Here is a 68,489-nt window from a genome sequence, read left to right as displayed (position 1 = left end):
ACTCACGCCCTCACGTTGTGTCCTGTTGATTTAAAGTTTTAAAAATATTTTACTAGGAGGTTAAGGCGTTCCAGTGAATAACTATTTCTAATTTTACAGCTTTATCAGTCTGGGTTTACCTATTGCTCATTGGTAAACGTATGTCTGGTGTATTTTTGCATTGTTTATCTGTATTTAAACGGATTTTATCTTGTTTCAAGGACGAGTAACATCATTGGAGAATTTTATATGTCAGCAGTTCAGCTCTTTGTGTTTCTTATTTTTATCAAGATCATATCACCATATACAAAGGTACGCTCTTCCGGGCGGATCACAGGCCCTATGGACCTGATAAAACATGTACTACGGTCCTCATTCGCAACTTATGGCCTTGGTAGCTTTGTTGGAACAATGCATCTTTAAAATATAATGAAACATTCAACTTAATACAACGATCTTAGCCTAGTATTTGTTTATTGCAATGTATGTATTATGATATTCGGGAATTTTTAAATGTAATTTTAAGAAAATGTCCCCGTGGTGTATTCCGACTGGATTTTTCTTAACTCTTTAGGTCTTTTTGTATCCATCTGATACCTTTATTGACATTTTGCTACTTAATTTGAATAATGTCGAAACCTCACTTTTGCATACACTTTGGTACTAGCTTCTTAAAGATTGATTTTGCAATAAAGCGTTTTCCAAAAGTGTTTTGAATAATGTGAAACTATATTTTTGCACGAAAGGTATAACAAAACGCATGTTTCGGGTCCCGATTTTTTTGCAATAAAATTGCATTTGATTATCGTTTACTGCAGGATAACTTTTTTAGCAAATGATATTTAAGAGTTTATAAACAAAGTAACTTTTTATGTAATATAACGATCAAATGTATGATGAAACTCGCATCTGAAGTGTTATGCACGTGTTTGTGTTCAAAGATTGAACTTAAAAGCATGAATAAATGGAAAACATTTTGATTAGTTGTTTGCTGTCAAATTGTTCGATTGGGGAATATAACACAATTTTTCAATTAAAAATCGTGTACGTGGATTTGGAAAACTGTATAAAAATTGTTTTCTTAAAGTATCAAATTAAGACTTTATTGTTTCCAATAATAGCGAAATTACACCGTTTCTTGTGCTTCAAAAACCCATAAAAACGTTAAAATAGCATTCTAAAAAAGGGGTTTCCTAACAAGGGAAACCCTTATAAAAAGAGTTGAAGCATCTTGTCAACATCTAATAAACACGTATATCTATCAAAAGGAAAGGGCCTAAAGAAATATTGTTTACGTTGTATATGTATACAAAACGTACGACTTGCTCCTTTTCATATACATTGTACAAATGTTCATTTACTCGTGCGGTTTGGGGTAAAGCTTGGAATTCGTGTAAGGCAGGATGTTGTTGCCTGATTGAAGAGTGCTCCAGCGGGACACTGGATGATGAACAAATCCGTACAGTCCGCACTAGAGGCACTAGGCGGCGAAGCTCGTTTGGCGCCCGGAGGTTCAGGCCTTGCAAAGCGTTGTTTACGTAAGGGTAAGTCGCTACCTGCCACTGACCTGTGAGAGTCACTCACATGGTAATTTTAAACATTGGTATTATAAGATTTCCCTGTTAACGTGTATGTATGATGCTTGCATGCACATGGTTTTAGCAGTAACGGGTTCAGCTGGAAAAAAGACTTCAGATACCGAATGAATCAACCAGAAATGCCTTATTCATAACATATAACATTGTAAACATATAATTGACTTTACATGTACGTAGAGATTGAGGATATTAATTATGTTTATAACCACTCAATGCTACAGAACTGGTGATACATGATGTACGGAAGAGAGTGGCCACAGGCATGTCGATATTTCACCTGGTGTCTTTATAACTATGAAAGAAATAGCTTGTTTCCATACCGCATTATATTATAATAGAATTGCTAGTAACCAAATGATATACTTCTGTTTACAAACAAAACAAAACAAACTCAAGCACCCGCTGTATTGCTACCGATAATATACAGTAGATCGTTATCTTTCTAGTTAATTAATAATACTTTTGCTGAACATGGAGTTTGGATGATAATTGCCCCAGTGGGAATACTAATTACCTGAGGGCTTTATCCTCAATAATACATATGTTATGTCATTTGTCAATGATAGTCAAATAATATCGTGCAACATTATTTGAAATAAAAACAGCAAACTTTTTCTCACGTGTTGTCGGAATAAGACGGCAATAGTTCCTATCTTCAATTATTTCTAGTTTTTATATCGTCTGATTTTGCCGTTCATTTCAGTATGTGAGCACAATGTTATTAAGTGTGTTCTCATCACGTCTGCTTCACACAACGGCTTATTTACATCTCTCCGCACACAGGCAAGTGACGTCAGCCCTTGATGCTCACACAGGTCAAATAATGCACTCGCACCCACCCCCTGTTTCTTCTGTTTGTCTGAATAATACATATGTGTCTATGAAAAAGTTGAAATACTCGATGAGTTCTTACTCAATTTTTCAATGACCACGCAAAGGTGAAAAGCCCAATACTACTTATGATTATATTTTGATGGTTGTTAAATAGTATAATGACTTAAAGTAGTATCTTCATGATTAAGTTTTTACTTCAGGTCATCTTACTGACCTAGATTACAACCTCATTGACACATTATCAACGCAAACTCTGACACACGAAATGTGTATCGTTAGAGTTGTATAAGGTGGACTTTTCTCAAAAAGCGACATTCTTAATAAAAGCCATTTCATTGGAGGAAATGTAGGTATCGTTCTAAGTAGTGTTCTTGTCCTGTAGCACTGAAGACAAATAGTAGCAGCATTCTATAAATTCAATGAGGGTATCTTTACGGTAAAATGTTTATATGAAAAAAAAAATGAATTTCTGAAGAGAAACAATATATGCAGTGAATCGGACGAACGGGATATTTATAAAGTGTGGCCATTTCTGTGTGTTTGTCTCTCGTTAATTGTGTGTTGAACCATGTGATGTAACACAAACTCACATTACGTTTTACGTTGTTGTGCTTACTAGTCTTCTTGCACCTGTTACAGATTGGCTTAAGTTGATAGTTGATGTGTTCAGCTATTTATTAGAATAATGAAGAACTTTAAGGATAACCAATCAATGTATTTAATAATAAGACTAAAGCTTTAAGCATGCATTTATTGTAACCAAATGTTGATGGTTCAAGAAAGTGTTCTTTGGTCATTGTTCGGTTTAGGGTCACAAATGTCGATGACTTCTCATCCATCCCGAAAAGTTTGTCTGTCCAGTGAGTGTGATTGAGGCGAGCTGGGAAGCGCACGTCTCCAAGTACTGGTTCCACACGAGACCAGAGGGGCACCTCTGGACGAAAGCGTTTCCTTGTAGGTCACACTGGATGAACTTGGTTGGATCGGGGTGGGAGAAAAACAGGGCCTGAGCGCTTATGGCTTGAGCGGTACACGGGTTAGCACCGTTCAAAAACCCTGCAAATACGCAGTCATTTTCGTTCTTTAATACAAATTGACATAATCTGATGATTTTTTTTTTTAATTTAACTGAAATGTATGTAAATAAAGTTGTTTTAAGTAAAATGATATTTCTATAAAAAAAGTTTGACGTCCGCACCGCTTATGCTACTTTATTTAGGAAAGCAAATCTGTTTTATCGGATTTAGACCTTTGAGAGTCCAGTTACTTATTTCCCTTTGTTCTTAAAACTTGCTTTTAGAAACTACCTGTGACTGCAGCCAAATAACCAGGGTTCGCCACACCGCCTTGTAGTGTGTACACACACGATTGCCTGTTCTGGTCCCAGATGAGCTGATCAGGGCAGGTGATCACGCGAGCATTTCCGGCAGCGTCGCACTGGATGAATTGTTTGTTGCTATTCGCAACAGAGAAGAATATCCGGCCTGCTTGGAGGCTCTGAGCTGTGCATGGACTCGGAATGCCGAGAGAGGCGATGTAGGTCGGCTGGGCTACAATTGCCTATAAAAGTAACGGAAGCTGTACGGAGTGTATGTTTTGGCCAGGTAAACTTTAATACATGTCTTGTAAGTAATTTTAGTATATGTTCTTCACATTGGAACAAGAACATAAATCTATCAAGCACAAAAGTCACACGAAATAAAAGAAGAAAGCAGGTTCATAATGAGCAAATTTAAGTACGTTGATTTTTTACAAACCGTATTACTTCGTTCCCGAAAATGAATAGCTATGATATATTGCATTGCACAAGTGTTCAAATTTTGTTGGCTTTTATTGTAGGAATGAGTTTAGCTTGCCTTTGGAGTAATGCATGAGGATGTTGCCTGGTCATAGAGCTCTCCATTGGGACACTGGACAACATACATTCGTTCGTACAGTCCGCATTGGAGAAACTTTGATGCGTCGCTCGGGTGGGGGAAATTCAGGGCCTGCAGAGCGTTGTTTACGCAAGGGTTGGTCTCCACCTGCCACTGGCCTATGAGGTTCATGAATGGTAATTGTATATATTTGTGACATTCTAAGATTTAAATTAAAACGTGTAAATACGCTGGTTCCACTCATAGAATATTAGCAGATAGGGGCTCATAAGATTGCAAATACCAAAATAATACTAGTATACCAGAAATGCATTATTCGTGAAATCTAACCATACTCATATGTTTCAAGTATGTAAAGAAAATTCAGCTTCCATTGTACACATATAATAAAACAATAAACATACATATTTATGGACGACATTGTTTAAGTGTATTACAATCCTATAATACAATACCGTATACTTACAAGATGTGCGGTAGTGGGTTGATCCAGGCAGGATGATGCTTCGGTCCGCGTGCTCTATTTCAAAGAAAAGGATTCAAATTAAACACTTGCATGTAATCATAAATAAGTCAGATAAACCCAACACGGCAGAGCATTTCATATTGGTACTGTTTTAATAAAAGATTGAATATTCCTTTTTGAACAAAATTAATTTAATTGAAGACTTCTGATTTTGTACAGTATGTTACTAAAGTAAATGATATAGTACAGTATTACTTTCACGTAAGGACTATTCATTCAGTCAAATGTTCTAAAGGCACACCAAAAAAACAAGCATCCACTAAGGGAGACACAGGACGCCACAAGATAACAGTGAAAGAAACAAATTAGCGTTATTCATCAAAATTAGGTTTACTTTGTAAATCTGTGTTATTTTTTTTCAAAATATCTCAATCTTTCACGTGTTACAACATTTATCCAGACCGCAAAATGGAATGTGTCAGCCTTATTAGAGCAAGCACAGCTTGAAAAAACGGAATCAAACCTAATAACCATGTTAAACTAAATTGAATGTATATGCAACGACCAAATACAGACAACACAAGGAAATAAATAAATGAAAACTGAACAACAGACGTATGATGTAAGATGCACCTATACACAGACATGTATCATACACAGCCGAAATACTAGCTATAATTATGTTTATATGTTTTATACTCTTACCCTGATCATTGTCCGGCACGGTGGCAGCCTGCACAAGACCACACAGGACTCCTACACACGTGAGAAACAAGACAGAATTCATTCTCGAAAGGAGGAAATCGAGCAAGATGTCCCGTGTAAAACGAGTGTAGCAGGCTTAACCATTTGCAGATCTTTTATACCTACCGTTAAGGAAGCGATGTTGATGAAGGTAAGGGTGGAATCACGATTATTGTGGAAACCTTTTAAAATGGCGCATTTGATCATAGACATTTCCGTATTTTCATTACCAGCCTTTTCTACCATGTCAAAATATGTCTGTCATTTCTCTGTTAGAAAACTACAAAAGGCTGTATCCTTTTTGTTGTTTGCAATACAACTAACCAAATCGTTTAATGGATGTCCGTTTTTATTTGATTGTTGAAACAAAAGTTTTTGCGTAGCAACAGGTTCAAAAGCAAAGAATTTGAAGGCGTTAGTGTTTTTTATCCTACTCGTGATATGTATACTAAATGACTCAAACATTAAAGGAACACCTAAGACATGTAATATTTGTTCAATGCAATTATATCACGAAAAGGCTATTCCTAAATCACTTAAACCAATTTCTTCAGGATTAAATAGTTTTATTAGGCATGTTTCAAGTAAATTCAGTGAACGATCAGGAGTAAAATTACAATGCTGACTTAATTTGTCAAAGCCTTCCAAAAATCCTGCCATGGATTCCATGCCTCTTTAAAGACTAATTAACGAACTCAATTCTATGTTTTCCTTTTAGTTAAGTATTTTAATTTTGCTTTATTCGGAAATAATAGTACCGCCAAAACCCTTCTATACGCTGGATTCGTTGTATAGTTTTCTTTCCTACAAAAGGGTTAGACATTATTTCATATACACAGCATCGCAGCTTGTTGTCAACAGTAATAAACCTTAACTTTTCGGAAAAAGGGCATTAAAACCAAACACATTACCGCTGAACATAACTTCCTACAAAACAACGGTATGTTTTAAGTCTTTGGCGTTTACACTGTGCAATTAAACGGCGTTTTTTAACTTTTGGCTACTGAGCTTGTTTCTGAAGCTTTTCATAGAAATATTTGTACTGAAATTATTTTGTTGCAAGTAGCAATATACCCGATGCTTACTAGTAACAAACGGACGTTTAACAGTTATTTAGACTCTATAAAAATCTTCATCTAATCATTTAGGACAAGTAAATATCTAAGTTGCTTCTCAAAAATATGTTCTTACACTCCATAAAGAGGTCATTTAAACAGAAAGGTAGTTCAATTATCAAACATATACTTGTCCATATTCTATTGGAATTATGTATACACAAAGCAAGCTCCTATGACCGTAGCTTACTGGTTGGCCTGTTTAACAAGTATAGTTGTATAAGGCATTAGCGCCAGTGTTAAGGACAAAAATGCTAATGTGCAAGTCCGCGGAGAAATGCCGGACAAAAAAGTATATTGAATAATCAAGCTCTATTATTTATTTCTAATAAGGCCTCGAGTACCACTGAAAAACAATCTTTCTTTTTTCTTACGCTGGATATAACAGTAAAATCGGCTTGGAGGTTCGGCTTATTGTAAGGATTCGATAAATTGCACTGTTACTCCATGTGCTTTCACTAACCGAGCAAGTAACCAGAATATTTATATCCTGATTTTGAAGTTTCAAAATAAAGTCTGTGTTTATCTATAGGTTCAATAAGAATTATATTTCCATTTCATCAATCTCGTCCCAGTCTGATGTATGTTTCTAGTGAAATTGCATTACGCCTCTGCACATTATGAACAACAACAGTATTGTTTTCGTTCGACATTCGTGTTGCATTTAATAAAGTTTTAAATGTTTAAACGTTTATTAAAGCTGCACTCTCACAGATTGAACGTTTTGACAACTTTTTTGTCTTCTAACGAGTCAATTTATGCAAAAAAATGCATATAAACCAGTCATATAAGACTGCTGACAAAAAATTAGATCGCAGATTTTTATATTAATTTCAGAAAAATGGTGTGTTATGCATAAAACCTTAATTCTCGAACGGAAATATGAAATCTGCGATATGATATTTTGTCAGCAGTCTTTTATCACTGGTTTGCAGGTATTTACGCAAAAATTTGCTCTTTCCAAGACAAAAAAGGTAAATCTGTGAGAGTGCAGCTTTAAGCTTGAAGATCGGTAGAAAAGTTTGCTTTATTTGAACGGTTTAATGAATTATTCCTTTTTCCTCTTATTCCTTTTATATCAAAAATCTTAGAAAAGCTTAATTCATTAAAAAAATGAAATAAAAGGCGCATGCAATCGCAATGAAATTGGAAAATGAAAAAGTTAACGAGATTTTAAAAAAAATATTAAAACATACAATTTGGTACAGAGTTTGTATGTGTCACGATGATATTCCTATCAAAATGAGTAAAATTTAGCTCTATTTCGAAAGTCATTCACAAAAAACACATGAACATTTAGTGCTTACTGTCAGTTTTACAAGACTGTTATGACTAAATGTAGGTTAAACAAATGCTGACATCATATGATATAGAGTGTTATGCTAATCCACTGTTTTCAATGCATAACAAAGGCCATGTTTATTGTATAAACTGATTTTGAGTAATCAGGACTTTGCTAAACTCTGAGTGGATTCAGGAAATGTCTAGACAAATATGACTTTCATATATGCACTGTAATCACATTGCTTTATGGGCCTGTTATGCGTCCTTGTTCTGTGCGGTGCTTTCAATGAAAAGGACATTCAGTTTGTTCGAGTACTTCCAGACTATTGGAGAACTATTTTAATTGTTAGAGTCTATCCGTCAGAGTCGTCGTGTAATATATAAACTCATGATTACATAACACATGCATGATTAAGTGAGATAAACTGGTAAATAGTCAGATACACATTACTATATAGGTGTAAATGTTCTCATAAGGTGGTCATTCTAGCAGATCGCCATATGGGACTCAGGTAAATGATCATTCAACGGTCCGAGTCGGACACATATGTCTATACAACAGGTTAAGTTTCCATATTTTTTTTGTATATGGTTTCCTCTTAAGTATTAATTTTGAATTTGTCAAGCAATTAAAAGAAACACAGCATTAAATATGCTCATTCGTATCGTGTAAATAAGTTATAAAGGCATACTAAAACTAAAAAGGATATTAATTAATATTGGCTTTATTTTAGTCCGAAAACTTACTCTACAACTACGGCAGAACTGTTTGTTGGTCAGGCAGTACAATTTGCGCTTTGCATCTTTTTACATGACTTCTAAATACCACATCTAAATTATTTCTTAAACGGCTGCTGAAATCATAGTGTGTAGACATACGATTGTATAGAACAGTTGTAACTATTTATCGAATAAAAAGGGGGTTCACTTCTGTGTTTCCTAACTTTACATTAGTGTTTTGCGAATACATGTACTTACTTTTCATTTAATCTCTGGAAAGAAAATTTATGTTTGGCGTCTTGTTATTAAATTATACAGACAGTGAACATAACTTTCATGTTTGTTGTTGAAAGGGTGTGCTATATTACAAAGAAATTGAAAATGATAATAATTGTATTTGCACACCATTATACATTCCTCACATCTGCATACACTCTAATGTTAGAAAAATAAACTTTTCGTCGAATTAGGTGATTTGGGTCTAGAGTAACAGAGGAAATAATTTGCAAGAAGACTGCCGTGTTCACCTATTCATATTGTTTATAAGCAGAAGCTATATAACAAGTCTTAGTATGAGAGTGCTCAAAAATGACTCCTTTTAAAACCATGTTGGTGAACTTTCAGGGAAGTTTTTAGAATATTTTACTAGGAGGTTAAGGCGTTTCAGTGAACGAGATGGTGGTTTAATTAAGTCCATCAATCATATACACTAATACACATTTAGTTTAAGAACTATTTATAACATCCACTTAATTGGTATAAGTCAAACTGTTTACAAAACCCTGTTATGATGCCCTGTCATTTAAGTGTTTATAAACACAATACTTTAAATGTAATATAACGATCAAATACATTATGAAACTCGCATATAATGAAGTGTTATGCATGTGTTTGTGTTCAAAGATTGAACTCAAAGGCATGAACAAATGGAAAACATTTTGATTAGTTGTATGCTGTCAAATTGTTCGATTGGAGAATACAACACAATTTATCAAATTAAAAATTGTATGTGTTGATTTTGAAAAAGTGTATAAAAATACACCGTTTCGTGGAGTTCAAAAATCAATAAAAACTTCAAAACAGATTCTAAAAAATAGGGATATCCTGACAGGGGAAACGCTTATAAAAAGACTTGAAGTCAATCGGACAGGGCCAAGAGAGATTGGCTGGATTGTAGGCTAGTTGGGCTATATTATAAACCAAAAAGGTAAAGGATGTTGTACGGGATGTATGTTCTAGACGTACGTGTTCATATATAGTCAATGATTTATGTTTGTAAGTAATTTCATGGCATCTTTTTAACATCTAATAAACAGGTATATCTTTTTAACACAAAAAGAAAGGGCCTAAGGAACATTGTTTATGTTGTATATGTACACAAAACGTATCACTTATTCTCTTTCATATGCTAATGTTCATTTTCTCACGCGGCTACGGATTGCTATAAGTAAAGCTAGCCATTGGTATAAGGCAGGATGTTGTTGCTGATTCAGAGTGCTCCAGCGGGACACTGGATAATGAACAAATCCGTACAGTCCGCACTGGAGGAACTAGGCGGCGAAGCTCGTTTGGCGCCCGGAAGTTCAGGCATTGCAAGGCGTTGTTCACGCAAGGGTAAGTCGCTACCTGTCACTGACCTGTGAGATTCACTCACATGGTAATTTTAAATATTGGGATTCTAAGATTTCCCTTTTTATGTGTATGTACGCTGCTTGCATGTACATGGTATTGGCAGTAACTGGTTCAGCTGGGAATAAGATTTTACATACCGAATGAATAAACCAGAAATGCCTTTTTCATAACTCATAACAATAGTCAACTCTTTGCATGGTATATTTAGCTACCATTGCACACAAATGATTGACTATTAATGTACATAGAGATTGAGGAAATCAAGTGTGTTTATTAAAATTCAAATGTACAGAACTGGGGTTACATGATGTACGGTCTAGAGTGGCTCCAGTCATGTTGATATTTCACCCAGTCTTTATAACTATGAAAGAAATAACTTGTTTCCATATCGCTTTCCATTTTAGGCCCAATACTACTAATGATGATATTTTGATGACTGTTAAATAGTATAATGACTTAAATTAATATCTTCATGATTAAGTTTTTACTTCAGGTCATCTTACTGACTAAAATTACAACCTCACTGACACATTATCAACGCAAACTCTGATACACGGAGTGTTTATCGAGTGAGTGGTATAAGGTGGACCTTTGTCAAAATGTGACATTCTTAATAAAAGCCATTTCATCTGAGGAAATGTAGGTATCGTTCTAAGTAATGATCTTGTCCTGTAGCACTGAAGACAAACAGTAGCGGCATTCTATAAATACAATGAGGGTATCTTTACGATAAAATGTTTATATGAAAGAAAAATGAATTTCTGAAGAAGAAACAATGTGTGCAGTGAATCGGACGAACGAGATATCTATAAGATATGGCCATTTCTACGTTTAAAGTTGTTATCCTTACTAGTCTTCTTGCACATGTTACAGATTGGCTCAAATTGATATTTGATGTGTTCAGCTATTTATTAGAATAAAGAAAAACTTTAAGGATAACCAATCAATTTATTTTATAATAAGACTAAAGGTTTAAGTATGCATTTATTGTAACCAAATGTTGATGGTACAAGAAAGTGTTTTTTGGTCGTTGTCCGGTTTAGGGCCACAAATGTCTATAACTTTTCAAGAACCACCTATCCCGATAAGTTTGTCTGTCCAGTTAGTGTGAATGAGGCCAGCTGGGAAGCGCACGTCTCCAAGTACTGGTTCCACACGAGACCAGACGGGCACCTCTGGACGAAAGCGTTCCCTTGCAGGTCACACTGGATGAACTTGGTTGGATCGGGGTGCGAGAAGAACAGGGCCTGAGCGCTGATGGCCTGGGCGGTACACGGATTAGCGCCGTTCAAAAAACCTGCAAAAACGCAGTCATTTTGTTCTTTAATACAAATTGACATAAACTGTTGATGTTTTGAATTTAACTGAAATGTATGTAAACGGGGCTATTAAAAGCCAAATGATATTTCTATAAAAGTTTGACGACCGCACCGCTTATGCTCCTTTATTTAGGATAACAAATCTGTCTTATCGGATAAAGACCTCTAAGAGTCCAATAACTTATTTCCATTTTTTCATAAAACTTGACTTCAGAAGCTACCTGTGACTGCAAGAAGATAACCAGGGTTCGCCACACCGCCTTGAAGTGTGTACACACACGATTGCCTGTTCTGGTCCCAGATGAGCTGGTCAGGGCAAGTGATCACGCGGGCAATACCGGCAGCGTCGCACTGGATGAATTTGTTGTTGCTATTCGCAACGGAGAAGAATATCCGGCCTGCTTGGAGGCTCTGAGCTGTGCATGGGCTCGGAATGCCGAGAGAGGCGATGTAGGTCGGCTGGGCTACAATCGCCTATAGAAGTAACGGAAACTGTAGCTGTTTTGGCCAGGTAATCTTTTATACATGTCTTGTAAGTAATTTTAGTATATGTTCTTCACATTGGAAGAAAAACATAAATCTATCAAGCACAAAAATCACACAATATAAAGGAAGCAAGCAGGTTCATAATGAGCAAATTTATATACGTTGTATTTGTACAAACCGTATGACTTCGTTCCCTAAAATGAATAACTATGATATAATGCATTGCACAAGTGTTCAAATTTTCTTGTGCTTGCTATTATTGTAGGAAGGAATTTAGCTTACCTTCGGAGAAATGCATGAGGATGTTGCCTGGTCGTAGAGCTCTCCAGTGGGACACTGGACAACGTACATTCGTTCGTACAGTCCGCATTGGAGAAACTTTGATGCGTCGCTCGGGTGGGGGAAATTCAGGGCCTGCAGAGCGTTGTTTACGCAAGGGTTGGTCGCCACCTGCCATTGGCCTGTGTGGTTCATAAATGGTAGTTGTATATATTAGTGATATTCTAAGATTTAAATTGAAACGTGTCAATAGGTTGGTTGCACTTTTATAATATAATATTAGCAGTAAGGGTAAATGATTGCAAATACCAAAATTATATAAGTATACCAGAAATGCATTATTCGTGAAATGTAACCATACTCATTTTTTCCGAGCATGTAAAGATAATTCAGCTCCCATCGTTCACATATAATAAAACAATGAACATACATAATTATGGACGACATCCCTTTGGTGTATTACAATCCTATAATATAGTAGTGTATACTTACAAGATGTGCGGGTGAGCGTTGATCCAGGCAGGACGATGCTTCGGTCCGCATGCTCTATTACAAGGAAAAGGATTCAAATTAAACACTTGCATGTATTCATAAATAAGTCAGATAAATCCAACACGGCAGGTCAATAAATTTTGGTACTGTTTTAATAAAAGATTGAATTTTAATTATTTTAAATGAACTTAATTTAAGACATCTGATTGTGTACAGTATGTTCTTACTGGATTAAATATTGTTATACAGTATGACTTCCACGTAAGTAAATCAGTCAAAAGTTCTAAAGGCACACTCGTGAAAACCAAGCATCCACTAAGCGAGACACAGGACGCCACAAGATAACAGTGAAAGAAACAAATTAGACTTATTCATCAAAATTAGGTTTACATTGTAAATGTTTGTTATTTGTTTTTCACAATATATCGATCTTACACGTTTTATAACAATTATCACAAAGCCCAATTTAAATATGTCAGCCTCATTGGAGCAAGCACAGCTTCAAATAAAACTAAATATCAAACCGAATAACGATGTTAACCTAAATTAACTGTACATGCAACAACCAGATACAGACAACACAATGAAATAAAAAAAAATAAAGCTGAACAACAGACATATATTGTAAGATACACTAATACCGAAATACTAGCTATAATTATGTTTATATGTTTTATACTCTTACCCTGATCAGTGTCCGGCACGGTGGCAGCCTGCACAAGACCACACAAGACTCCTACACACGTGAGAAACAAGACAGAATTCATTCTGGAGAGGAAGAATTGGATCAAGATGTCCTGTTTTAAAGTGTATCAGGCAGAACCGTACGCAGCTATTTTATACCTACCGTTAAGAAAGCAATGTTGATGAAGGTAAGGGTGGACTCACGATTGTTGTGGAAACCTTTTAAAATTGTGCATTTTGGTCATAGACATTTCCGTATTTCATTCTCAGCTTTATTTACCTTGTCAAAACAAATGTCTGTCATTTCTGTTGGAAACGCGTTGCTGAGTGAAAACCACAAAAGGTTGTATCCTTTTAGTTGTTTGAAATACAAATAACCAAATCGTTTAATGGAAGTCCGCTTTTTATTTGATTGTTGAAACAAAGGGTTTTGCGGTAGCAACAGGTTCAAAAACAAACAATACAAAGGCGTTAGTGGTTTTATCCTGATATTTAAAATGAATGACTCAAACATTAACGGAACACCTCAGACATGTAAATTCTGTACAATGCATTTATGTCACGAAAAGGCTATTCCCAAATCACTTGATAAACAATTTCTTTAGGGTTTAATAGTTTTATTAGGCATGTTTCAAGACAATTCAGTGAACGAAAAACATTTTTAAGGCGAAAACATTTTTAAGGCGATCAGGAGTAGACTTAGAATACTGACTTAATTTGTCAAACCTTCAACGAATCCTGCCATGGATTCCACGCCTCTTTTAAGACCAATTAAAAATCTTAACGAACTAAATACGAATGCTTTTAATTAAGTAATTTTGCTTTATTCGGAAATAATGATACAGCCACCAGCCTTCTATACGCTGGGTTCAATTTGTATATTTTTCTTTCCTATAGCAGGAGCTCAAAATGGATAATATGTCGTATACACAGAAACACAGCTTGTTATCAACAGTTATAAACTTTTCTATTTTGGAAAATGGGCATTATAACCAAACACCTAACCTCTGAAAATAACTTCCTACAAAACAACGGTATGTTTTATGTCTTTGGCGTTTACACTGTGCAATTAAACGAGGTTTATGTTTAAACTTTTGGCTACTAAGCTTGTTTCTGAAGATTTTCATATACATATTTGTACTGAAATCATTTGATGCCAGTAGCAATATACCTGATACTTACTAGTAACAAATCGGACGTTTGACAGTTAATTAAACGCTTCACCAAACCATTAACGAGAAGTAAACACCTTACTTGCTTCTTAAAAATATGTTTCACAATTCATAAAGAGGTCATTCAAACAGAAAGGTAGTTAAATTATCAATCATAAACTTGTCCATATTCTATTGAAATTATGTATACACAAAGCAATCACCCACAACTGAAGCTTACTTGTGGGCCATTTTAACAAGTATAGTTGTATAAGGCATTAGCGCCAGTGTTAAGTACAATAATGTTAATGTGCAAGTCCGCGGAGAAATTCCGGACAAAAAAGTCTATTGAATAATCAAGCACTATTATTTATTTCTAATAAGGCCTCGAGTACCACTGAAAATAAATCTTTCTTTTTTCTTTCGCTTGAAATAACAGTAAAATCGGCTTGGAGGTGCGGCTTATTGTAAGGATTCGATGAATTGCACTGTTACTCCATGCTCTTTCGCTAACCGAGCAAGTTACCAGATTGTTATATCCTGATTTTGAAGTTTCAAAAAAAAGTCTGTGTTTATACAGAGGTTCAATAACAATTATATTTCCATTTCGTCAATCTCGACCCTGTCTGATGTATGCTTCTAGTGAAATTGCATTACGCCTCTGCACATTATGAACAACAACAGTATTGTTTTTGTTCGACATTCGTGTTGCATTTAATAAAGTTATAAATGTTTAAACGTTTATTAAAGCTGCACTCTCACAGATTGAACGTTTTGAAATAAAATTGAACGGAAATATGAAATCTGCGATATTATCTTTTGTCAGCAGTCTTTTATCACTGGTTTGCAGGTATTTACGCGAAAATTTGCTCTTTCCAAGACAAAAAAGGTAAATCTGTGAGAGTGCAGCATTAAGCTTGAAGATCGAAAGAAAAGTTTGCTTTATTTGAACGGTTTAATGAGTTATTTCTTTTTTATCAAAAATCTTAATTCATTAAAAAAAAAAAATACAAGGCGCTTGCAATCGCAACGAAATTGGAAAATGAAAAAGTTAACGAGATTTTAAAAAATATTAAAACATACAATTTGGTACAGAGTTTGTATGTGTCACGATGATATTCCTATCAAAATGAGTTAAATTTAACTTTATTTCGAAAGTCATTCACAAAAAACACATGAACATTTAGTGCTTACTGTCAGTTTTACAAGACCTTTATGACTAAAAGTAGGTTAAACAAATGCTGACATCATATGATATAGAGTGTTATGCTAATCCACTGTTTTCAATGCATAACAAAGGCCATGTTTATTGTATAAACTGATTTTGAGTAATCAGGACTTTGCTAAACTCTGAGTGGATTCAGGAAATGTCTAGACAAATATGACTTTCATATATGCAGTGTAATCACATTGCTTTATGGGCCTGTTATGCGTCCTTGTTCTGTGCGTTGCTTTCAATGAAAAGGACATTCAGTTTGTTCGAGTACTTCCAGACTATTGGAGAACTATTTTAATTGTTAGAGTCTATCCGTCAGACAGAGTCGTCGTGTAATATATAAACTCATGATTACATTACACATGCATGATTACGTGAGATAAAGTGGTAAATATTCAAATACACATTACTATATAGGTGTTAATGTTCTTATAAGGTGGTCATTCTAGCAGATCGCCATATGGGACTCAGGTAAATGATCATTCAACGGTCCGAGTCGGACACTTATGTCCTTTCAATACAACAGGTTAAGTTTCTATATTTTTTTATTCCTTTAACGGCTGCTGAAATCATAGTGTGTAGATATATGATTTTATTGAACAATTGTTACTGTTTATCAAATAAAAAGGTGGTTCACTTCTGTGTTTTCCTTACTGCACATATTAGTGTTTTGCTAATACATGTACTTACTTTTCGTTTAATCTCTGGAAAGAAAATTTATGTTTGGCTTCTTGTTGTTAAATTATACAGAAAGTGTACATAAATTTATTGTTTATTGTTGAAAGTGTATATGGCAAAGAAATTGAAAATGATAATAATTGTATTTGCACACCATTGTGCATTCCTCACATCTGCATACACTCTAATGTTAGAAAATAAACTTTTGGTCGAATAAGGTGATTTGGGTCGAGAGTAACAGAGGAAATAATTTGCAAGAAGACTGCCGTGTTCACCTATTCATATTGTTTTTAAGCAGGAGCTATATAAGAGGTCTTAGTATGAGAGTGCATAAAAATGACTACTTTTAAATACATGTTGGTGAACTTTCAGGGAAGTTTTCAGAATATTTTACTAGGAGGTTAAGACGTTCCATTGAACGAGGTGGTGGTTATTAAGACCATCATTCATCTACACTAATACACATTTAGTTTAGGAACTATTTATAACATCTACTTAATTGGTATAAGTCAAACTGTTTACGAAACCCTGTCATGATGCCCTGTTAAGTGTTTATAAACACAATACTTTTATTGTAGTATGGAGGTATTATGCACGTGTTATTGTTCAAAGATTGAACTTAAAGGCATGAGTAAATGGAAAAGATTTTCATTAGTTGTATGCTGTCAAATATTTCGATTGGAGAATATAAAACAATTTATCAATTTAAATATCGTATACGTGGATTTAAAAAAGTGTATAAATCTTTCTTTTTTCTTAAAGTATCAAAGTAAGACTTTTTTGTTTCCAATAATAGCGAAAATACAACGTTTCGTGGGCTTCAAAAATCCATAAAAACGTTAAAACAGCATTCTAAAAAAGGGGGTATCTTGACAGGGGAAACGCTTATAAAAAGACTTGAAGTCAATCGGACAGGGCCAAGAGAGATTGGCTGGATTGTAGGCTAGTTGGGCTATATTATAAACCAAAAAGGTAAAGGATGTTGTACGGGATGTATGTTCTAGATGTACGTGTTCATATATAGTCAATGATTTATGTTTGTAAGTAATTTCATGGCATCTTTTCAACATCTAATAAACAGGTATATCTTTTAAACACAAAAAGAAAGGGCCTAAGGAACATTGTTTATGTTGTATATGTACACAAAACGTATCACTTATTCTCTTTCATATGCTAATGTTCATTTTCTCACGCGGCTTCGGATTGCTATAAGTAAAGCTAGTCATTGGTGTAAGGCAGGGTGTTGATGCCTGATTGCAGTGTGCTCCAGCGGAACACTGGATGATGAACAAATCTCTATAGTCCGCACTGGAGGAACTAGGCGGCGAAGCTCGTTTGGCGCCCGGACGTTCAGGCCTTGCTAAGCGTTGTTCAAAGAGATTGACGAAATTTATTTTGTATATTAAAATTCAATGGTACTGAACTGGTGTTACATGATGTATGAAAAAATAGCTTGTTTCCATATCGCTTTCCATTTTAAGGGAAGTTATTTGAATTGCTAAGTACCAAATTATATATTTCTGTTTACCAACAAAAAAAACCTCAAGCACACGCTGTATTGCTACCGATAATATACAGTAGATCGTTATCTTTCTAATTAATTAATGATACTTTTGCTGACCATGGAGTTTTGATATTAATTGCCCCAGTGGGAATACTAATTACCTGAGGGCTTGATCCTGAATAATACCTATGTTTTGTCATTTGTCAATGATGGAACATATTGAGCAACGTATAGGAAATCTGTAAGGTTATATAAGAGACATAACAAATCGGTTTCGAATTGCATTATTTGAAATAAAAACAGCAATCCTTTTCGCACGTGTTGTCGGAAGAAGACGGCAATAGTTTATATTGTCAAATATTTTTATTTTTTACATCGGCTAATTTTGCCGTTCATTTCAGTATGTGAGCACAATGTTATTTAGTGTGTTCTCATCACGTCTACTTCACACAACTGCTTATTTACATCTCTCCGCACACAGGCAAGTGACGTCAGCACTTGATGTTCACACGAGTCAAATAATGCACTCGCACTACAATCTCCCCTGTTTCTTCTATTGGTCCGGCAACGGTGGTTGATTGAAGACTAGTCAAGTTAGCATGAACTGGCAAAATCAATGCTTCATGACCGGTCCAACCTGGGAGTTAAACGAGCCAGCGACGACAACAAAAATATCTACACCCAGTAATATCTACATCCAGTAATATCTACATCCAGTAATATCTACATCCAACACTTCTGGTTTGGGCTGCTTGAAAGTAACTAACTGCATTTAGGTGTTATGGGCTAAACACTTCTGTCACCCCATCTTCTTCGCCTTTCCCTTCGCGCCTAGAAGGGGTGGGGGCGGTCGATATGTGACTTCAGTATACCACATACAGCCTCCGACCATTGGCGTTGGCTGACTTCATCACTTCTTGCAACGGTACCTTTCGGACATTGGATAGTGCGGCGGCGATGGTCCCGAGATGTCCAGGTGTGACATGCGTCGCCTTGATGTTACCGAATATGGGGAGTCGGTCTCCATAGGAAACGAGACTCTTTCATACTTTGCAGAGCTACAATGGTTTCTTCCATCTCCACAAAGCTCCACACCGTAATCTGGCATCTCGGCGCTCATGAGAAAATCTACCTTTGTAACAGAGCTAGGAGAGATGACAAGGCGCTTTGCGACTGTCACTCGAGCAACAATAGGTGTACAACCTATTTTACCAGAGTTTAAAGTGATCTTGCAGCCCTTTTTCATATTGAGGTAAACATTACCTTGCCTCCTGATGTGTACACCAAAGAACATTTCTTGCTCAATGGGGCGACATAGACTGGACCGACATGTCGATGGTTGCCTATTAACAGCTTCACATCATCAGAAATGAAGCCTTGCATGATCAGGTGACGTCCGGCAGTGTCGAGCCTCACATCATGATGTTTATTTGGGGGCTTTGAAGCCACGGAAAATTCCGGTTTGATTTATGTTTAAGTTACCTAAGCGGCGGAGCCGACTATGACGCCTACCCACACATACATACTCATACAGGTATTGATGATGTTGACATGGGTTCCTACGAAAAAAACATTAACTGGAGAGGCAGTCTCGTCGTCTATAACTGTACAGTCAGCAAACAAATTCTGCCAACAAAAGTTGAAAAATTTCAACAACACATATATACCTAAAGGCTTATTAAACATCGGTGCCACCAGTGAAGTATTCTCGATTATCAATCTGGACCGAATCCAGCTTCCCATTCAATGTCTGGATTAATTTGTGAGTGTCTTTATTAAATATTTACACCTCAACTTCCATTTCTTAAATGAACTGCCTTTCGGCAATTGCGTTTATCAATCGATGAACGCAACATCTTCGGACACGTTCGGATCGCAATTCATCGCATAACAATATATAAGTAGACTACTGGTCTTGTTATTGTTTGTATTGTTTCAGAAGGTCCCGTAAATTATAAATCAACACTTTAAAAGTGTTAATTGATTATATTTTAAATGTGTTGTCGCCATAAGTGTTTTAATTTTACGTTTAAAAGTGATTTCAAGTGGTTGATCTTTTCCCGCGTTATTCTGACGTCATTTGAAAAAATGTTTCCGGTTACAGTCGGGTCGTTCTATTCACAGAATGGGTAAGAAAATATTACTGAAAGATTTTCTTAAATGAAATGAAGTGGGGTTTTTAACAATTCTTCAATAAAATAATGATTTATTGGTGTAAATATAAGGAATGAATTGCGGGGTTGATGTCATTATTCTGGATATGAACGCAATTGGGCTGGTCAAAGTACGCGTAGTCCTTCGGACAATTCATTCCTTAAGTGTGTTCTCAGTACGTCTGTTCAAACAACATCTCCAACTCTCCAAGATCTGCACACAGACAAGTGACGTCAGCACTTGATGTGTACACAGGACAAACAGTGTACTCGCACAACTGAAACACGGAAGGTGTCTTTAACGGTAAAACTAATTTCACTTTCCTTACACCGATAAATCTGTTTAAATTCATTAAAAAGCTTTCATTGTGTTAATTTTTACCATATTCAGCCATATTTTGTCTTGAATTGACGTAAGGGATGCCTTTCTTTGTCGGGTAATTATGTCGTTATCGCCCTCACGTGCCGTGATAATTTCACGGGTGGAAAAGATAATCATAATCAGGAACGAATTTCTGAAGTAAAATGTAACTAGATATAGTGACATGTGTTTTATATCACAATAACCACTGCAAAGATAAAGCCAACAGATGAGATTGTTTAAGAAAGAGCGCATGGTTAAGCCCGACAGACATACATTGAGACAAACAATTAACGCACCAAGACAGCAGACACAGATTACATAATTAAATAAATGTCGTTATTCGTCAATATAAGGATTACCGCCAGTCCAACTGTCAGAGCAAACATGTTCACATTGGCCTTAAGCTAGTGTTTTCTAACTTTGTTTACTATGTCAAAATATGTCTGTCAATTCTCTTTTGGAAATCCTTCGCTTTTATGAAACTGCAAAACACTGTTTATTTTGTTTTGTTTGAATAACAATTAACGAAGTCGTTTAATGAAAGCACGTTTCTTATTTGATGTGTTTAAACAAAGGCTCTTGCGTAAGCAATGGATTCAAAAAGAAATATCTCGGGGCGATTAACGCTTTTTCTGAGAGTTTACATTTATACTTTGTGACTAAAACATAAATGAAACCCTTCAGACATGTAAGGTTCCTGTAATGCATTTTACGTCAGATAGCGCTATCTTAAAGAAACCTCTTCAAGTTTATACAAATACTATCAGGCATGTTTCAATTCACTTCCAAGCTATAAACGATGGAGAACATTTGCAAAATTGATCAAGCATATCCAATATCAATAATGCCTTAATTTGCCAAACCCTTCCGTGAATAACGCCACTGATTCTCGCCCCCAGAGACACTAATTCAACAGCATTAAACAACTAAATATTCTTTTCCCATTCAGTATTTATAGAATGCTTGATTCAGGATAAACTACCATCGCCACCACCACACTTGTGTACGCAGATGTTTACTTTATTGCCATTTACTATCAAATGCCCTTGGGAAAAATTGGTTAACATGGTTCGGAAAAACAAGTATGGGCTTAGATTGAAGAATCCTTTACGAGGAAAGGTCAGAAGATAACGTTTGAAGTGAACATAAACATCCTTCATTTTAATGAATATATCCACATTTACAGAATACGTAGCAAAATTCTGAGGAAATACGCTATTGAATTATTTCTTATATTCTAGTACTCCATTTCTTTCTTAATTGAACGAATGTCTCATGCAGAACCAATGCACCAGTCAATTGTAACCACGCCCCCCCCCCCCGGTCCGGGGGTATACCGGGGATAGCCGGGGAAATGGGCCGTGGTTTTACCTTCCAGGTAGTGGAAGTGCCGTGTGCATGCAGTGGTTTTGTCTTTGCGCCAAAAATGGCGGGGAATGGGCCTTACTTAGGGTCCCTGAGATGCGGGACATTTGGCGGGGATTTTACTATCAGTTCGTCTCCACAGGGCAAAGATTTTACTCGGGCTTGGCTGGACCGAAAGTCAAAGTCCCTGCTATTCCCCGGACCTAGGGGGGTCTTGGTTACAATTGACTGGTGTATAACAACGCCGAAAATGGGAATGAACCTTCTTTCAATAAACGCTTAAAAACAGCCCTTGTTTTTTTGTGCAAACCATAGCTTCTGTTATTACATCTGCATATCTTACGAGATCCTGTCGGAATGCAAATTTCAGTCTGGAAAAATAATCAGAGTTTCTAAAATCCGATATAGAATGCGTCGGAATACGCGATCGCACCATTTAAACCTATTTTAGCTGTAATTTGACATACAATAGCTTAATATTGTTTGCTGTTATTTCATGAAATATAATCTAATAGTAATTAACAGATAGGCAATAGTTAATTTATAAGCAATGGCTCAATTATATTTTACTATTTATGTATTATAAGACGATGCGCAATGCAAAATATTCTCAAGGATATGCGTCATATTAAGATTGATTTACTATTAAAATGGATCAGACAGGGAAAATATATGATATAGAAACAGGAAACAAGTATTGATTTTGCACAGAATAATAAATATACAGTGAAAGATTTGCCAGCATGATACATATCTTTAAATACAGAATAGTTTGTTAAACAAAGTGTCTGAAAATCCCTGCGCACATGTCGTAGTAGCAGTAGCTGGAGCAGTAGCAGTATCAGCAGCTGTAGCAGCAGTACAAGTATCAGTACTAGTTGGTGTTGATCTCATACATGTATGTTAGATATAGATAAACCTGTTGTGTATATCAGACTTTGGCCTTGAGTCACCGTATAACATTTTGATTATCTCAACCATTCATAGTTTACATCCGTGCAACATGTGTGAAAGTATCGTATTCACGCAGTATGTATACTTAGCTGTATGGTTGTAATCCAAGGTTTAAGTTTAGATATTGAAGGTACGTTGTCATTGTGTAAAACTTTCAGGTTATTGATTAGGACATTTTGAAATGCTCTCGTATAGTTCAAGAGGTATGACGGTTACTCATTCATTGATTTAAACAGATCGGTGTATACTTGTAAAGGTGTATAATTAGAGTTGAAGTTATAGTGGTGATTTCAGTGTATATTTAGTTACTATAGTGTATATATTAAAGAAATAATCAAAATGGAGGAGTCCCCCGTTCTTAGGAACAGAACTTCAGGATATACATGTGTAGGGACGTCTAAACGTGACCAAACTGACAGACAACGGGAAGATGCATCTCGTACCTCATTCACTGATAGTTCTATGGACGCTATGGGATTAGAGCCATCAAACAGCGACATAAATGGCCCCAGGGACGCCGGGCAGGACTCGGGTGTCGAAGCGACCTCTTCCGATTCCTCGTCCGCCGAGTCGACGGGCGTGAAACCGAGCCGGAAGCGCCGGGTGGTCAGGGACAGGCTGATGCGTGAGCGGAGTCTTTCAGAGTGCAGGAAACGCTCAACCAAACAGGTTATCTTTATTATAGCAATTAAGGTGTATACTTGTATAAATATACACGTATATATATTAAAATATGCATGTACTTCAAAAAGTGACTTTATCAGAAATATTTTTTTAATCAGTCAATGCCCACTACCCGTACATTATCAGAATATCCCACAACTTAATTCGTGTTGTATATAATACACATAAAGGTATTAAATGGTTCGTAAATAGCAGCATATATGATTTGTTCAAATATGTATACATGTTTGGTTTAAGTATTTTAATGTGGGTGTTTATGTTTATGATGCTTTTGCTGAACAGATACTAAATCATGGTACATTCATATGTTAAATTAGATGTGTCTGCGACATTACAGAAACACCGAGAACGCTCTAACTCCGAGCCCAGCGTCCCGGCACTTGGGGGCGGCCTAGCGGACTTTCTAGAGGGGTCAAAGCGTGTGGTAGCGGGTGCAGAGGACTTTATGATGAACGTGCTGCAGGCGAGCTGGAGAATCGTTCACCACCACAAACTTCCGGAATGGCTCCAGGACAACGAGTACCTGGTATTCGGCCACCGCCTGCCCCTCAACTCATTCCGGGCCTGCTTCAAGTCAGTGTTCCGCATTCACACTGAGACCGGAAACATCTGGACACATCTCCTCGGTTAGTATTGTTCGCTTAAGGATGTGTTTTATCATCAGATATCGGTTTGGTAATGGATCTCAAAACCTGTTTCTGGTTTTACCCACGTAAAGCATTTGAAAATAAGATTAACTTCCGGAAAAAAACAATATTTTTTACTTAAACGATTGAAGCCTTATATGGTATGTAAGTACCGTCGCCAGTGGTATAATTTAAATATGGCGTGATTTGACGCTCTACTTATTCAGTCCGACTTCCTTCAATAAGTGGTTCGATTGACAGGCGATATGTTTTATAAAATCAAAAACTTTCGAGTTAATATTTATTTTATATAGACTAATGGCTATTTGATAAGCTGTTTTCTTATCCTATCTTTGTTTTAACAACAAAGGCTTTCAGTAAAATATCAATCGCTATAATCCTTTTAATCCTATAAACTCGGTTTAAGAAAGTTGAGCACGGATTAGTTTCATAGTTGCACAAAATTTATGTACTTTAACAATGACGGGGTCTTACAATTGTACTTTACAGAGAACATAATTTTGATCCGAACATAAACAATCCCTTGTCGCATAGATTTGTCTAAACGGAAAATTAGATGTCAATATTAGACAGGCGAGCCAAATGGAAACCCCTGGTGATGACTTCTCATTCGAATGTTTGGGAGATTTTTCTCCATTTTCTGCTAGCTATGCAAGGGGGTTTACTTGTGTTTAGCAATAAGTTGTTGTAATAATAGTAATAATAAGATAATGATAATGAAAATAAGATCATGATAATAAGATCACGATAATAATAATAATAATAATAATAATAATAATAATAATAATAATAATAATAATAATAATGAAAATAATTGGTTTGACCCTGCTCTAAGAGACTTGAGCTTGTTCGAGAAAATGGGGTTGGTAATGGGGCCAGCTGCTATGGCTTGTAATAGGGCCTGCTTCTATGGTTTGCAATGGGGCCAGCTGCCATGGTTTGCAATAGGCCAGCTGCTATAGTTTACAATGGGGCCTGCTGCCATGGTTTGCAATGGGGCCAGCTACTATGGTTTGTAATGGGGCCAGATGCTATGGTTTGCAATGGGGCCAGGTGCTATGGTTTGCAATGGGGCCAGGTACTATGGTTTGCAATGGGGCCTGCCGCTATGGTTTGCAATGGGGCCAGGTACTATGGTTTGCAATGGGGCCAGCTACTATGGTTTGCAATGGGGCCTGCCGCTATGGTTTGCAATGGGGCCAGGTACTATGGTTTGCAATGGGGCCTGTCGCTATGGTTTGCAATGGGGCTTGTCGCTATGATTTGCAATGGGGCCAGGTACTATGGTTTGCAATGGGGCCAGCTACTATGGTTTGCAATGGGGCCTGCCGCTATGGTTTGCAATGGGGCCAGGTACTATGGTTTGTAATGGGGCCAGATGCTATGGTTTGCAATGGGGCCAGCTACTATGGTTTACAATGGGGCCTGCCGCTATGGTTTGCAATGGGGCCAGGTACTATGGTTTGTAATTGGGCCAGGTACTATGGTTTGCAATGGGGCCTGCTGCTATGGTTTGCAATGGGACCTGCTGCTATGGTTTGAAATGGGGCTGCTGCCATGATTTGCAATGGGGCATGTTTCCTATGGTTTGCAATGGGGCCAGCTACTATGGTTTGTAATGGGGCAAGATGTAATGGTTTGCAAAATCAAGGGGGATGACGTTATTTGTCACCAAAATGTGGGTAATGTGCTTGCACTAAACAAAATGGGGGTTAAGGTAAAACAAATCGGCCAAAAAACGTGTACAGTCGAGTAATAACCATGACGTTTGGAAGATAGGTATATATACATGAAAGCACTGTTACAACATGCAGAGATATGCCGTATTTGCCGAGAAAACACGAAACATGAGGATAAATTTAACACATTTATTTGTAAACATTGCCTCCCGAGCCACAATCTGTGCAATAACTTTTTTATCTTTAAAGTTATGATACCAAACTAAGATGTCGATTGAAGAATATGTTTTCCCCCACACACTGGACGCATTCCTTTTTTCAAAATTATAAAAAAAGTCAAGTGACGAGGCAAACAATGCTCCCAGAATCGGTATTTATCAATCCAAATACGCCATTTTGTTTGCCATGAAACATTTTTGTCACTTAATGTTTGCCAGAAACGAAATTACGTCATCCCCCTTGGCAATGGGGCCTGCTGCTATGGTTTAAAAGTGGGCCAGCTGCTATGGTTTGCAATTGGTCTAGCTGCTATGGTTTTAAATTGGGGTTGATATAATAGAATATATGATATAATTTGAAAACAAAAATGAAAAACAGATCAAGGTTATTTTAATAAATACAATGAATGCAAAAACAAATTAATAGTTAGCAGGGTTAGATTCTGGATACTGCCTGTCTACAGTCCGGGATCGCATGCACTGCACCATGGTAGAGAGATATTTGCCGGGAGGTTTTATGGACCATATAAACATGCTTTATACTGTATAATTGTGGGCGGAAATGTCAACATTGCTGAATTGAACTGTTTTAATGTTTATCTTTGATAACCAGATGCACATTCATTCTGAACAAAGCTATCTTTTTGTCGACACTTATCGCTATCAGGCAAAATATTGTTAACAAGTAGCGTTCAGTACTATTCTATTGCAAACACAATAAGGACACCGGACACTATTGATATGAAGTTGCCTATTTGCAATGCTTATTCATAACAATTAAGAGTACATGTATGCATTTTGGTTAAAGCTACCGTTCTCCTTGCATATGATACGACTATTTCTCAACTGTATGTTCTGCATCCATGAACAACCTTTAGTTACAGAAACACACCTTTGCAAATTTAAACTTTTGCAAAAGGGTATAGTGTTCAAGCCTTATTATTCATTAAACATTTTCAGCAATTAAAATAGTTTTATGGAATAAAAACAAATATACATTAATTGAAATTCATATCATTATAAAGTTTATAACAAGTATAATAACAATATCACCATTGGTGTTCTACTTTAAAAGGCTATTTTAGCTACATGTACTGATTTTCACAGGTGAAAATATGTGTTACTTAATGCAACTAGTTCGCCAGATAGTAATTTATCATGAGCAGTTTTAGGATTAAAACTTAACAGTACCCACCCTGCCCTCCCCTTGCATCAACAAAATATGCTCACAAAATATATGTATGTATACGCCTAACGTATACACAAAATAGTTTCTTGCTGTATATACATAGTGTCTGATGTTTTTTATTTCATTATTCTTAAATGATACTAAGAAGTAGAGGGAGAAATAGTATGTACAATTTGCGTTTTTATAATATATATATATATATATTATAAAAACGCAAATTGTACATACTATTTATATATATATATTGTCAGTTTATTTAGTAGGTGTTGGTGGTCGACCTTGGGTATACTTTATTATAACCTGAATTAGAATTAGAAATCCATGACAACCAGTGTGTAAAAAACGGCATATATGACAACCTGTATGTGAATAACGACATATATGACAACCAGTGTGTGAATAAAGGCATATATGACAACCTGTATGTGAATAACGACATATATGACAACCAGTGTGTGAATAAAGGCATATATGACAACCTGTATGTGAACAACGACATATATGACAACCTGTATGTGAATAACGGCATATATGACAACCTGTATGTGAATAACGGCATATATGACAACCTGTATGTGAATAACGGCATATATGACAACCTGTATGTGAATAACGGCATATATGACAACCAGTGTGTGAACAACGGCATATATGACAACCAGTATGTGAACAACGACATATATGACAACCTGTATGTGAATAACGACATATATGACAACCAGTGTGTAAATAAAGGCATATATGACAACCTGTATGTGAACAACGACATATATGACAACCTGTATGTGAATAACGGCATATATGACAACCAGTGTGTGAATAAAGGCATATATGACAACCTGTATGTGAACAACGACATATATGACAACCTGTATATGAATAACGACATATATGACAACCAGTGTGTGAATAAAGGCATATATGACAACCAGTATGTAAACAACGACATATATGACAACCTGTATATGAATAACGACATATATGACAACCAGTGTGTGAATAAAGGCATATATGACAACCTGTATGTGAACAACGACATATATGACAACCTGTATGTGAATAACGACATATACGACAACCAGTGTGTGAACAAAGGCATATATGACAACCAGTATGTGAATAACGACATATATGACAACCTGTATGTGAATAACGACATATATGACAACCAGTGTGTGAATAAAGGCATATACGACAACCTGTATGTGAACAACGACATATATGACAACCTGTATGTGAATAACGACATATATGACAACCAGTGTGTGAATAAAGGCATATACGACAACCAGTATGTAAACAACGACATATATGACAACCTGTATATGAATAACGACATATATGACAACCAGTGTGTGAATAAAGGCATATATGACAACCAGTATGTAAACAACGACATATATGACAACCTGTATATGAATAACGACATATATGACAACCAGTGTGTGAATAAAGGCATATATGACAACCTGTATGTGAACAACGACATATATGACAACCTGTATGTGAATAACGGCATATATGACAACCAGTGTGTGAACAAAGGCATATATGACAACCTGTATGTGAATAACGACATGTATGACAACCTGTATGTGAATAACGACATATACGACAACCAGTGTGTGAACAAAGGCATATATGACAACCAGTATGTGAATAACGACATATATGACAACCTGTATGTGAATAACGACATATATGACAACCAGTGTGTGAACAAAGGCATATACGACAACCTGTATGTGAACAACGACATATATGACAACCTGTATGTGAATAACGACATATATGACAACCAGTGTGTGAATAAAGGCATATATGACAACCTGTATGTAAACAACGACATATATGACAACCTGTATATGAATAACGACATATATGACAACCAGTGTGTGAACAAAGGCATATATGACAACCAGTATGTAAACAACGACATATATGACAACCTGTATGTGAATAACGGCATATATGACAACCAGTGTGTGAACAAAGGCATATATGACAACCTGTATGTGAATAACGACATATATGACAACCTGTATGTGAATAACGGCATATATGACAACCAGTGTGTGAACAAAGGCATATATGACAACCTGTATATGAATAACGACATATATGACAACCAGTGTGTGAATAAAGGCATATATGACAACCAGTATGTAAACAACGACATATATGACAACCTGTATATGAATAACGACATATATGACAACCAGTGTGTGAATAAAGGCATATATGACAACCTGTATGTGAACAACGACATATATGACAACCTGTATGTGAATAACGGCATATATGACAACCAGTGTGTGAACAAAGGCATATATGACAACCTGTATGTGAATAACGACATATATGACAACCTGTATGTGAATAACGACATATATGACAACCAGTGTGTGAACAACGACATATACGACAACCTGTATGTAAACAACGACATATATGACAACCTGTATGTGAATAACGGCATATATGACAACCAGTGTGTGAACAAAGGCATATATGACAACCTGTATGTAAACAACGACATATATGACAACCTGTATGTGAATAACGGCATATATGACAACCAGTGTGTGAACAAAGGCATATATGACAACCTGTATGTGAATAACGACATATATGACAACCTGTATGTGAATAACGACATATACGACAACCAGTGTGTGAACAAAGGCATATATGACAACCAGTATGTGAATAACGACATATATGACAACCTGTATGTGAATAACGACATATATGACAACCAGTGTGTGAACAAAGGCATATATGACAACCAGTATGTAAACAACGACATATATGACAACCTGTATATGAATAACGACATATATGACAACCAGTGTGTGAATAAAGGCATATATGACAACCAGTATGTAAACAACGACATATATGACAACCTGTATATGAATAACGACATATATGACAACCAGTGTGTGAATAAAGGCATATATGACAACCTGTATGTGAACAACGACATATATGACAACCTGTATGTGAATAACGGCATATATGACAACCAGTGTGTGAACAAAGGCATATATGACAACCTGTATGTGAATAACGACATATATGACAACCTGTATGTGAATAACGACATATATGACAACCAGTGTGTGAACAACGACATATACGACAACCTGTATGTAAACAACGACATATATGACAACCTGTGTGTGAATAACGACATATATGACAACCTGTATGTGAACAACGACATATACGACAACCTGTATATGAACAACGACATATATGACAACCTGTGTGTGAATAACGACATATATGACAACCTGTATGTAAACAACGACATATATGACAACCTGTGTGTGAATAACGACATATATGACAACCTGTATGTGAACAACGACATATACGACAACCTATGTGTGAATAACGACATATATGACATCCTGTATGTGAACAACGACATATATGACAACCAGTGTATGAACAACGACATATACGACAACCTGTATATGAACAACGACATATATGACAACCTGTATGTGAACAACGACATATATGACAACCTGTATGTGAATAATGGCATATATGACAACCTGTATGTGAATAAAGGCATATATGACAACCTGTATATGAACAACGACATATAAGACAACCTGTATGTGAATAATGGCATATATGACAACCTGTATATGAACAACGACATATATGACAACCTGTATGTGAATAATGGCATATATGACAACCTGTATATGAACAACGACATATATGACAACCTGTATGTGAATAATGGCATATATGACAACCTGTATGTGAATAATGGCATATATGACAACCTGTATATGAACAACGACATATAAGACAACCTGTGTGTGAATAATGGCAAATATGACAACCTGTATGTGAATAATGGCATATATGACAACCTGTATGTGAATAAAGGCATATATGACAACCTGTATATGAACAACGACATATATGACAACCTGTATGTGAATAATGGCATATATGACAACCTGTATGTGAATAATGGCATATATGACAACCTGTATATGAACAACGACATATATGACAACCTGTATGTGAATAATGGCATATATGACAACCTGTATGTGAATAATGGCATATATGACAACCTGTATGTGAATAATGGCATATATGACAACCTGTATATGAACAACGACATATAAGACAACCTGTGTGTGAATAATGGCATATATGACAACCTGTATATGAACAACGACATATATGACAACCTGTATGTGAATAATGGCATATATGACAACCTGTATATGAACAACGACATATATGACAACCTGTATGTGAATAATGGCATATATGACAACCTGTATATAAACAACGACATATAAGACAACCTGTATATGAATAACGGCATATATGACAACCTGTATGTGAATAATGGCATATATGACAACCTGTATATGAACAACGACATATAAGACAACCTGTATATGAATAACGGCATATATGACAACCTGTATATGAACAACGACATATATGACAACCTGTATGTGAATAATGGCATATATGACAACCTGTATATGAACAACGACATATATGACAACCTGTATATGAACAACGACATATATGACAACCTGTATATGAATAACGGCATATATGACAACCTGTATATGAATAACGGCATATATGACAACCTGTATATGAATAACGACATATATGACAACCTGTATATGAACAACGACATATATGACAACCTGTATATGAATAACGGCATATATGACAACCTGTATATGAACAACGACATATATGACAACCTGTATGTGAATAATGGCATATATGACAACCTGTATATAAACAACGACATATAAAACAACCTGTATATGAACAACGACATATAAGACAACCTGTATATGAATAACGGCATATATGACAACCTGTATATGAACAACGACATATATGACAACCTGTATGTGAATAATGGCATATATGACAACCTGTATATGAACAACGACATATAAGACAACCTGTATATGAATAACGGCATATATGACAACCTGTATATGAACAACGACATATATGACAACCTGTATATGAACAACGACATATATGACAACCTGTATATGAACAATGACATATATGACAACCTGTATGTGAATAACGGCATATATGACAACCTGTATGTGAATAACGGCATATATGACAACCTGTGTGTGAATAACGACATATATGACAACCTGTATGTGAACAACGACATATATGACAACCTGTATATGAACAACGACATATATGACAACCTGTATATGAACAACGACATATATGACAACCTGTGTGTGAATAACGGCATATATGACAACCTGTATATGAACAACGACATATATGACAACCTGTGTGTGAATAACGACATATATGACAACCTGTATATGAACAACGACATATATGACAACCTGTGTGTGAATAATGGCATATATGACAACCTGTATATGAACAACGACATATATGACAACCTGTATATGAACAACGACATATATGACAACCTGTATGTGAATAACGACATATATGACAACCTGTATATGAACAACGACATATATGACAACCTGTGTGTGAATAACGGCACATATGACAACCTGTGTATGAACAACGACATATAAGACAACCTGTGTGTGAATAACAACATATATGACAATCTGTATGTGAACAACGGCATGCATGACTACCTGTATGTGAACAACGACAAATATAAGAACCTGTGTGTGAATAACGACATATATGAGAATCTGTATGTGAACAACGGCATGCATGACTACCTGTATGTGAAAAACGACAAATATAAGAACCTGTGTGTGAACAACGGCATTTATGAGAATCTGTATGTGAACAACGGCATGCATGACTACCTGTATGTGAACAACGACAAATATAAGAATCTGTGTGTGAATAACGACATATATGAGAATCTGTTTGTGAACAACGGCATGCATGACTATCTGTATGTGAAAAACGACAAATATAAGAACCTGTGTGTGAACAATGGCATTTATGAGAATCTGTATGTGAACAACGGCATGCATGACTACCTGTATGTGAACAACGAAAAATATAAGAATCTGTGTGTGAATAACGACATATATGAGAATCTGTATGTGAACAACGGCATGCATGACTACCTGTATGTGAACAACGACAAATATGAGAACCTGCGTGTGAATAACGACATATATGACAATCTGTATGTGAACAACGGCATGCATTACTACCTGTATGTGAACAACGACATATATGAGAATCTGTGTGTGAGTAACGGATAGTTTGAGTATGCAAACATACATAGCTAAATTTAACGTATGACAGTAGACATAGTCAGTTGAGAGTATGAAAACATACATAATTCAGTTGACAACACTTCTGCGTGAATACTCCTCCATTTCTTATACATTTAGAGTCGTATTACACTTATAATGCTATGTCTCAATCCTTAGTTCAAGTTGAATTCATTTATTATGTCGCAGGTATGCTGGCGTTTATATGTATAGCCACCTACACATTGAGCAGCCGGTACATCGACTGGATGTGGCAGGACATCACCGTCCACTCTGTGTTCTTCGGGGGCGCCATCATCTGCCTCACTTTCTCCTGGCTCTTCCACACAGTCTTCTGTCACTCGGAGAGCGTCAACAAGCTCTTCAGCAAGTAAGTATGGCAATGAGCATTATTATGTCAGTAAATCGTGTATAAAGTAACAAAGCCAAACATAAGAAACTGCCATTTACTAGATCAGTTTGCCCTTAAAAATCTAGATTAACATGTTTCCAACCACTGTACACTTATTGCATGTGTACAAACTACAAATATTTTGCCTTAATTTTTAACTAATATATTCACGAATGTTTCATTATATTTTGTAGGCTGGATTATTGCGGAATAGCATTGCTGACAGTAGGGTCGTTCGTGCCTTGGCTATATTACGGCTTCTACCGGTACCCTGTCGCACATATTGTCTACCTGGTGTCGATTATAGGTCTTGGTACCGGTTGCATTGTTGTCTCCCTGTTCGACAAATTTGCTGCCCCTGAATACAGACCCGTAAGAGCAGGTAATATAAACACATTGCCAAAACGCTATATGTATTGTAAATAATTGGTTATAATGGGCATTCATCGTCTAGTGTTGTAATGTACATTCATCGTCTGATATTGTAATGTACATTGATTGTCAAGTATTGTAATGTACATTCATCGTCTAGTGTTGTAATGTACATTCATCGTCTAGTGTTGTAATGGACATTCATCGTCTAGTGTTGTAAAAGACATTCATCGTCTAGTGTTGTAAAAGACATTCACCGTCTAGTGTTGTACTGGTCATTCATCGTTTAGTGTAGTAATGTACATTCATCGCCTAGTGTTGTAATGTACATTCATCGTCTAGTGTTGTAAAAGACATTCATCGTCTAGTGTTGTAAAAGACATTCATCGTCTAGTGTTGTAAAAGACATTCATCGTCTAGTGTTGTAAAAGACATTCATCTTCTAGTGGTGTAATGGCCATTCATCTTCTTGTGTTGTAATGTACATTCATCGTCTATTGTTGTAATAAACATTCATCGTCTAGTGTTGTAATAAACATTCATCGTCTAGTGTTGTAATTGCCATTCATCGTCTAGTGTTGTAATAAACATTCATCGTCTAGTGGTGTAATGGTCATTCATCGTCTAGTGTTGTAAAAGACATTCATCGTCTATTGTTGTAATAAACATTCATCGTCTAGTGTTGCAATAAACATTCATCGTCTAGTGTTGTAATAAACATTCATCGTCTAGTGTTGTAATAAACATTCATCGTCTAGTGTTGTAATTGCCATTCATCGTCTAGTGTTGTAAAAGACATTCATCGTCTAGTGTTGTAAAAGACATTCATCGTCTAGTGTTGTAAAAGACATTCATCGTCTAGTGGTGTAATGGTCATTCATCGTCTATTGTTGTAATAAACATTCATCGTCTAGTGTTGTAATGGACATTCATCGTCTATTGTTGTAATGGACATTCATTGTCTAGTGTTGTAATGGACATTCATTGTCTAGTGTTGTAATGGACATTCATTGTCTAGTGTTGTAATGGACATTCATTGTCTAGTGTTGTAATGGACATTCACCGTCTAGTGTTGTATTGGCCATTCATCGTTTAGTGTAGTAATGTACATTCATCGCCTAGTGTTGTAATGTACATTCATCGTCTAGTGTTGTAAAAGACATTCATCGTCTAGTGTTGTAAAAGACATTCATCGTCTAGTGTTGTAAAAGACATTCATCGTCTAGTGTTGTAAAAGACATTCATCTTCTAATGGTGTAATGGCCATTCATCTTCTTGTGTTGTAGTGTACATTCATCGTCTAGTGTTGTAATAAACATTCATCGTCTAGTGTTGTAATAAACATTCATCGTCTAGTGTTGCAATTGCCATTCATCGTCTAGTGTTGTAATAAACATTCATCGTCTAGTGGTGTGATGGTCATTCATCGTCTAGTGGTGTAATAAACATTCATCGTCTAGTGGTGTAATGGTCATTCATCGTCTAGTGTTGTAAAAGACATTCATCGTCTATTGTTGTAATAAACATTCATCGTCTAGTGTTGTAATAAACATTCATCGTCTAGTGTTGTAATAAACATTCATCGTCTAGTGTTGTAATAAACATTCATCGTCTAGTGTTGTAATTGCCATTCATCGTCTAGTGTTGTAAAAGACATTCATCGTCTAGTGTTGTAAAAGACATTCATCGTCTAGTGTTGTAAAAGACATTCATCGTCTAGTGGTGTAATGTACATTCATCGTCTAGTGTTGTAAAAGACATTCATCGTCTAGTGTTGTAATAAACATTCATCGTCTAGTGTTGTAATGTACAGTCATCGTCTAGTGTTGTAATAAACATTCATCGTCTATTGTTGTAATAAACATTCATCGTCTATTGTTGTAATAAACATTCATCGTCTAGTGTTGTAATGTACATTCATCGTCTAGTGTTGTAAAAGACATTCATCGTCTAGTGTTGTAATAAACATTCATCGCCTAGTGGTGTAATGTACATTCATCGTCTAGTGTTGTAAAAGACATTCATCGTCTAGTGTTGTAAAAGACATTCATCGTCTATTGTTGTAAAAGACATTCATCGTCTAGTGGTGTAATGTACATTCATCGTCTAGTGTTGTAAAAGACATTCATCGTCTATTGTTGTAATAAACATTCATCGTCTAGTGTTGTAATGTACATTCATCGTCTAGTGTTGTAATGGACATTCATCGTCTATTGTTGTAATAAACATTCATAGTCTATTGTTGTAATAAACATTCATCGTCTAGTGTTGTAATGTACATTCATTGTCTAGTGTTGTAATGGACATTCATTGTCTAGTGTTGTAATGGACATTCATTGTCTAGTGTTGTAATGGATATTCATTGTCTAGTGTTGTAATGGACATTCATTGTCTAGTGTTGTAATGGACATTCATCGTCTAGTGTTGTAATGGACATTCATTGTCTAGTGTTGTAATGGACATTCATTGTCTAGTTTTGTAATGGACATTCATCGTCTAGTGTTGTAATGGACATTCATTGTTATTAAAATGTTGTCTTCTGTTTTGGAATTGGATTGAATTGGATCTTTGTTAGTGTAAATAATTGGAGTCTGGAATGGTTGACATCCCTATACAAAGGAAATTAACACGTCTCCGACAGGCTTGGTAACTACACTGTCACATGCAGTATCAAGTTAAAACCAAACATTTAAGGAAGATATGTCACGTACAATTACAATTGTTAACTTTGATAACTGCTTTTTAAGAAGTAAAGTTAGGTGGAGTGGGTTACCCGTTCATTTTACATATGTTTGCGACGGTAATTTTAAACAATATCATTAACCAAGTTGCTCTTGTGATTATTTATTTCATGTTAACCAAATCTTGGACGCTATCCCTGAAATGTATGTTTTTAACCTAGTTTTGTCGACTTATTAGGTTGATGTAATCAAATCTCAAATGCGATTTACACATGTACATTTCAATCACTTTTATTTATGTTGTTCATGTTTATTTCTCGTAGGTTTGTTCATTGCCCTGGGCCTGACCGGGGTTATTCCGGGGTTCCATTTTGTGGTTATAGAGGGGTTCCAGTGCGCCGTGTACGAGTTTGGCTTCCTTCATCTGATCCTAATGGCCATCTTGTATATCGGGGGCGCCCTCATGTACGCCTTCCGCGTCCCAGAAAGCATCTACCCAGGCCGATTTGATATATGGGTATGTCAGTCGTTCAATGAATACTTACATATTTTTTTGCAGAAAACTCTGTACTTACTTCTACATTAAAAATATATTAACTTATGACCAGTTATAACATTTTGGCTTTATTTTTATAACTGTTGTCTTTATATCCATTTGTTTGATTTTTGTTATTTTTTCAATAGTATTTTAAATAAATTTGTAAAATGTTAACACTAACTTGTGTCTAGTTTAACAAGGGAATAATTAAATTGAACCCGAACGCTTTTATGAATATTACACGCCTGTTTCACTTTTAGTTCCAGAGCCATCAGATTTTCCACATATGTGTTATCCTGGCAGCCCTTGTCCACTTCCGGGGAATCCAAATCATCTCGCACGCAAGGTTAACATCTGTCCGCTGTTCACTCCACGCCTAGCAGCCGCCAGAAGTTGTTAACTTACATCTAAGGCAACATTTTCTTGGTTGTGAGATTAAGTTTAATTCTTAAAAATGCTCACTCAGGTTGTTAAATTGAGTATATAAAACTTTGACGCAAGTAAGTGCGTCATGTTGTTACTAATACTGTGTTACTGGCTAGCGTGTTGAACTGATTGCTGAAATTGCGCTACAAGCTAGCGTGTCCAACTCATAATTAAAAATATACTACTGGCTTGCGTATTAAAATGATAAGTAAGACTACGTAACTAGCAAGCGTGATAATAGGGCGCCCATAGCTAGCGCGTTTACCTGATTGATAAGACTGTACTATTTGCTAGCGTTTTAACCTTATCGATAAGACTGTTTTACTAGTGAGCGTGTTCAACTAATTGATATGACAGCGCGACTTACCACCGTGATATGACTGCGCGATTAGCAAGCGTGATAAGACTGCGCGACTTACCACCGTGATATGACTGCGCGATTAGCAAGCGTGATAAGACTGCGCGACTTACCTTCGTGATAAGACTGCGCTGCGCGACTTAATATCGTGATAAGTCTACGCGACTAGCCAGCGTGATAAGACTGCGCGACTAACCATCGTGATAAGACTTCGCTACAACCAGCGTGATAAGACTGCGCGACAATCCCGCGGAAAAAGAACTCAAGATAAGCCATCGTGATAAGACTGCGCTACTAGCCAGCATGATAAGACTACGCGACTAGGCAGCGTGATAAGACTGCGCGACTAGCCAGCGTGATAAGACTGCGCGACTAGCCAGTGTGTTGAGACTGTGCGACTTGCCAGTGTGTTGAGACTGTGCGACTAGCCAGCGGTATAAGACATCGATACTACTAAGTTAGCTTAATTTATGTTGTTTTTCCGAAGACATTGTAAGTTGATTGTTTAGACTCGGCAGACAGAAATCCATATGCAACAGGCACACGAACAAAAACAATTAAACTGTGATATTAATATTGAAATTGATATTTTTTTATTAATTGAATTATTCCTGTGATTATGTTATATTCTTTTACATAAAACCTGAAAATATCGTTGTATTCTTGTTTTATACTCAGCACATCTGGGATTGTGGTAAACGGTTTTCGTCTGTCTTATCTTAATTTTTAGTAGTTAACACTCTCTGCATTTGCCACAAGATCGTCAAAGAACTTGGCAAAAGTGTCGCCTCCACAACGTAAACAAGGTTTGAAGTTTGGATCGGACTTCTGAAAACCGACGTCCAACGATACTAAATATTGATCACAAAACCGATGTTATAAAACTAGGAATTACTGTTTATTTGAGTCTATTAAGGCCTGTACACCATGACGCCATCACGACGTAAATTATACTAAAATGCCATAAGTAGCAGCAATTCGCAATCAAATCCAGACATTAAAAGACTTGAAGAAACAGTGAGATCCAATAGATCCGAAAGCAAAACCTAGCTAGTTGAATAAGTCCTGAATTAACCATTTTCCCAGTACCATCCCTTACATACCGCGCACTAGGCTGGGGAATACAACTAACCTGGGTTGAATTAGTACTGAATTAACCATTTTCCCAGTGTCACCCCTTACATACTGCGCACTAGGCAGGGGAGTACAGCTAACCAGAGTTGAATTAGTACTGAGTACGCCATTTTCCCAGTGCCACTCCTAACATACCGCGCACTAGGCAGGGGAGTACAGCTAACCTGGGTTGAATTCATACTGAGTATACCATTTTCCCAGTTCCACCCCTTACATACCGCGCACTAGACAGGGGAGTACAACTAACCAGGGTTGAATTAATACTGAGTACACCATCTTCCCAGTGCTCCCCCTTTCATACCGCGTACTAGGCAGGGGAGTACAACTTATCTGGGTTGAATTAATACTGATTACACCATTTTCCCAGCGCTACCCCTTACATACCGCGCACTAGGCAGGGGGATTACAACTAACCTGGGTTGAATTAGTACTGAATTAACCATTTTCCCAGTACTCCCCCTTACATACCACGCACTAGGCAGGGGGGTACAACTAACCTGGGTTGAACCAGTTTTGAGTACACCATTTCCCCAGTGCCACCTATTACATACCGCGCACTAGGCAGGGGAGTACACCTAACCTGGGTTGAATTAGTACTGAATTAACCATTTTCCCAGTACTCCCCCTTACATACCACGCACTAGGCAGGGGGGTACAACTAACCTGGGTTGAACCAGTTTTGAGTACACCATTTCCCCAGTGCCACCTATTACATACCGCGCACTAGGCAGGGGAGTACACCTAACCTGGGTTGAATTAGTACTGAATTAACCATTTTCCCAGTGCTACCCAATACATACCGCGCACAAGGCAGGGGAGTACATCTAACCTGGGTTGAATTAGTACTGAATTAACCATTTTCCCAGTGCTATCCCTTACATACCGCGCACTAGGCAGGGGAGTACAGCTAACCTGGGTTAAATAAGTATTGAATTAACCATTTTCCCAGTGCTACCCCTTACATACCGCGCACTAGGCAGGGGAGTACAGCTAACCTGGGTTAAATTAGTATTGAATTAACCATTTTCCCAGTGCTACCCCTTACATACCGCGCACTAGGCAGGGGAGTACAGCTAACCTGGGTTAAATTAGTATTGAATTAACCATTTTCCCAGTGTTACCCCTTACATACCGCGCACTAGGCTGGGGAGTACAACTAACCTGGGTTGAATCAGTACTGAATTAACCATTTTCCCAGTGCTACCCTTACATACCGCGCACTAGGCAAGGGAGTACAGCTAACCTGGGTTAAATTAGTATTGAATTAGCCATTTTCCCAGTGTAACTCTTATATACCGCGCACTAGGCAGTGGAATACAACTAACCTTGGTTGAAACAGTACTGAATAAACCATTTTCCCCAGTGCTACCCATTACATACCGCGCACTATGGAGGGGAGTACAGCTTATTTACCAAGGTTGAATTAGTATTGAATTAACCATTTTCCCAGTGCTATCAATTACAAACCGCGCACTAGGCAGGAGAGTACAATTAACCTGGGTTGCATTAGTACTGAATTTACCATTTCCCCAGTGTCACCCCTTACATACCGCGCACTAGGCAGGGGAATACAACTAACCTGGGTTGAATTAGTACTGAATTAACCATTTTCCCAGTGCTACCCTTTACATACCGCGCACTAGGCAGGGGAGTACAGATAACCAGGGTTGAATTAGTACTGAGTACGCCATTTGCCCAGTGCCACCCCTTACACACGGCCCACTAGGCAGGGGAGTACAACTAACTTGGGATGAACCAGCTCTGAGAACACCATTTTCCCAGTGTTCCCCCTTACATACCGCGCACTAGGCAGAGGAATAGAACTAAGTTGGGTTGAACCAGTTCTGAGTACACCATTTTCCCAGTGCCACCCCTTAAATACCGCGCACTAGGCAGGGGAATACAATTAACCTGGGTTTAACCAATACTGAATTTACCATTTTCCAAGTCCTACCCGTTCAAGTCAAGTCAAATCAATTCAATATTTGTTAATTGTCGGATTCCATATACATTTGTATTATATATATATATATATATATCCTTACATACCGCGCACTAGGCATGGGAGTACATCTTACCTGGGTTGAACCAGTACTGAATTAACCTTTTTTCCGGTGCTACCCCTTATATACCGCGCACTAGGCATGGGGGTACATCTTACCTGGGTTGAACCAGTACTGAATTAACCTTTTTTCCGGTGCTACCCCTTATATACCGCGCACTAGGCATGGGGGTACATCTTACCTGGGTTGAACCAGTACTGAATTAACCTTTTTTCCGGTGCTACCCCTTATATACCGCGCACTAGGCATGGGGGTACATCTTACCTGGGTTGAACCAGTACTGAATTAACCTTTTTTCCGGTGCTACCCCTTATATACCGCGCACATGGCAGAGGAGTACAACTTACCTTTAATTGCCGAGCGCTAGACAAGGGAGCTACTAATACACCCGCACCCTAGGCGAACGCTCTGCCACAATCATTGGTCATAGAACTGGGATCGGTTGTACAGAGGTTACATCTGGCCAGTCTGCACATTTTAAATGATTTGATTGCTTGATGTACAATCGGGTAACTTTTCGCCAGTCATACGTTTTTTTGCTAACTTTGATCAAACCAACTAGGTAGCCAGTGTTAAACAATTTGGGGTGTGTATGGATCTTGTCATGTCAAAAATAGGACACTATGTTGAACAGAAAGTAGTTCCAATGCTTAAAACCACGAAAAGCTGCATTTCCATCGGTCTATTGTGCCTTTGTAGAATCTTTGTCCAGTACAAATATTGGTCATGTCGGTTAACATTAAGTGCGCAGTTAAAGTTTACTGCTCGTGTACCATATTAAACAGTAAACGTTTAAAATTATCCGCTGAGAAAGAGAACCAACAAACATCAAATCAGGTCTAATAGTCGCATTATATAAAGAGAGAGAAAGTAGGCGGCTGACAATAACACCTGCAGAGCGATATCTCTTTTACCAATGTACGTGAAGTTAGCGTCCTAGCGGCGTGAAGTTAGCGGCCTAGCGGCGTGAAGTTAGCGGCCTGGAGGCCTAGCGGCCTAGCGGCCTAGCGCGTGAAGTTGGCGGTCTAGCGGCCTGGCGGCCTAATTATTTTTTTCTATTTCCAAGCAATTGTTAATGCGTTTTTTTTTTAAAAACAATGATAAATCAAGGTTTTTTATTTATATAGTTACATAGCGACCTTAAATTGTTATCTATTCAGAATATTTTTCTTTACCTTTTATTCTAAAACAATTTTAAATTAACTGTGTTTTATGCACAAAGTATCACTCTGAAGCGGTTTTTTCAAAAAAGTCAATCAAGCACTTCAGCGACCTAGCGGCCTAGCGGCGTGAAGTTAGCGGCCTGGTGGCCTAGCAGTTAAAATGTCATTGTTTTAGAAGAAAATGCATGTATACATGCTTTGAAATAGGAAACCATGTTAGGCCGCTAGGCCGCTTACTTCACGCCGCTAGGCCGCTAGGCCGCTAGGCCGCTGAAGTGTTTGATCGACTTTTTTAAAAAAGTTGAAAAACGGTTCAGAGTGATAATTTGTGCATAAAAACAGTTAATATGTCATTGTTTTAGAAGAAAATGCATGTATACATGGTTTTAAATAGGAAACCATTTTAGGCCGCTAGGCCGCTAACTTCACGCCGCTAGGCCGCTAAGCCGCTGAATTTGCTCGATCAACTTTTTTGAAGAAAAAAAAACAAAACAAAAAACAAACGCTTTAGAGTGATAATTTGTGCATAATAAAACAGTAAATATATCATTGTTTTAGAAGATCAGGCATGTTTAATGCTTTGAAACAGCTGACTACTCAATCGACTTTTTTGAAAAAAAATATGTTGATTATCGCTAATAGCTTCAAAGTGTTAATTTGTGCATTCAAACAGTTAATACGTCATTGTTTTAGAAGAAAATGCATGTAAACATGCTTTAAATTGGAAACCATATTAGGCCGCTAGGCCGCTAACTTCACGCCGCTAGGCCGCTAGGCCGCTGAAGTGCTTGATCGACTTTTTTTTAAAAAGTTGAAAAACGGTTCAGAGTGATAATTTGTGCATAAAAACAGTTAATATGTCATTGTTTTAGAAGAAAATGCATGTATACATGGTTTTAAATAGGAAACCATTTTTAGGCCGCTAGGCCGCTAGGCCGCCAGGTCGCTAACTTCACGCCGCTAGGCCGCTAAGCCGCTGAATTGCTCGATCGACTTTTTTTGGAAAAAAATGAAAAACGCTTCAGAGTGATAAATTGTGCATAAAAGCAGTAAATACATCATTGTTTTAGAAGAACAGGCATGTTTAATGCTTTGAATTAGCTGACTGCTTTATCGACGTTTTTGGAAAAAAAAACTGTTGATAATCGCTCCAATGTGTTAATTTGTGCATCAAAACAGTTAAAATTTCATTGTTTTAGAAGAAAATGCATGTACACATGCTTTGAAAGAGGATTCAATTTAGGCCGCTAGGCCGTTAATTTCACGCCGCTGGAAGCGACATGTGCATTCGAGTCAAGTGTTAATGACGATATAGACCATTAACAATTGCTTGGAAATAGAAAAAATAATTAGGCCGCTAGGCCGCTAGGCCGCCAACTTCACGCCGCTAGGCCGCCAGGCCGCTAACTTCACGCCGCTAGGCCGTTAGGCCGCTAGGCCGCTAACTTCACGCCGCTAGGCCGCTAGGCCGCTAGGCCGCTAACTGCACGTACATCTTTTACCAGTAGTTTTTAGGCTGAACGAGAAAGTGATTATGTGCCGCGTTGAAAACATAAATATAAACATCCGTAACATGCAGCACAGATTTCAAAATTGCGAAAAAAATCTCTTAAAAGTTTTCGTTCATTCTCCGTGAGTTCAAAACAACTAAATAGAGTGAGAAAGTCCCATCCATGCCTGTTACCAGGACGCCAAGGCCGCGTTCGACAAAGTATGGATTTCCGGTCTACTCCACAAGCAAAATTCAACACAACGACCACCTCTCAAGAACGTTCCGAATTGCACAGGGCTCGAGGCAAGGCTCATAGAAATTATATCACCAATTAAAAATGAAACAAAACATGTCGTGTTTGTTTGTGTAAGAGCGTGTTGAAAAATAACAAAGAACAATAAAAAAAAGTCTTAAATTGTGTAATTGCAAAACCTAGAGGCAAAGAAGCGGCTAACGAAATTTTAATGGCACATTTATTGAAAGCAAAAGAAAAAAACAGCTAGTTAACAAATGACAACCTCTGCGCTTTTCATATTCGGCATTTTTGGGTTTGCCGATAAATAATGTGGGGGAGAAAAGCGTATTCAAACTCTCACACGCCCAGGCCGGAAAATGCACTCGGAACGTGTCGGTGAGAAGGGAATGCAGAATTTCATAAACATCGAAAAGATATAGTTCAAAGCGTTAAACCTTTCATCATTTTCAAAAGAAATAACTTGTTTTGAAAAACTCTATAGCTTTCACAACTCATTTTACCACAGAGCCTAGCATGCTCTAAAATTGGATTTTTTTTAATCTGTTAGATTTATAATTATTTTCTCATAGATTGAATTGATAGATGTTGGGGTGGTAGTTGAAACATTTGTTTAAAGTTGTTTTTTTTGATGTTGCCTTTTAATCCGTGCTGCATGTTACGGATGTTCATTTTCATATTCTCAACGCGGGGCATAATCACTTTCTGATAAAGCTTAAAAACTACTGGTAAAAGAGATATCGCCCTGTAGTTGTTTGTGACTGGCTGTTTTCATCCGCTGTTATACCCGATTATTGTATTCCTTCCAAAGGCTTTAAGTCATGTACAACTTTCAGCGCAAATCATACTCCACAGCGCCATAATTAGAGGAATTGCGCCAGCGATGCTATAAATCAATGCATTTTTCCTTTCTAGAATGAGGGTAAAAGTTATGGTGTGTACCTGCGTAAGTATTATACAGAACTGTTTCAATAGCATGCGATAGAATGTTCTTACGATGAGTCTAAACACCTGAGTGTAGTTGAAATGCTGGCAAATCTTAAAACATGTTCAAGTCCGAATCAGGAGAAAATGTCCTGGCAAAACACTTCGCACAATTATGAAATGAAATCGAAGTCAACCTGTAGCAAAACAGATCTTAGACGGCACCACAGTCTCCGATTTTCGAAATATGTATATTTAATAAAAAAAATATCAGATGAAATGTAAGTCATACTCACGTGTGTACAAATAAACAAGTCATACCTGTACAACGGAAGTGTCGACAGGTCATTTTCTTTGCAACATCGATGACGGGTGGAGTTTGCGTTAAGTAGGCCTAATTTTAGTCACTAAAGTGTTGTAATAAAAGGACCGATTGTCAGACCGACCACTATATTTTTTGTTCAGGGCTGTAAATATCAACTACAAGCAACTAGCACGAGCATCACCCATTCAAACAGGCTCTGTCCCACCAACCCCAAAGAGTCTCGAAATCAGCGGAGTGCATTATGAAATCCCTATGTATATTGTTAATAGAAATGTTGTTTTTCATGTATTGCTATATGTTTGCTTTTCCTTAATATTTCAACCAAATTGAGTTCGTTACCAACTTCATAAGGTCATTAAAATGCAAAAAAAATGGTTGAGGTCACAGTTATGAGTAATACATCTTGTACATTTTACTAAGCAAATTGTTCAACTTGTACACCAGAAATGTATCAATATAATCTATAATAAGGGCATATTTATATTTCTAACAGAGTAGCAACAATTACAATTCTGGAGCCTGATAAGTGGTAGAATGAGATAAGAAAGTTATAGAGTTATCACTTCAGTAGTTTCGAGAAACTAAGGCCCGGCCATCTTTTCGATTATTATTTTTCTATTGAAAATGATGAAAGGTTTAAAGCTTTGAATTCATTATATTAGTGGTTTATGGACTTATGCTGCATAAAGGGTCCAGCCATGATGTGTTCTAATTGTAATGGGTGAAGTAAGTTAGCAGTGATATGAATATGTATTATGCTTACGATATTTAATTATGCCCTACTCCAAGACTTGGAAGACAAGCCACAGCTACGCGCAATTTATGCCCTACTCCAAAAATTTAAACATGCCGACGACGACACCTCTTTTAGTTATTAATAAGCTTCTACATTTTGCGTTTACACCATGTGCAAATATCAAAACGCTGCAACTTACGGTATTTATCAGACCCTTATGTCAAGGGCCCTTGCTACAACAGCTTTATGTAAATTGCGTTTCGTTGAATATAAGCCAGTAAGAAATGTCTGAGCAATAAGACAAATAAAATTGGGGCATACGGACCATTAAACGGAGTCGACAAATCAGCAACAACATGCTACTTTGAAATCGGTGTATTAAGATTTGCTTTGCATGTTCATATTTGTTAAACGGTAAGCTAAAATAAATACATACTAAGTCAGAACAAACTCATAACAAAACAACACAAAACAATGCATGAATTCCGTCACCATTCAGATTATAGCGATCGCTGTATTTATTTAAGAAAATTTACAACTAACTACAATCATTTCACAAAATAAATAAATATGCTACAAGATCATACAAGATATGAGTTCGCTTTGCTTCGTGTCCATTTTCTATTTATCGGGTGGCGTATAAAGCGTTCCAGGTTTGGGTACAACGTCAGCGTTGCAGTTCTCCGTCGTGCAACAGAACGTACAGTGAATGTATTTGTTTACGTTGCCGTTGGGATTGTACGTCTGGCAGTCAGGGTCGTCGGATGTTTTGCCCCACCACTCGGTGTTACACTCATGTAACGTACCGCATCTGTGCAAAACAAAAGAACGGATTAAACACTGGTGAACCCTTTTTAAAAAATAACAAGCTATATTGCCATGGATGGAGGGCATCAGTTAGACGATAACTATTCAATTCTTTAAGTGTTAGCATGTTGGCGACTTTTATAACGTCAATATTTTTATACAAAACGCAATAGATGTATCCTTTGATCCCACCAAATGTTAACAGTTACGTCAGAATAAACGTATGAGTTCGGACGTCTCGGAACAATCCGTTATATCGACTTTTTACCTTGCAATAAGTCGGATATTTGTTTCAGGTCGGAAATTGTTCGATACTTGTTAGAGAACGAATTAAGTAAAGACTTTGTCATACCTTCGAATTATGGTTTTGGAGCCGTCAGCGGTATTGGTTACCTCGTTTATGCAGTATGGTTCCGGGCACGACGCGACGTGGTGCAGTTGGAAACACAGTGGGAGGACGTTGTTGCACACTGTACAACTGATACCTGAATAATAGATCTAATTTTGTAAGACCAAGCGGCCAAATATTTATATATTCTTTTATCTAGAGTTAGCATGCACTTAACGACTGAGATTCTGCGACGTCAGACTACAGATTTAGATGTATAGATATACTCATAGATATACTTACTGAAATATCGCTATCAATCAATGTTGAAATTTCCGCTCTGTATTTGTCTGTTTACATTTTCACGTTTGCAAACAAACTTGGTTTAATGACAGCTGTTTCGCTGCAAGACAGGAAGTTTGCCGTCAGACTATAAGTATATTCGATAGTCAAGAGTGTAAAATAGGTTCATCCCGTCCCGAGAGTAGGGTGTTTTGCGGAAACGAGGTTTACCGAGTTTCCGCAAAACACCCTGCGCGAGGGCTGGAATGAACCTATCTTACACGAGGGGCTATGGAAGATGATTTTTCTCCCTCAGTTAAACAAAATAAAGTAAAAATGTATTTTTACTGGTTGTCATGAATATGCGCGAAGTGATTCAAATTATGTTAATAGTCAAATCGGTATTTAAATAGTTCTGAGGATAGTGAAGCATTATTTCTTGAAAGGTGCTTAAAAACTGTTTTATGGTGACATTTGAAGCGAGAAATAATTAATAAGCATTCTCAATCTTGTCACAAGACAAGGTTTCTATGATGCTACAGACAAGAGGCTTCAACAAGGGAGGTAATTACAATGTGATGACCATTAAAAAGAAGTTCCATACGGGTACTTGTTTATCCTTGCCCGTGGGCAAGATAAGAATAACAAGCATGGTAAAATTTTGGGATCTACTTATCTGAGGTGGGAGAAATTTATTTAGTTTTTGTTCAGAATAAAACGGATATTAACCGCCATAGCATCGCACGCGCTAGGTCAATGTATAATCAATCAACGGCGGAGTGATTGTACGAAATATCACATCTCGCAAACATTCAATTTTGTTTACTTCTTGCTCTATTATGTAAATAAGATGTGAAATAAATATCTCATTTCTCCCCCTTTTGACAAACAAAAACATAGTGGCTTCTTGATTCTACAATCAGTAATGTTCCACGGTCATGTTCCTATTCCATATCCAAGCCTTCTCCCTTCCTTGGCACCAAACCGTTCTCAAGCATAGCTGTTATGTTATCTAGCTTTCCATTATCATCTTGATCATCCAAGAAGCTTCTTCTGTGACGCCCTCAAACAAGATGGACTATTTGTTATCTCTTCTTGTGTAAACTTGATAATAAGGTAATAATCATGATATCCTTCCCATCAAGCTTAATGTCGAATCTTTGCTTGCCGTCAGATACGACATTGAACCCGGACTCGAAATTGCTAAATTCCTATTCAAACAATTCATTTTCCCTGACACGCGAATCAGTAAGACTTTCCCGGTTGTGCACACCAGTATAACCTTCCTAAAATGGCTCTTTGAAAATGCCTTCCCGAATAACATCGGTAGTTCCCTGATACTTTTCACTCCTGAGTGCCTTCCCGACTGACAAGGTCGGTTTTATCTCCCTGGTGATTTACATCAGTGGTTTCCTGTTTTGATGAGAAGTTCCCTGATAAATTTACCCCCGAGTGCCTTCCCGACTGTCAAGTCGGTTTTATCTCCCTGGTACCTTTGATCAGAAGTTCCCTGATAACCTTTACCCCTGAGTGCCTTCCCGACAGACAAGTAGATTTTATGTCCCTGGTACCTTTGATCAGAAGTTCCCTGATAACCTTTACCCCTGAGTGTCTTCCCGACAGACAAGTCGGTTTTATCTCCCTGGTACCTTTGATCAGAAGTTCCCTGATAACCTTTACCCCTGATTGCCTTCCCGACAGACAAGTCGGTTTTATCTCCCTGGTACCTTTGATCAGAAGTTCCCTGATAACCTTTACCCCTGAGTGTCTTCCCGACAGACAAGTCGGTTTTATCTCCCTGGTACCTTTGATCAGAAGTTCCCTGATAACCTTTACCCCTGATTGCCTTCCCGACAGACAAGTCGGTTTTATCTCCCTGGTACCTTTGATCAGAAGTTCCCTGATAACCTTTACCACTGAGTGCCTTCCCGACAGACAAGTCGGTTTTATCTCCCTGGTACCTTTGATCAGAAGTTCCCTGATAACCTTTACCACTGAGTGCCTTCCCGACAGACAAGTAGATTTTATCTCCCTGGTACCTTTGATCAGAAGTTCCCTGATAACCTTTACCACTGAGTGCCTTCCCGACAGACAAGTAGATTTTATCTCCCTGGTACCTTTGATCAGAAGTTCCCTGATAACCTTTACCACTGAGTGCCTTCCCGACAGACAAGTCGGTTTTATCTCCCTGGTACCTTTGATCAGAAGTTCCTTGATAACCTTTACCACTGAGTGCCTTCCCGACAGACAAGTCGGTTTTATCTCCCTGGTACCTTTGATCAGAAGTTCCCTGATAACCTTTACCCCTGAGTGCCTTCCCGACAGACAAGTCGGTTTTATCTCCCTGGTACCTTTGATCAGTAGTTCCCTGATAACCTTTACCACCGAGTGCCTTCCCGACAGACAAGTCGGTTTTATCTCCCTGGTACCTTTGATCAGTAGTTCCCTGATAGCCTTTACCCCTGAGTGTATTCCCGACAGACAAGTCGGTTTTATCTCCCTGGTACCTTTGATCAGAAGTTCCCTGATAACCTTTACCACTGAGTGCCTTCCCGACAGACAAGTCGGTTTTATCTCCCTGGTACCTTTGATCAGAAGTTCTCTGATAATATTTACCCCTGAGTGCCTTCCCGACAGACAAGTCGGTTTTATCTCCCTGGTACCTTTCATCAATAGTTCCCTGATAACCTTTACCCCTGAGTGCCTTCCCGACAGACAAGTCGATTTTATCTCCCTGGTACCTTTGATCAGAAGTTCCCTGATAACCTTTACCACTGCGTGCCTTCCCGACAGACAAGTCGATTTTATCTCCCTGGTACCTTTCATCGGTAGTTCCCTGATAACCTTTACCACTGAGTGCCTTCCCGACAGACAAGTCGGTTTTATCTCCCTGGTACCTTTCATCAGTAGTTCCCTGATAGCCTTTACCACTGAGTGCCTTCCCGACAGACAAGTCGGTTTTATCTCCCTGGTACCTTTGATCAGAAGTTCCCTGATAACCTTTACCACTGAGTGCCTTCCCGACAGACAAGTCGATTTTATCTCCCTGGTACCTTTGATCAGAAGTTCCCTGATAACCTTTACCCCTGAGTGCCTTCCCGACAGACAAGTCGGTTTTATCTCCCTGGTACCTTTGATCAGAAGTTCCCTGATAATCTTTACCACTGAGTGCCTTCCCGACAGACAAGTCGATTTTATCTCCCTGGTACCTTTGATCAGTAGTTCCCTGATAACCTTTACCCCTGAGTGCCTTCCCGACAGACAAGTCGGTTTTATCTCCCTGGTACCTTTGATCATAAGTTCCCTGATAACCTTTACCACTGAGTGCCTTCCCGACAGACAAGTCGGTTTTATCTCCCTGGTACCTTTGATCAGTAGTTCCCTGATAACCTTTACCACCGAGTGCCTTCCCGACAGACAAGTCGGTTTTATCTCCCTGGTACCTTTACACAGAAGTTCCCTGATAACCTTTACCCCTGAGTGCCTTCCCGACAGACAAGTCGGTTTTATCTCCCTGGTACCTTTGATCAGAAGTTCCCTGATAACCTTTACCACTGAGTGCCTTCCCGACAGACAAGTCGGTTTTATCTCCCTGGTACCTTTCATCAGAAGTTCCCTGATAACCTTTACCCCTGAGTGTATTCCCGACAGACAAGTCGGTTTTATCTCCCTGGTACCTTTGATCAGTAGTTCCCTGATAACCTTTACCCCTGAGTGCCTTCCCGACAGACAAGTCGGTTTTATCTCCCTTGTACCTTTGATCAGTAGTTCCCTGATAACCTTTACCACTGAGTGCCTTCCCGACAGACAAGTCGGTTTTATCTCCCTGGTACCTTTGATCAGTAGTTCCCTGATAACCTTTACCACTGCGTGCCTTACCGACAGACAAGTCGGTTTTATCTCCCTGGTACCTTTGATCAGAAGTTCCCTGATAACCTTTACCACTGAGTGCCTTCCCGACAGACAAGTCGGTTTTATCTCCCTGGTACCTTTGATCAGTAGTTCCCTGATAACCTTTACCACTGAGTGTATTCCCGACAGACAAGTCGGTTTTATCTCCCTGGTACCTTTGATCAGTAGTTCCCTGATAATATTTACCCCCGAGTGCCTTCCCGACAGACAAGTCGATTTTATCTCCCTGGTACCTTTGATCAGTAGTTCCCTGATAACCTTTACCTCTGAGTGCCTTCCCGACAGACAAGTCGGTTTTATCTCCCTGGTACCTTTGATCAGTAGTTCCCTGATAACCTTTACCACTGAGTGTATTCCCGACATACAAGTCGGTTTTATCTCCCTGGTACCTTTGATAAGTAGTTCCCTGATAATATTTACCCCCGAGTGCCTTCCCGACAGACAAGTCGATTTTATCTTCCTGGTACCTTTGATCAGTAGTTCCCTGATAACCTTTACCTCTGAGTGCCTTCCCGACAGATAAGTCAGTTTCATCTCCCTGGTACCTTTGATCAGTAGTTCCCTGATAACCTTTACCACTGAGTGTATTCCCGACAGACAAGTCGGTTTTATCTCCCTGGTACCTTTGATCAGTAGTTCCCTGATAACCTTTACCACTGAGTGCCTTCCCGACAGACAAGTCGGTTTTATCTCCCTGGTACCTTTCATCAGAAGTTCCCTGATAACCTTTACCCCTGAGTGTATTCCCGACAGACAAGTCGGTTTTATCTCCCTGGTACCTTTGATCAGTAGTTCCCTGATAACCTTTACCCCTGAGTGCCTTCCCGACAGACAAGTCGGTTTTATCTCCCTTGTACCTTTGATCAGTAGTTCCCTGATAACCTTTACCACTGAGTGTCTTCCCGACAGACAAGTCGGTTTTATCTCCCTGGTACCTTTGATCAGTAGTTCCCTGATAACCTTTACCACTGCGTGCCTTACCGACAGACAAGTCGGTTTTATCTCCCTGGTACCTTTGATCAGAAGTTCCCTGATAACCTTTACCACTGAGTGCCTTCCCGACAGACAAGTCGGTTTTATCTCCCTGGTACCTTTGATCAGTAGTTCCCTGATAACCTTTACCACTGAGTGTATTCCCGACAGACAAGTCGGTTTTATCTCCCTGGTACCTTTGATCAGTAGTTCCCTGATAATATTTACCCCCGAGTGCCTTCCCGACAGACAAGTTAATTTTATCTCCCTGGTACCTTTGATCAGAAGTTCCCTGATAACCTTTACCTCTGAGTGCCTTCCCGACAGACAAGTCGGTTTTATCTCCCTGGTACCTTTGATCAGTAGTTCCCTGATAACCTTCACCACTGAGTGTATTCCCGACAGACAAGTCGGTTTTATCTCCCTGGTACCTTTGATAAGTAGTTCCCTGATAATATTTACCCCCGAGTGCCTTCCCGACAGACAAGTCGATTTTATCTTCCTGGTACCTTTGATCAGTAGTTCCCTGATAACCTTTACCTCTGAGTGCCTTCCCGACAGATAAGTCGGTTTCATCTCCCTGGTACCTTTGATCAGTAGTTCCCTGATAACCTTTACCACTGAGTGTATTCCCGACAGACAAGTCGGTTTTATCTCCCTGGTACCTTTGATCAGTAGTTCCCTGATAACCTTTACCCCTGAGTGCCTTCCCGACAGACAAGTCGGTTTTATCTCCCTGGTACCTTTGATCAGAAATTCCCTGATAACCTTTACCCCTGAGTGTATTCCCGACAGACAAGTCGGTTTTATCTCCCTGGTACCTTTGATCAATAGTTCCCTGATAACCTTTACCCCTGAGTGTATTCCCGACAGACAAGTCGGTTTTATCTCCCTGGTACCTTTGATCAGTAGTTCCCTGATAATATTTACCCCCGAGTGCCTTCCCGACAGACAAGTCGATTTTATCTCCCTGGTACCTTTGATCAGTAGTTCCCTGATAACCTTTACCTCTGAGTGCCTTCCCGACAGATAGGTCGGTTTTATCTCTCTGGTACCTTTGATCAGTAGTTCCCTGATAACCTTTACCCCTGAGTGCCTTCCCGACAGACAAGTCGGTTTTATCTCCCTGGTACCTTTGATCAGAAGTTCCCTGATAACCTTTACCCCTGAGTGTATTCCCGACAGACAAGTCGGTTTTATCTCCCTGGTACCTTTGATCAGTAGTTCCCTGATAACCTTTACCCCTGAGTGTATTCCCGACAGACAAGTCGGTTTTATCTCCCTGGTACCTTTGATCAGTAGTTCCCTGATAGCCTTTACCACTGAGTGCCTTCCCGACAGACAAGTCGGTTTTATCTCCCTGGAACCTTTGATCAGAAGTTCCCTGATAACCTTTACCCCTGAGTGCCTTCCTGACAGACAAGTCGGTTTTATCTCCCTGGTATCTTTGATCAATAGTTCCCTGATAACCTTTACCCCTGAGTGCCTTCCCGACAGACAAGTCGATTTTATCTCCCTGGTACCTTTGATCAGAAGTTCCCTGATAACCTTTACCACTGCGTGCCTTCCCGACAGACAAGTCGATTTTATCTCCCTGGTACCTTTCATCAGTAGTTCCCTGATAACCTTTACCACTGAGTGCCTTCCCGACAGACAAGTCGGTTTAATCTCCCTGGTACCTTTCATCAGTAGTTCCCTGATAGCCTTTACCACTGAGTGCCTTCCCGACAGACAAGTCGGTTTTATCTCCCTGGTACCTTTGATCAGAAGTTCCCTGATAACCTTTACCACTGAGTGCCTTCCCGACAGACAAGTCGATTTTATCTCCCTGGTACCTTTGATCAGAAGTTCCCTGATAACCTTTACCCCTGAGTGCCTTCCCGACAGACAAGTCGGTTTTATCTCCCTGGTACCTTTGATCAGAAGTTCCCTGATAACCTTTACCACTGAGTGCCTTCCCGACAGACAAGTCGATTTTATCTCCCTGGTACCTTTGATCAGTAGTTCCCTGATAACCTTTACCCCTGAGTGCCTTCCCGACAGACAAGTCGGTTTTATCTCCCTGGTACCTTTGATCATAAGTTCCCTGATAACCTTTACCACTGAGTGCCTTCCCGACAGACAAGTCGGTTTTATCTCCCTGGTACCTTTGATCAGTAGTTCCCTGATAACCTTTACCACCGAGTGCCTTCCCGACAGACAAGTAGGTTTTATCTCCCTGGTACCTTTGATCAGAAGTTCCCTGATAACCTTTACCCCTGAGTGCCTTCCCGACAGACAAGTCGGTTTTATCTCCCTGGTACCTTTGATCAGAAGTTCTCTGATAACCTTTACCACTGAGTGCCTTCCCGACAGACAAGTCGGTTTTATCTCCCTGGTACCTTTGATCAGAAGTTCCCTGATAACCTTTACCTCTGAGTGTATTCCCGACAGACAAGTCGGTTTTATCTCCCTGGTACCTTTGATCAGTAGTTCCCTGATAACCTTTACCCCTGAGTGCCTTCCCGACAGACAAGTCGGTTTTATCTCCCTGGTACCTTTGATCAGTAGTTCCCTGATAATATTAACCCCCGAGTGCCTTCCTGACAGACAATCGATTTTATCTCCCTGGTACCTTTGATCAGTAGTTCCCTGATAACCTTTACCTCTGAGTGCCTTCCCGACAGATAAGTCGGTTTTATCTCCCTGGTACCTTTGATCAGTAGTTCCCTGATAACCTTTACCCCTGAGTGCCTTCCCGACAGACAAGTCGGTTTTATCTCCCTGGTACCTTTGATCAGAAGTTCCCTGATAACCTTTACCCCCGAGTGCCTTCCCGACAGACAAGTCGGTTTTATCTCCCTGGTACCTTTGATCAGAAGTTCCCTGATAACCTTTACCCCTGAGTGTATTCCCGACAGACAAGTCGGTTTTATCTCCCTGGTACCTTTGATCAGTAGTTCCCTGATAATATTTACCCCCGAGTGCCTTCCCGACAGACAAGTCGATTTTATCTCCCTGGTACCTTTCATCAGTAGTTCCCTGATAGCCTTTACCACTGAGTGCCTTCCCGACAGACAAGTCGGTTTTATCTCCCTGGTACCTTTGATCAGAAGTTCCCTGATAACCTTTACCACTGAGTGCCTTCCCGACAGACAAGTCGATTTTATCTCCCTGGTACCTTTGATCAGAAGTTCCCTGATAACCTTTACCCCTGAGTGCCTTCCCGACAGACAAGTCGGTTTTATCTCCCTGGTACCTTTGATCAGAAGTTCCCTGATAACCTTTACCACTGAGTGCCTTCCCGACAGACAAGTCGATTTTATCTCCCTGGTACCTTTGATCAGTAGTTCCCTGATAACCTTTACCCCTGAGTGCCTTCCCGACAGACAAGTCGGTTTTATCTCCCTGGTACCTTTGATCATAAGTTCCCTGATAACCTTTACCACTGAGTGCCTTCCCGACAGACAAGTCGGTTTTATCTCCCTGGTACCTTTGATCAGTAGTTCCCTGATAACCTTTACCACCGAGTGCCTTCCCGACAGACAAGTAGGTTTTATCTCCCTGGTACCTTTGATCAGAAGTTCCCTGATAACCTTTACCCCTGAGTGCCTTCCCGACAGACAAGTCGGTTTTATCTCCCTGGTACCTTTGATCAGAAGTTCCCTGATAACCTTTACCACTGAGTGCCTTCCCGACAGACAAGTCGGTTTTATCTCCCTGGTACCTTTGATCAGAAGTTCCCTGATAACCTTTACCTCTGAGTGTATTCCCGACAGACAAGTCGGTTTTATCTCCCTGGTACCTTTGATCAGTAGTTCCCTGATAACCTTTACCCCTGAGTGCCTTCCCGACAGACAAGTCGGTTTTATCTCCCTGGTACCTTTGATCAGTAGTTCCCTGATAATATTAACCCCCGAGTGCCTTCCTGACAGACAATCGATTTTATCTCCCTGGTACCTTTGATCAGTAGTTCCCTGATAACCTTTACCTCTGAGTGCCTTCCCGACAGATAAGTCGGTTTTATCTCCCTGGTACCTTTGATCAGTAGTTCCCTGATAACCTTTACCCCTGAGTGCCTTCCCGACAGACAAGTCGGTTTTATCTCCCTGGTACCTTTGATCAGAAGTTCCCTGATAACCTTTACCCCCGAGTGCCTTCCCGACAGACAAGTCGGTTTTATCTCCCTGGTACCTTTGATCAGAAGTTCCCTGATAACCTTTACCCCTGAGTGTATTCCCGACAGACAAGTCGGTTTTATCTCCCTGGTACCTTTGATCAGTAGTTCCCTGATAACCTTTACCCCTGAGTGTATTCCCGACAGACAAGTCGGTTTTATCTCCCTGGTACCTTTGGTCAGTAGTTCCCTGATAATATTTACCCCCGAGTGCCTTCCCGACAGACAAGTCGATTTTATCTCCCTGGTACCTTTGATCAGTAGTTCCCTGATAACCTTTACCTCTGAGTGCCTTCCCGACAGATAAGTCGGTTTTATCTCCCTGGTACCTTTCATCAGTAGTTCCCTGATAGCCTTTACCACTGAGTGCCTTCCCGACAGATAAGTCGGTTTTATCTCCCTGGTACCTTTGATCAGTAGTTCCCTGATAACCTTTACCTCTGAGTGCCTTCCCGACAGATAAGTCGGTTTTATCTTCCTGGTACCTTTGATCAGTAGTTCCCTGATAACCTTTACCCCTGAGTGCCTTCCCGACAGACAAGTCGGTTTTATCTCCCTGGTACCTTTGATCAGAAGTTCCCTGATAACCTTTACCACTGAGTGCCTTCCCGACAGACAAGTCGGTTTTATCTCCCTGGTACCTTTGATCAGAAGTTCTCTGATAATATTTACCCCTGATTGCCTTCCCGACAGACAAGTCGGTTTTATCTCCCTGGTACCTTTGATCAGAAGTTCCCTGATAACCTTTACCCCTGAGTGCCTTCCCGACAGACAAGTCGGTTTTATCTCCCTGGTACCTTTGATCAGAAGTTCCCTGATAACCTTTACCACTGAGTGTATTCCCGACAGACATGTCGGTTTTATCTCCCTGGTACCTTTGATCAGTAGTTCCCTGATAACCTTTACCCCTGAGTGTATTCCCGACAGACAAGTCGGTTTTTTCTCCCTGGTACCTTTCATCAGTAGTTCCCTGATAGCCTTTACCACTGAGTGCCTTCCCGACAGACAAGTCGGTTTTATCTCCCTGGTACCTTTGATCAGTAGTTCCCTGATAACCTTTACCCCTGAGTGTATTCCCGACAGACAAGTCGGTTTTATCTCCCTGGTACCTTTCATCAGTAGTTCCCTGATAGCCTTTACCACTGAGTGTATTCCCGACAGACAAGTCGGTTTTATCTCCCTGGTACCTTTGATCAGAAGTTCCCTGATAACCTTTACCCATGAGTGCCTTCCCGACAGACAAGTCGGTTTTATCTCCCTGGTACCTTTGATCAGAAGTTCCCTGATAACCTTTACCACTGAGTGCCTTCCCGACAGACAAGTCGGTTTTATCTCCCTGGTACCTTTGATCAGAAGTTCCCTGATAACCTTTACCACTGAGTGCCTTCCCGACAGACAAGTCGGTTTTATCTCCCTGGTACCTTTGATCAGAAGTTCCCTGATAACCTTTACCCCTGAGTGCCTTCCCTATGACCAGATATCATCAAGAACTCTCAAGACATTGTTGAATGGGTAGTCTGGGGTATTTTGACAATAAAATAAATTAATAATGTCGACAGACCTCTCCGAAGTAATGTGAACGCTTTTTCATCCAAAATCTTTATAAAAAAATGCAAAATTTGTTTTAACTCCTTACTTACCCAAAACATGTCACCAAAAATATATGTTTCACTCCCAAAATAATTGTTTCCCAAAACTAAATAAAACATGAACTTTTGAAATGTATTAGTGTTTTACCTTCCCCACCCACTTTTGCATTGTGGCAGGCCCTTTAAACAGAATTCGAAATCATTTGGTTTGATGGTTCCGGTTGTCAATTAAGACATTTTCACTTAAGTTAATTAATTCAATATCTTAGACTTTGTATAAAATTATACAGATGTTGGCAGTTTCGTTATTGTTGCTCTCAACTGGTTAACTGTCAGCTTACGCTTCTTTTTTATCGATAAAGTGCCGTGAAAACAACATCATAGCATAAGGTCTAATAAACGTTCTCCGCTCGAATAATGAATCTTACCTTGTGGCGTTGTAGTAGTGGTATGTCCATGTGTCGTTGTGTCTGCCGTAAAGAAGATATCATAATTGTCGGTATTTAGATAAAACTCCAGCGACCTTACTAACTAGGCTATAACGACTCTCATTCGTATCAAATATAATTTGATAACATTTGGTTTGATGGTTCCGGGGGTGGCGCTATAAAGGGACGTTAACAAACTAATGCATGTTAATTTTTGTCGTTTTAGACATTTTAACTTATGTTTCACTATTTTAGCAAGTCTAAAAAGAAGGTGATGAATAATTCCGACGTTGGGTTACAATATACGTTACAGTGTGGTGTGGGTTTATGACTTTCAATAGTGGAAAATCAACAGAAAGTTACCTTTTTCAGAGAAACAGGCGCGAACTGGCAGCATTATTAAATTTTGAGTTTTAAAATACTTTTTTGATCAATTTGTCTCAAAATATTCAACTGACGCCTTTTATAAGTTTATAAACTATTATTAATTATTATTATTATTATTATTATTATTATTATTATTATTATTATTATTATTATTATTATTATACGTTTCAAAGTGCTCGAAACTACGAACTGTAAATACTGTGTTTTAAAAAACACATATCTGTGTTTTAAAAAACACATATTGCATAGGCTTATTTCAAAACAGCCTTACAATTTTGTTGCAGGAGGGGTTGCCGTTGTGGAAAGTATATCCAAAACAGTGCAAATGTGTGTCTATTCCCCGTAGACCACTGTCCGAATAAATCAAACCAAAGATGACACAATACAAACCAAAACAGATAATAATAAAAACAAAAACAAAACTGTATTTTATATCAATTTAATGATATGCGATGATTCTTGATACGAACATAATTATCCGAAGATGTTGCGGGTATCAGAAAATATTTTCAATTGCCGAAAGGCCGTCCATTCACGGTATTGAAGTAAATTAAAACAGTAATGGGGATTCCGTTCTTTCGAAGTAGATTAGAATATGTTAAAACTTCGTTCGTCCAATTTTCACTCGAGTTAAGTATTTCGGCATTATAGTGCCGTGCCATTATAGTACTGTCTATGTCTGGACAGTATGAACCATACTCATTGACAACAACGATTTCTATCAGATATCAACACACATCTGTTCTCATCATTTGTGTGCAAAGATAATAACATTAAAATGGTTGATGTTTGTAAAATGATTGAAGTTACGCCAAACATTGTCGGTTACGGATGTCAACGATAAACATACCAGGAGATGGACATGTTCCAACCAGAGGGGTGAGGATGGACCATGGGAGGAGAAGGCACTTCCGGTTGTTGCCGGAAATACAACACTCTTGTGTCTCCTGCTCGTACCCAGACACGCACGTGGTCGCGCAGGCCGCATATTGCTCCCAGCTCGCCCATTCTGCTCAAATATATATATGGATAAAACGTGTCGGAGTAGCAAACATGTACCGAACACTATATAGCTGGTCCTTTATGTCACTTTAGAACGCCGACCTATACAAACTCAAGATTGGCCTATCTTATTTGTAGATACTATTTCTTGAAATGCCAAAATTGATTTATGAACAATAATTTAGTTTGTAATTTCATGCAATTCAAACAAAACAGATTGTGTTAAAGAGCGCAATGATATAAGTAATGATATAAGTAATACAAGACCGATGTCTGCAATTGCCTTCTGTAAACAAAATTGTTCCATTGCAATATTGTAAGTTACGTGGTTAGTAGGTGACACAATATGGGATATGGGTCAAAGGAAACCATATCGTAACGTATATATCACGTCGACAATCTGTTTACATTAATCAAGACACCAACACAATTGGGAAGTGTTTCGTTTATTCGTCGGACTCGGAAAAGAGACGCCATTTTGGTACGATCACAAGTACATTTCATGGCCGACAGAGTAAGTTCATCCTGACCAAAGCGTAGGGTGTTTTGCGGATACGAGGTTTACGTGATTTTTACTTACGTGAATCTAGTAGATATCTTTTCGAAGACCCTACAATAACAATTTGATTTTAACAGTGTGTGCTACCAAGTGATACATTACGTCGTATATGTTACGTCGGGAGGCAACAATTTGCTTCAAATGAAGTCTTAAATCAAAGATAACTTCATTTTTTATGACGCAATTTATCACGTGGTATACACACACAGTTAAAGTGACACTCTTATTCAAAATCAATACATACACATGTAAAACAAACATAAATTTTGAGTGAAACACCCTCAACTGCTTACTAAATAATGCATTTATGGAAAATAAATATTACTGTTAACAATATTGTATCCGTGTATTTTATAGCTGGAAACGCAAAAATTTTAAATGATTGGCGAATGCTAAAAGATTAACTGCGATCTACCATGGTCTCATAAGGTAGCAATATTGTGTTTTCTGCACATTTCTTTTAAATTAAACTCAGTATCTTTCAAAAGAAACATTGTTTTCGACATTTGGTCATCCGTTTTGGTATATTAAAACCATTGTATTAAATGTGTTAAATCTTATTTGGGAGAAAAAGTGCATCTTTAAGAGTTACAAAAAAGAATATTATTTTCAAATTGTTTAGTATAATTAAATCTCTCTCTTCATTTGAAGTGTTGCATACACTAACATGAATTAAATATATAACGGATAATTCTTTGTTCATTGAAAGATAACAATATATATTAAGTGAAATGAGCAACAAAACTTTAACTATTATGACATTTCCGAGCGGTATAGGAATCGTTTATTTATCAAACTTGCAAACCAAAATATAATGAATAATTAGCTACAAACGATTGTAAAATGATTTGAGTTCGAGCAAAACCAGCTTCTAAATATTACAGTGAAATCACAGTTTGACTTTACTTCCAATCTCCTTGTCTTGATCTGTTTATAACTACTACATTATCTATGCATGTATGCTTATTAAATCATTAAATGTCAGTAATCACATTCGCCCATCTGTAATTGTTCACATGTCTCCTGAGTTTCAACTTATTCCAGTTTGTAACTGTTGGCTGCTTTTCGTGCTAGAGCTGTGATAGCGCAATGTTTTAATCCTATACACAAACGGCACTTGCGTTAGCAAAGCTCTATGTCTGGCGATCCAACTGTACTAAAGGTATAACTCACTTTTAATTCGACGTCAGCTATATTACTCACATAATTCCATGAAAATAGTATTAACAGTGAGATAGCTACCCCGGAAGAAGTTTATTTTCATTATTACTTAGACGTGCACCCGCGTATAGTACTGTCACACGGGACCCCCTTTAATCGCCTTCCCGGAAGAAGTTTATTTTCATTATTACTTAGAAGGGGAGATCAAATATGCGACCCCTTGATTGGCAGTCAAGTATCTTGTCGCTAACTCACGGTACCGCCACAAATACTCATTCGGTGAGTGCTCCGATATGATTGTTAGTTATGTTAGGTTTTTGTAGTAAAGTTCACAGGCAAAAAGTAACACTGGTTAGAGCTACCCCCAGTTCATTAGCATGCACCAGTGTATAGCACTGCCATACAGGACCCCCATTTAACGTCCTTCCTTGAATACAATTAGTATTATGTTTAGTGGTGCGGAAGGGAATTGAGCCTGCGGCCCCTGGATTGGCTGTCAAGTGTTTAACCACTACACCGTGGACCCTCCACTCCGCCACAAATAGACGAATCGTGTGACGAATCGATGTTATATACCCTGTGTTCAACCATGCAAGCGTTGTACTCCTGTTCAGTATTAATGCATGCTGCTTCTGCAAGCCATCCAGATGATGAGGCAGAGGCTCAGAATAAGATGTTCTTTGTCGCAAAAACAACGGGGAATGATCGACTTCTCCCCTTATCAATTTCTATGATAATTAACACGGGAAGCGATCCCGATACTGAGAATAGGGATAACGAATGGTATTATTTCTGTTCGGATCATCTGTGTGAAATCATGCAGCGGGTCAATGTCCTTGTTTCCAAAAGGACAAGTACCTACCCCCCCCCCCCCTAATTCTTGTATTGTCTTTCTATGCAAATGCTGCTTCTTATGTAGCAGCTAGGGATGCATCGGCAAATCCACTCGAACCAGGCTGATTTGTCACTACCTACTAGTTTACTCTGTTGGGATAGGTAGGCAGCTGCGCCTCACTAGGCCTTCACCGAGGGATGAAATAGCATTGCAAGAGCAGGTTGGTGCCCGAGAACTATCGGCCACCGATCAAGAGCGATTCCACCAGGAACAACACGGCTAGTCGCATGGAGACTGGGCTGTCATCAAACCGGCCACATTGTAACCCAAACAGGTAGTAAACCGTTAGTTGAGAGGCGAGAACCTGAAGCTGTGTGAAGGGTTAGCCATCTCCAGGGGTAGAGCAATATGCTCGCCGTCAGCGGGGTACCATCACCGAGATGTCACAGTCGCACTGCGAGTTGAAAAGTATCTAAAGAGCTACTGTCGGCATAAAGTTCACCCGGCAGTACCGCCATTATTATTTGAGGTTAGGATTAACTGTTCATTTGAGGTTTACTTGGTTGATGTGGTTTCGGGAGTCATGGTGTCAGTTATAGTTAAGTGATTGATCGGGTATTTCCGTATCATAATATAAGTAGTTAACTCTTGAATGTCAAGTACAAGATTGTTAAAGCCCCAGGGAACAACTCTAGGGCTTGGCAATGACTGTTCACATGAAGGAAGAGACATTAGGGGCTTGCAGTATGGAGCCACAGCCAGACGTTGGCAGGCAGTGTTAAGGAAACCGGCCAACCAAACCTGGCTTATTTTTGACACCATAACTTGATAAAGAAAAGATGCTAAACGCTAAAATCCGGCTCAACGCGACTGGTTGCCAGGCGTCAGCATTGTCAAGGAAGACAAATGGTGACGATAATACGGGTTTCCAAGGTGTGAACGCTTCAAGGACCACTTACTTGCTAAAAGACGCGAGTTGATCTGATCAGGGTTTTCCAAAGAGGCATAGACAATGGTCTGGCTTAGAATGTGGAGAAAAGCCACCACCAAGGCATGGTCATACACACAGGGAATTCCGTCGCCAAACGTAGCACCTTGCACGGTGTGTTGATGTAGCGATATACTTAGACCCCAGGTCCATATGTGAAGCAACCAAGATGGCAAACACAAGGCTTGGGGAGCTAGATGTTAGCGCTCCAGTTACCCGGGTCCTGGCACCGCTCCCTCCCCACCCTTTCCATTCGGAGCTCCTCGGCCATTTTTATCGAAAACAACATCGGATGTACATGTATGCCGGCACATCATGCAGTTAAAGTAGTTCGTATTATTTTCAATTCATTCTATCATTAATAATAAATGTAATGTTTTAGAGTTGCATTTATTGATCTTAGTTTAAATTGATTGCCAGTGAAGTGTTTTATTGCAAACATAATTGAGATTCCCAAAAGTTAAGTCATAACGTTTAACTTCTAAATAATATTACTACGCGATCTACTTACAGCGGACTTAAACGTACCGCATTTTGAGTATGTTAACCGTCCAAATACATCCGAGGTTGTTTTTGATAAAAATGGCCGAGGAGTTTCGAATGCACCCTTTCTGGCTTTTTCGAAGAAAACTGGGGTAGGTGTGGTGATTCTCTCTTGCTTAGTATGTTGTAGTATGTTTGTAAGAACCAGGCGCCCGGTTAGATCTATCGGTTAGAATGCCATGCTAGTTCAATATTACATTCGCAATAAGGGTAAGTGTGTTCTTCTCTGTGTTTCCCATAACGTCTTTCACTTCCAATAGTATAATTATGGACAGAACATCTAAATGGCGCCAAGAAGACGCTTGGTTAGTGACGTCAGCAGGTGCATTATTGGTAACTCGGCATCGAACGTAGAAACAAACAAAAGGCCACGAATTTTCTACGAATACATTATTTGACAATTCATAACCTTGATTCAAATCATTTAAACATCATGCATCGATCTTTAAAAATATGTGTATATATATTAAATCATATAGTTCAGTGACACCGAAACATTATTACCCTTTGTTTAACTTTAAAAAACCGTCGTCTTTGGACGTCAACACAGTTAACCCTTTTTAAGGCAAATCAGCTATATTTACTGATAGAACTAACGATCTTACGATCTCACGTACATATATATGCCTATTTTCGTTACACATATAGTATCCAAGATTAAAATATCTGTGTTTACGAGGTAAACACTGCAGGGAAGAGTTTAAAAAGCGACATACCTCTCAAAGTTAAATCACAACTGATACCAGTTCGTGTCCATAGTTCGCAGAAAACGAAGAGAATAAAAACTGAAGAAAAAAGCAAGCACCACATGAAAGAGATCTAACACAAATAGTTATCGGCATAAAAGGCATTATTAACAACAACAATATAATCAGACAAAAACTATAAGAGAGCATACATATTTTAGTATAAAACGTTAATTCTCCCCTTTGACGCGTTTGTTGTTGTTGTTGTTTTTCTCCAAAAGATAACTCAATTGTCTTCATTCAATCTGAAGTAAATTATAGTTTCTCTTTCCATTCGGATATGTAAGGCATTTAATATAACTTACAAAATAAATTGCCATTGCTGTTCACGAAAGATCTTGCCATTTTTAGTTTACGTTTAGTCGTCTTATCAGTAACTTGTCTTATCTGCGTAACTAGTTTTCGAAATTCGTTCAGGATCGAAATATTGCTGCATAAGACGATACGTATCAATATGCACTACTTCTTACACCCTCAGAGGTTTAATCTACATATAGATCAACATATTACATTATAGGAACATTGGGATTTAGCACACCAAGAAATTACAATAACACTAAACCCTTACGTCCCATAAGACATGAAGACATGAAATCAATTTAATAAAAATAATAGACAAAAGACAGAAAGAAGTATATTTATTCCGCCGACAGCAGAATTTGATCCTGGGTACTGTAAGTCTACAATAAGGGACCATATCCACTAAACCACTGTTTAGAAACGTTGCACATAACATAGATTAGCATACAGACAGGGAAAAACTTGTAAAGTTATTTATGATTGAGAAGATAAAAATGGCTCAGGAAGTTGTGCACAGTCTAAAACAAGACCGGGTGCATCGTCTTGGTGCCGCTCCTGTACTTCCGGAACAACGGGCTTTCCAAGAAGCATACTGGAGGTCAACAGCGACCGGAAATGGGAATGAAAGACCAACCGGAGCATTGGGAACGGGGCGTCGAAGCCTGGTAGACGCATTGTGTGCATGTTTCGTTCATGTTCATGCTCATGTTCAGGTACAATGAGATGGACCTTTAAAACTTATGTTTCCGAACAACTCCTGCCAGAATCGCTCCTATTTAGAAAGGGAGAGCAGGATACGGGGAACCAAGCAAAGGTGTTGTATGACACCTTGTACGTTAACGGGAGATCGATAGCGTACACAAAGTGAGAGTGGACTTGTTAGATGAGATATTAATGACAGAGAAACTATAATTATATTTACACCCTAAACATTACTTACTTATCAATGACTTGGTTTCAAAATGTTTGGTAAAATCTGTCTGGATTGAAAGTATCAAGTCTACGTTAAATGGACATGGTTTTTGTGGCATTTGGTATAGTCAAGGCGTTCTAAAAAGTAAATTCAAATAAAAAACTGAAAGATGTCCATGTATATTTACATTGCATTCTTCCTTAGAAATTTCATCTGCTAGCAACTTTTATAAAAGAATAGCAGTAAATATTTCTCATTTAAACTTTATTCAGTCCCTACCGTCTCACTTCACAAAATATTAAAAGACTTTGGAGAAATAATATTTATTTCTGAAACTTGTGGAAAATCAAACGTTTACATTTTACGCAGTAAAGCATCTAAATTGATTGAAAACTGTTATAAACAATCAACAAGTGACAATGTTATTACAAAGACTAAAAAGGTAATTCAAGCTGCTGCTAAGGTACCCTGACACTGTGATGATACTGAAAATACTGGCACATGCGTATGTTACTGGAAGTTCTGATAACTGGTAAAAATGCAGACTTGAAAAAGAAAACGTTTTACCAAGCCATAATATAGTGGTCTCGTCAAATGTCTTAACTGCCTCCATTGTAGTTTGGTCTTGCTATCCAGCTGCATCTGTTGTTTAAGCCATGACTGCCGATTGATACATTGCATGTAATATGTGTCCGCGCATCATACCATGAAATACGGGATATGAAAAAGTGTGCTGCTGTTAGGCAAACGTAAAGAATACTTTTCCATACAGTAACAGGTGTCTGCTACTCATTGCCTTCAATATGGACCATAATAAACGCACTGTAGATAGTCTAAATACCTTCCATTGTATGGGCATGATGATGTCCATAACACCAGGGATGAAACTGAACAGGACAATTCCTAGAATCAATGTGACATCAGCTGACATTGCAGCTATTGGAAAAATTAAGATTATTTTCAAGGATACATAGTATACCAATCGTTTTTCAAACACCAGAGTAAATTGTTGCTGACAAGAGTAACAACATTGACATGCTATAGAAATTGTCTAGGTTATTTCGGCCAAGGACACAGCAGTGGAGTGAAATTATGCAGATGGTTCATATTGGACCATACCCTGGAGTCCCAACAACTATGCTCTTGCCAATGATAGACATGGATCCGAGTAATTAACTATGTATCTTTTCCACATTGTCCTTTGTCACAGATTGGCTTCAACCTACAATGTAGATCCAATCATAAAATTTGATCAGCCTTTGTGGTACACAGCGCAAATAATCATAGATACACAGCGTACAAGCAATCCGATTTTGCGGATTGTTTGTCATCTCAGTGGATTGCATATTCGGATGAAATGTTTGGGGACCATTGGGAGAACTATGACTGACTCGGATCTAAAGGCATTAATAGAGACTGTGCACGCAGAAATTGTAGTTACACACATGCTCAGTAAAAAAAGACAATCAACAGAGTCATAAGAGGGGCATTAAGTGGGGGGGGGGCGAATATTAAGTTCACTGTTAGCAACGAAAATTGTACTGATTGATATCCCTGATAATCTGAGTAAAAATGAAGAAAATGCAACAACTTTTGAAAATGAAAATTTACGTTGCGATGAACTAGATGATAATGCTGGTGATGTTTATGGTAGTTCATTTGATGTATATGTAGTTAAAACTGAAGACAAGTTCAAAGATTGCAGTAAAAGTGGTTCCATTTTTGCATAAATATATCGCTCGTTGCTTGAAAATGTATATAAAAAAGTATTAAAAGTTTTCAACGCCTTGATTTAGCTAAACGTCGTTAAACCCCATTGATTCTAGCATTAGTTTTACTTTATATGCCCAATCAAATTGGCCACTATTGCATGTCTGATATTATTGAGTTGTATGAAAGTTTTATGTATTATCTGTCATTCGCCATTGTCAGTTTTAACCAGTATCTGATAACAGACGTCATTCGATAAACATAGAGAGGGGTTCTTCCGATTTCTCTAAAAATATAATTGTTTTGTGTTGATAGTTTTACTCCATGTTTTAAAGAAATGTTAAAAGTGTGTGAGTCTAGTCTTACGAATCCCCATAATTCTGACCCATAATTGAGTATAGGTAATATAAGTTTATCGAACAATGAAACGAT

The 68,489-nt window shown here is 38.4% G+C and overlaps 4 protein-coding genes across 4 annotated transcripts; 1 reads left to right on the top strand and 3 right to left on the bottom strand.

Moving 5' to 3' along the window:
* Positions 1-3,222: 3,222 nt before the first annotated feature.
* On the bottom strand, positions 3,223-5,541 carry LOC128217414 (uncharacterized). The gene is made up of 5 exons (XM_052924556.1): positions 5,460-5,541; positions 4,755-4,808; positions 4,268-4,446; positions 3,719-3,971; positions 3,223-3,467 (listed from the first exon to the last, which is right to left on the bottom strand). The coding sequence occupies exons 1-5, from the start codon at positions 5,539-5,541 to the stop codon at positions 3,223-3,225; spliced, it is 813 nt and encodes a 270-aa protein (XP_052780516.1).
* A 5,784-nt stretch (positions 5,542-11,325) lies between these two features.
* LOC128217413 (uncharacterized) lies at positions 11,326-19,304 on the bottom strand. The gene is made up of 6 exons (XM_052924554.1): positions 18,988-19,304; positions 13,511-13,593; positions 12,826-12,879; positions 12,337-12,515; positions 11,790-12,042; positions 11,326-11,546 (listed from the first exon to the last, which is right to left on the bottom strand). The coding sequence occupies exons 1-6, from the start codon at positions 19,302-19,304 to the stop codon at positions 11,326-11,328; spliced, it is 1,107 nt and encodes a 368-aa protein (XP_052780514.1).
* Positions 19,305-22,947: 3,643 nt separating this feature from the next.
* On the top strand, positions 22,948-39,002 carry LOC128218550 (adiponectin receptor protein 1-like). Its single transcript, XM_052926242.1, has 6 exons — positions 22,948-23,563; positions 23,916-24,204; positions 33,773-33,953; positions 34,169-34,356; positions 37,351-37,544; positions 37,826-39,002. The coding sequence occupies exons 1-6, from the start codon at positions 23,234-23,236 to the stop codon at positions 37,943-37,945; spliced, it is 1,302 nt and encodes a 433-aa protein (XP_052782202.1). The 5' UTR covers positions 22,948-23,233; the 3' UTR covers positions 37,946-39,002.
* Positions 39,003-47,029: 8,027 nt separating this feature from the next.
* Positions 47,030-65,500, bottom strand: LOC128215797 (uncharacterized). The gene is made up of 7 exons (XM_052922399.1): positions 65,440-65,500; positions 65,105-65,173; positions 60,883-60,912; positions 60,151-60,309; positions 58,914-58,955; positions 47,599-47,731; positions 47,030-47,250 (listed from the first exon to the last, which is right to left on the bottom strand). Exons 1-7 carry the CDS (start codon positions 65,477-65,479, stop codon positions 47,061-47,063), a joined length of 663 nt encoding a protein of 220 aa, XP_052778359.1. The 5' UTR covers positions 65,480-65,500; the 3' UTR covers positions 47,030-47,060.
* Between the last annotated feature and the right edge of the window lie 2,989 nt (positions 65,501-68,489).

The sequence above is a fragment of the Mya arenaria genome, chromosome 14 (genome assembly GCF_026914265.1).
Source record: "Mya arenaria isolate MELC-2E11 chromosome 14, ASM2691426v1".
Lineage (NCBI taxonomy): Eukaryota > Metazoa > Mollusca > Bivalvia > Myida > Myidae > Mya > Mya arenaria.
The sequence above is the reverse complement of the archived record's forward strand: the minus strand, read 5'-3'. Positions and strand labels throughout refer to the sequence as shown.

What these genes read in the sequence shown, in the direction of transcription:
- LOC128215797 (XM_052922399.1), bottom strand. Translation starts at nt 65,479, where the DNA reads ATGGCAAGATCTTTCGTGAACAGCAATGGCAATTTATTTT. An exon ending in AAGATATCTACTAGATTCAC is followed by an intron (nt 60,310 to 60,882) that starts GTAAGTAAAAAT and finishes ATATTTGAGCAG; the next exon opens with AATGGGCGAGCTGGGAGCAA. An exon ending in TCCAAAACCATAATTCGAAG is followed by an intron (nt 47,251 to 47,598) that starts GTATGACAAAGT and finishes TGTTTTGCACAG; the next exon opens with ATGCGGTACGTTACATGAGT.
- LOC128218550 (XM_052926242.1), top strand. Translation starts at nt 23,234, where the DNA reads ATGGAGGAGTCCCCCGTTCTTAGGAACAGAACTTCAGGATATACATGT. An exon ending in CATCTGGACACATCTCCTCG is followed by an intron (nt 24,205 to 33,772) that starts GTTAGTATTGTT and finishes ATTATGTCGCAG; the next exon opens with GTATGCTGGCGTTTATATGT. An exon ending in GTCAACAAGCTCTTCAGCAA is followed by an intron (nt 33,954 to 34,168) that starts GTAAGTATGGCA and finishes TATATTTTGTAG; the next exon opens with GCTGGATTATTGCGGAATAG.
- LOC128217413 (XM_052924554.1), bottom strand. Translation starts at nt 19,304, where the DNA reads ATGAAAAAGGGCTGCAAGATCACTTTAAACTCTGGTAAAATAGGTTGT. An exon ending in AACGCTCACCCGCACATCTT is followed by an intron (nt 12,516 to 12,825) that starts GTAAGTATACAC and finishes TGAACCACACAG; the next exon opens with GCCAATGGCAGGTGGCGACC. An exon ending in TTATCTTCTTGCAGTCACAG is followed by an intron (nt 11,547 to 11,789) that starts GTAGCTTCTGAA and finishes GCGTTTTTGCAG; the next exon opens with GTTTTTTGAACGGCGCTAAT.
- LOC128217414 (XM_052924556.1), bottom strand. Translation starts at nt 5,541, where the DNA reads ATGAATTCTGTCTTGTTTCTCACGTGTGTAGGAGTCCTGTGTGGTCTT. An exon ending in AACCCACTACCGCACATCTT is followed by an intron (nt 4,447 to 4,754) that starts GTAAGTATACGG and finishes TGAACCTCATAG; the next exon opens with GCCAGTGGCAGGTGGAGACC. An exon ending in CCTCATGCATTACTCCAAAG is followed by an intron (nt 3,972 to 4,267) that starts GCAAGCTAAACT and finishes TTACTTTTATAG; the next exon opens with GCAATTGTAGCCCAGCCGAC.